This window comes from Periplaneta americana, chromosome 3 (assembly GCF_040183065.1).
Source record: "Periplaneta americana isolate PAMFEO1 chromosome 3, P.americana_PAMFEO1_priV1, whole genome shotgun sequence".
Lineage (NCBI taxonomy): Eukaryota > Metazoa > Arthropoda > Insecta > Blattodea > Blattidae > Periplaneta > Periplaneta americana.
This window is the reverse complement of record NC_091119.1, coordinates 37,094,909-37,148,890: the sequence shown is the minus strand read 5'-3', so window position 1 is coordinate 37,148,890 and position 53,982 is coordinate 37,094,909. Positions and strand designations below refer to the sequence as shown.

Here is a 53,982-nt window from a genome sequence, read left to right as displayed (position 1 = left end):
CTGATTTCAATGACCTTCAAGCCAGCTAGAGCGTGAGATTCTGCTTTCTCCCTAGAGTTGGCGCTGACATCACACCAGCTAGCAGTCGACACAGCGGAAATATAACACATATAATTAATACATCTAGGTACATTATGCACTCAAAATAAATTGTATCCATAAAATAATAAATCCGTCATTAACTGTAATGTCTAGACTTTAGAGTTCCATTATAATGAGAGTTGAGACGTTGACCCCAACAACAATTAAAATGTGTAATGATTTGATAGCACTGAAAATGGAAAAACAAAACTCTTACGAGAAGTAAAACCATATACCTATATTATATTATATGCAAATATTAAACGAATTTGATACATAATTTTATAATGTATTATATTATTTTATAATATAATTTATTATATCTGAAATATAAAAAAATTATTATTACAACTAGTTTGTCACTGAGAAATAAGGAAAAGCTGTTAACTTGAATTTATTTGAAGCAAAGCATTACTGGATTATGCAATAAGGTAGGCGATGTTTGGATCCTGTGTGTCAACTCTATACTCAATTATTATCTTACCGTATGCTCGATTACACTAACCTCTAGCGCTTGAAAGTGGAACCAAACGCCGGCGCACAGAGAAACAAAACACAGTAAAATTCGCTCAGTGTCCATTCTTTATAATCCCTATTCGCTGGTAGCTCTGTTTCACTAACGCGGTGAGCTACTCCGCGTTAGGTTGTGTCTAGTGTTTCTTTGTCTGGTTGGTTGGAGTTTCATTACCGCCCTCAAATTAAAATAAACTACAGGCATATGTACAAATCGTAGATTAATACAAGAAGAGAAGGCACTGGTAATTGTTGATTGTTTTCTGTGATAATAACGTCTTAGGCCTATAAAGTCAGAGCGAACTAATAGATCTCGTTTCGTATTTTATAGAGATTTTACGTTGTTCTAAGGTATAATGAAAGGACAAAGATTTGTATTTGGAGGAGTTGAACAAGAAGAAAAGCTTAAATTCAATTTACCTAATTCATCCCAAACTGCTACTCTTTCATCTCAAGAAGAGGAAACTCATACTTCACATTTCTCGCTGAAAAAAGACGAGAAATCATTTCCCGAAGACTTGAAAACAAAACTATCACCACTGGAGAACATTGCAGTTATATCGGTTTTAGAAGATACGGTTGACAAACTTGAGATTTTGAAATATTTATTTCCAGGTGGTCAAATAAAATGGTTTACAGGGTACAAGACATTAACAGAAAGGTAATTATCTGTTTGAATTAGCACAACTTCATCTCATTGTCTGTGTTTTTATCAACAGTAATCTCACTAGACGTTTTGATTTATCTAGAGAAAATCAAAACTCGAGTGGGATTTAATTGACTATTACACGATTAGAAGAAAGTATATAAAGATTAGAAGTAACGAAGTACTCCAATACAATAACATATTAATTGACTTACGAAAATACAAGTCTTCAAATGTATTATTGTACCATCTCAACATTACAAATATTACGCTAGATGCATGCTAGATGGCAGTAGTGTCTTTATACAGACACTGTAATGATTACTATTCAATAAATCTTAATATTAAACAATCTCTGATACGTGACTATCCATAATATCATATAGCAGAAGTTCTTTTTATCCTCTCAGAGCAGAAGCTATAACATAACCTAACTAATATACACAAGTGTTAGAAAAGTTTTAATTAACGACGATGACATAAAAAATAAACATGAATAATTTTAAAAGGAATAATTATTGAATGTACAATTTTCAAATTTGAATGTGGTTGCTGGTTCAATTGATGTTATATTGGACGTGTGCGTAATAGAAGTGGAACTCGTTGATTTAGGCCTACATGGTGTATTCAACTTATTCAGAATTTCCGAATGAATAATTTTAAAAGGAATAATTATTGAATGTAGAATTTTCAAATTTGAATGTGGTTGGTGGTTCAATTGATGTTATATTGGAGTGTGCATAATAGAAGTGGAACTCGTTGATTTAGGCCTACATGGTGTATTCAACTTATTCAGGATTTCCGAATGGTGCTCTTCATTTATTTGTAAATCGGATTTCAGAAGATGCATAGGTATGATCAGTGATTTTTATTAATTCTTGTTCTTGAATGTCAATGCGAGTCATATTTGAAACTGCTGTGCATCGACTGGAGTGGTTTGTAATTATATATATATTTTTGACGTCCAGACCAGCGCAGTTTCAAATGTTGGCAAACAAAGAAACAAATGCTAGGGACGCGATAAAATTAAACAAATGCTAGGGACGCGATAAAATTAAACAAATGCTAGGGACGCGATAAAATTAAACAAATGCTAGGGACGCGATAAAATTGTGCGATAAGCAGCCATGATTGGTTGAAATACATCCTTTCATACCGTTTTATTGGTCAAAAGTAGTATGACGTAGTAAGAGTGTAATAGTCAAGTTAATTACGAATAAAACATTCACACAATCAGTCTCTCTCTCTCTCTCGCTCTCTTAGAAATTTCTCGCAGTTTCTTCGAGTTAAATCTTGCAGTTGCCCCTTACTCGCATCCTGAAAACCTTGCAACCCTATTTCGTAATTATTTGGGAAGCGTACTAAGTAGGCTTCAAATACATGATCTCCATCATAAGTTGTTCACGCGTACGAATTTCCACAGCAAACCCAGCTTTCTTCAATCTTTCCTATTTTCTGCCTTCCTCTTTGTCTCCGCAATTGAGCCATATATCTTAATGTCGTCTATCATCTGATATCATCTTCCGCTCCGAATTTTATCACGTTTACCAATTCTTCCAGTGTTTCTTTCAGTAGACAGTTTCTTCTCAGCCAGTGGCCCAACCAATTCCTTTTCCTCTTCCTGATCAGTTTTAGCGTATCTTCCAGTAAAGTTCTAATCGGATGATATTTTAAGGTTATGTTCTGATGAACTGAACAAAATGGCGATAAGAAACCATGTAGTTTCGTTTGAAAGTGTTACGGGTACTGATGATGAATAGATCGAGGTACACGTATGAAGAACTGAAATATTCAAAACAAGAAATTATTACGAAAGTTTAGAATCCATCAAGAGATTTTAAGCGATTCAGCCTGACAAAACATTCAACATTTTTACTTAGGGTCTCATTCGTAAATAAATCCGCCATAAGACAGAAAGGTAAGTTCTGTTCATTAATAGTTTACTAAATTTAAAAAAATGATTTTTAATTGGTCTTTTAGTGCCATATATAAATCCCACAAAGGTAGCTGCCCTTCAGTAAGGGTTACCAAAAGACACAGAATATTAAACAAATAAAATAAAAATAAACATTCGTGTTATAATTATTATTTTCAAATGGAAGCTACCCTTGGGAAAGTACGTTTATTCAATAATTATTAGTAATCAGATAGAATATAAAGAAATTTAGGTGTACAGGTGATTACGTAAAATCTGAACAGAATATTTCATTACGTCTACAGCAATAATTTTCAAAAATTTTAAAGGAATTCCAAAAGACTTAAAACATTCAACTGAAAAGTTTGGAATTGTTCCCCTTGCTCCGAACAATAATCCAAATACTTCAATCTGCCCTTGCATATTATGATAATAATCCCTAAATTATTCAATTGTAGTGTCATAGATGGTCTTCTTTTCTTCATGTACTGCTATGGGTTGTTCAACTGCAGATTCAAAGCACACGGTGGGATCGATGATAGTAATTGCTGTGTCATTTCCTCTATCAATGGCAATGATATCAACTCGCCGAGAACTTCCATCTTTTGCAAGGCAGAGGACTTCTTGGTGAACCTCGTAGAAGGAAGGAAGACTTTTAGCAATAAGTTCTCGTACTGCATGGCGTCTAGTATTCCGGATGAGAGCTCCATGTTGGCAGAATCCCAGGATGTGGGTAAGGTTTCTATCTCAGTGCAATGTCTGCACTGGGGGCCATCCTGAGACCGACCTGGCATGGCACGCACGTTTGACACTTCATCCCACGCTTTATTATTTTGCTCCTACATTACAGCATCTGTTTTCTAATTTCCAATAATGTCCGTTTCTCATCAATCATTTTCAGTAATATTTCTTCTACTGTTAGAGAGAAATTCCTCTGTATTTTTGCCTTTTTGATGTCAATCGTATTAATTTATACGGATTTATATCAACAGCCATGAGAAGTAATGAAAACAAATGACAAAATATTATAAACACTTCACAAACGTAGGACCTATGTACTAACTGCTAAAAGTTTCGCATAAATGTATTAACCGGGAGTAAGTCTTGGGGCGTGAGTCTTGAATGCTTTGCCGGTGTCTGGTATCTGGTAAGACATTTTTGTTTACATTCTCCTCTTTCAAGTCTCGGGGAGTGGATGACTGGAGTCACATTCACCTCCACTGTGGAGCAATTACCTCAAGAATTCTTTACAGCGTTGTAACACGTTACATTTCGCATTCTCAAAACTATTAGACGCATCAAAGAACTTATATGACAAACGTTTTTCGTCAGATAAGGTACCTACCGTAAAAAGATGAGCCAAGGCAATGAGAACAAAATATGATAATAGTTATTTAGACTTTATAATAATTGACTATCGTTATTTCTCAGGTTTGGAGACAGAAAGACTGACAGTAGGAAGATACTTATTTTCCCCGAAGAAGACGAAAAACCTGTATTAACACCTACTATAAAAATGCAACGTGACAGGTAAGATTAAAAACATAAACTTCTAAATTTTATAAAATCATAAACAACGAAGCGGACGAATACAGAGCAGCGACTCTCTCGGGATTAAAAGGTTGTATCTCATTCCCCTAGCCATGAATGGTCAAATCAAAATGCAGCAGTCGATAATAAAGGGGGTAGAATGGGCCTGGATGGAAATCCCTGTACAGTTTAAAAATAATTTTCTTTCGTCTTGAAAGAACAATAGTTTAATGATAATAATAAAGCAGAAAAAAGTATTCTACAGCCATATAGCCATTTCTCTCTAGGTTCATATTGACAGTCCACTGACCTTCGCTGAGCCAGCACTTTCATGAGATAGATACAGTGACGTCAAAGTAAGCGCATTTTTCTGACCTTGACGTCGTGTGCGGGCATCAAGCGCTAGCTATGGAAGGAGGAAGGACTCTGTATATGAATAAACAGCCTGTTAGATTAAGAAGACAGTGGTGTACAAACTCGAAACGGAACGTGAAATTTTATGTCGTTATTTTTGTTTGGCTTCTTTCTGTATGATATTATCTATAGTTTGTAAAATAAAAGTATTTACACCAATTTCTTAATATTGCAGTTGTGTTTTAAACGTTAATAACATAATAAAGATTTAAGAAGCAATATTCACATAAATTCCATAGTAGTTTAATTATACTGTACTAAGTGGATGAAAACATCATTCATAAAGAGTGATATCCGAAGGAAAGAGACTGAGTATGACATGGTAAGTTGGAATTGATATTGAGGTACCTTTAGCCTCATAAAAGTAATCAATGAACTAATCAAAACAATATTACAGTACAAAGCAAAGTTACCTAAGTTTATGTTTTAACTGTAACTAATAATTACATAACAAAACTCTTATAGCATTATGCTTTTATGATGGTATTGGTGAGCAACGTCCTATCATCAGAATATTAAATTATTTTCTCGAAATCTGCTGAAGCTATAGAGCTGACTTCTTTTATAACACATTGGCACATATCTTTTGTTTTTGATGTAACAATAGATGCTTTCTTAATTAATTTCCTTAAGAACATTTTCCATACGAATATTTTCATAATTTGTAATGCACTATGTTCAGTTATACGTATTTTATTTGCGATATATCAGATTTACGAAAACATTGTTTTAATACCTGTAAGGCTACTAAACAAACATATCTGATAATTTCACTTTTCTGTAAAAAAAAAAAAAAAAGTAGAGAAATATTCGTTTTGAATAAAATAGCAAAGTTGTGAAAAATGAGCATTAAAATTAAAACTTACATTCTTATAATGCATTTATACTTCTCAGGCAAATCTAAAAAGTAACATGGATACAGTTTTAATAAGTTCTCTTCCCTTTATCCATTGAATCAGTGCTTTCCATCTCTGTATATACAGGGACATCATTTTATTTTACTGACATTTTTAATATTAACTTGCCTATACTTCTGGATGAACGGCGTCTGCTATCCCCTTCCACGACTGGAGTTCGATGATACTGGCGTAATATACAAACAAATCACTTTACTAGGTATAGGAGGGAAGAAAAGTAGTTCATCCATTTACATAAACTAGGAAATATTGCGCTTTTGAGTTTGATCATTTTCATTAGGTTTTTGTTTAATCAAAATACAGTACAGTATTAACAATGAGTATTTTTACTCACGAACTGAGCTGTCCACGTGGACGTATTCATTATATGCTGTATATTATACTGTCTACAGCACATTAGCGTACAATATAGAGAATGAAGTTAAATTGAAAAATAATCATAATATGGATATTTAAACACATTTTTTTTTTTAAATGGTGGCCGTTCATTTCGATTAAGGCTTTAGTTCTTTTGTGCATATTATCGCACTATAGACTATTGTACGTAATCCCAATTACCAGTTTCTTCTCGTACTAGTAACTCATGTTGAAATAATTCTGTACCTACTCTATAAAAGAGTACCTTACGTACTGTAAATTCAATCTTCACTTCTGCCCGATCCGAAAAGATAAAATTACTCAGACATACTATCTACTGTCCGTCCAAGTTGTTATGTCGTAGGGTCGTAGAAAGGGAGGAAATCACGTGACAGTTAATTACTTAACGAGGCCCTTTTATTTATTTTAAACAGTTGTATAATATTAGGCCTACGCAGACGTCCAATTCCTAACAGAAATTAATATTCTCAGAAAAGAGCTAAGACAGCCCAGCCACTAGCTGGCGAATAAAAGCTGGTTGGGGAAACCGGGATACGACGTAGGCAAATGGACGACAGTACCTGTGCGAAAATGATTCAATATTGAAAGCTCTTTCGTCACTGGAAAACGCGAACATATTTTTGGAACGTCCTGTTTACTATTACCGTAAGGCTACTATGACTGTATATGCGGTCTTGGATCTGTGTGTTGAACTTCATTAGTAGAAGGGGTGAGAGTGAAGTACATTAAAAAACTCAGGTACAATAAAAATTGAAGTAAAAATAAAATGATGTCCCTGTAGATCGATCAAGCGGCATATGCTACCTCTTTCATCTTTGGTCTCTCTCCTTTCCGCTGTAAAGCGCTCAAGCTCTCCTGAGCTCTAAAGCGCGCGCTTGCGCCTATGGGCGTCAGTTGACATGACTGACTGATAGAAGCTAGAAGTGTGTTAGGGTCCGTTCACACAGTACGGGGATTTCTCGAAACGGGCATTTATTCGAATCCAATTCATACGGACAGCAGTATACACGAGGTTAGATTTTTATTCCGTGCATAACTTAAATTTCACACACTGTTTTATTATCACTTGCTTTAAAATAAATCTCTTCTTTTTTTTTTTTTTTTTTTTGTAAGGTGATGTATCATTCAATCATCTGTGTTGTTTCTCAGACACTTCTTGCAGCACGTTTTAAAAAATACTCTGAACGAGATGAAAAGCAATCAGTCATACAACTGTCTCGCGAAATCTACGGAAAATATCGAACAACGGAAACTGGAAGAAGAGGAATTGCATTTACAACACGTTGCTAACAAGATGATGTTCCAGAACATGCGGATGAAGACGAGTTTAGACAGGAAGATGCAGGAAGTCGAGATAAGATTACGAACGAGAAAAATTGCCAGTCTCCAGGTAAGGAGTATTCAAGTTTCAAAAACTACTGGGTGTTCAGTTCAAAATGTGTCATGGCTCCCTGTATGCCGTCATATGGCTAGTCGATGAGCCTAGAGAATTCAGTCTTCCTACACTTTTTTTTAAGTAGGTTATTTTACGACGCTTTATCAACAACTTTGGTTATTTAGCGTCTGAATGAGATGAAGGTGATAATGCCGGTTCAATGAGTCCGGGGTCCAACACCGTAAGTTACCCAGCATTTGCTCATGTTGGGTTGAGGGAAAACCCCAGAAAAACCTCAACCAGGTAACTTGTCCCAACTGAGAATCGAACCCGGGCCACCTGGTTTCGCGGCTAGACGTGCTAACCGTTACTCCACAGGCGTGGACTTTCCTACACTTTCACAGAGGTGTATTACCTATGTGTCAGAGAAGTTGCATAGCAAGTACGGCGTTCATTCTGAAGAGTACTTATTCCCTATTTACACTTGCTATTTGTCGCGCAACATCAAGCGTTTTCTGTCGGTTAAATGTAGTATCACCGTTCACTCTTGGCAGATTTCTCGTCTGCTACTCGAGGCTAGTTGTTGAGCTCGAGCAACGTGTGAATGATGTGGTGAGCTATTTAAATGAACAAAATGGATTTTAACAACAAAAAAAAGTAGCTGTTTTAACTTCTGCAGGTTCAAGTGTTTTGTTAGCTTGCACTAATGAGAAGCAAAAAAAAAAAAAAAAAAAAAAAAGGGAGAGAGAGACTGGGAAAGGAGATGGAGGTCCAGAAGGCAGGAGAAAGGGTTATTCCATGTTCTCAGTAAAGATTTCAAACTGGAACAAAATTGTCCAATAGATATTTATTATATTAAAATGAATTGGAAGTTTAATTTTTTTTCTTGCATATTGACTCCTGATGTTCTTTATTTTTGTTTTGATGTCGGAGGGAATAGTATTGGGACGAACAGACTCCAAATTTTTACAAATAAACTCCAGTGCATTTTCCCTCCGAATCCTATTGTGATAGTCTTTATTTCTGATGTCATAAAAGTATGGAAATTCCTCGCAAAGCTTGATTAATTTCATTACTTGGTTTTTGTTCCACTCTGACACGATGCTACAAAGCGCGCGGAAAGAGAGAAACAGTTGATCAAAAGTTGTCTGCTACTGCTTTTCCGAACCATGTTCGGGTCCTGTCGCGTCAATTCGGCAGGCCCACCTAGGAAATGTCGCACAGAAATAGAAACAGCTTCTACTCAGCAGATGTCGAAAGGAAAGGAACGAAATCCGTACTGCGCATGCGCCCGCGCTGTAAGTCGAACGACAAATAGCAAGTGTAAATACGGACTAAAGTAACTGGCCTGTAGAATTGTTCTGCGCAAAACGTCTTTGTGTAAATCGTCTAACCCAGTAATTCAATGTTGAACGTTAAGTATATTTCCTGGAGACTCTTAAAATTCGATATCCTCCCTTATTCTACAGCAGAAGCAGCCTCACAACAAATTCTTGAATACAGGCTATGTACAGTGCCCCACTGCTGTGGGGTAACGATTAGCATGCCTAACCGTGAAACGAGTTCAAATCCTGGTTGGGACAAGTTACCTGGTTGGGGTTTTCCCGAGATTTTCCCCCCCTCAACCACTTGAAGTAGAATTGCTGAGTAACTTTCAGCGTTGGTTCTCGGACTCATCTTTTGCCTTCATTGATTTCAACTTCATCTATCATCTTCAATAATTTCAGGTCGTCCAGGAGATCCAGCAGCTTGGTGTCGTGATTTGCCTACAGATGTCATCTATCTGGGGAAGCTGCATAGGTACCAGGGTGGAGTAGGAACTTTCACAGCGGACTACGGCAGACAAGGGAGCCACCAGTCTATATAGCTTCCTCGGACAAATCGGTGAATCACGATACCTACGGTGCTGCGATCTTTAGGCACTTTATTTTTTATTTAAGAATTTTTTTTATTGGTTCATAATTTTATTCTGTAATGGATTTTCTTCTTACTTGTTGGTAATTCGTTTTTTTATTAATATAAGATATTATATATGTATATATATATATATATATATATATATATATATATATATATAAATTAATTATTCAAATAAAATAACCTAATTTACTAAAGTCAATATACGATGCAGCAGGACGTAGTATGAGATCTAAAAGAGATGCTATTGATCTGAGGAGGCTGTGGAATATCAACAGGGAGACTCCGTCAGACCTGGATGTCATAGCTGAATGGATAAAATGGCATCAAGCAGTGAATGCGGTCCTAAGAACTTCGATAATCATCCCGCAATAAGGAGATCGGTACAATAAGCCTCAGGCTGCGGTGCAAGCAATCGGGCCCTTCTCAGAAAGGGAAAAAAGTACACAACCTACACTACAAACCTCAATAGTCAGTTCTTGAGTGTTTGAAAAATCTACACATTGTCTATACCCTGAATAGGACAATTTAAAGAAGTACATTATCAATTTTATCATTTTTCTACTTCGACCACGTGTAACTTCACGTTTATGAATCTAGAAACCACCTATACCGAGTTCAAGCGACACACACACACACACAAACACACACACACAAACACACACACACATTCACACACACTCACATTCACACTCACTCACTCTCTCACACTCCCGCACTCCCCACACACACTCTCACACTCACTCACACACGCACACACTCACACACTCTCACTCTCTCAGACTCTCACTCTCTCACACACTCACTCTCTCACTCTCACACTCACATCTCACACTCTCACACTCACTCACACACGCACACACTCACACACTCTCACTCTCACTCTCTCACACTCTCACTCTCTCACACTCTCACTCTCTCACACACTCACTCTCTCACTCTCACACACTCTCACACTCACATCTCACACTCTCACACATACTCTCACACACACTCCCTCACTATCACACTCTCACTCACTCTCACACACTCTCTCTCTCTCACACACACACTCTCACACACTCTCACACACTCTTTCACACACACTCTCTCTCACACACTCTTTCACACACACACTCACACTCTCACACTCACTCACTCTCTTACACTCACACTCACACAATCTCACACTCCCACACTCTCTCCCCCTGAGGGAGAGAGAAATTAAGTACCGTATTAAATATAGGACTGAATATACAGTATAGTCACAATAATGAAAGCACAGCTTAAAAAATAAACAAACAGTATCTCAGTATCTTCAAAACTAAACTGTAAGCTATTCATGTCAGAATAGGGTTCTCATTTTAATTGAAATGTTTATGTTTTAATTGTGGATAATGAAAACAATGGCAGACGAAAAGTTGATTTGCTGGTTTCCTACGCATTGCGTGAAGATGAGACTTGTACAGCTATGGCTAGGAAATTGAGCCCTTTCTGTTATATTCCCACCTTTATATTTTAAGTAGATTTTTCGATCTTCATATGCCATTAAAGTGATGATGTTGTTGATGATGATGATGATGATGATGATGATAATAATAATAATAATAATAATAATAATAATAATAATAATAATAATAATAATGTTATAATTAAGTTTTTGGCAGAATGAGAATAGAAGTACCATTTCTTTCAGAATGAGGTCCACGACGCCACAGTAACTTCACAGATGAAGCTGCGGTTCGTGAGCCACTGGGAACGTACGCGGGAGGAGCAGAACAAGCTGCGCCTCGGGAAGTTGACGGACGTGTTGAAGGAACGTCTCCAGACACTGGAGGAGGAGCAGCAAAAGGAGTACCGCGTGAACATGGCGATCCGGCGCTACATGGACATGAGCCAAATGGTGACAGCTCTATATCCATATCCATCATACCGAGAAGTATCCGTCCTCTTTCTTTGACTTCAGATCTTTTTATTTTTTTATATCGGCTGCTTAACGACGCTGTATTAACTGCGTCGGCTGAATTGGTGATACCGAGATGGTATTTGCAGAGGTAAGGCTGAGGATTCTCTCTTTGCCAAAGCTTCCAGACCGGGCCGGCCCTGAAGGCCCACTCAATACCCTGTAAAATTGAGTACCAAGTCTTTGCAGGGGATACAAGGTGCGTTTGAGAAGTTCTTGGACTGACACAACAGATCAGTGGCGGCTCGTGAGTTATTAAATTGGGGGTTCACAGTGGTACATGTGTAATTAAAAAAATACTACTGTTTAAATTTTGTCCTTTTCTTATATAAGTAGGCTACCTTTATTTTTCAATAATTCAAGACAATATTTTTCTTTAATACTGGAAATGAAACTCATTTTGAAAAGGTCTGACACTATATTTAAGTAATAAAAATATGAAGACTACAACAGGAAAAAAAATACATATAATTATACAGGGTGTTTCAAAAATACGGGGCATAATTTCAGGTATGTATTTTCCACATGTAGACAATCAAAATTGTTCATTACAACATGTGTCCGGAAATGCTTCATTTCCGAGTTATGGCCTTCACAACATTGAAATTCACCGGAACGTTTTTCTTTCCGCAGGTCGTTGCCGTCAAAGGAGACATTAAGAGGGCACTCTGACAGTTCATTCCGAGGCGAAGGTTACATTCAGTTTTGTGTAGGCGTTAGACTGTGCGACATGTATTCAAATCAAGAGCTGGCAGAGATACACTTCATGTACGGTAAGGCGGACGGCAATGCTGCGCTGGCTCGTCGTTTGTAACAGGAGAGGTACCCACAGCGACAATGTCCAGATCGGAAGACATTTGTACTTCTCCATTACCGTCTGTGCGAGTGTGGAAAATTTAACTCTCCTGGTTTGGGAAGGGGACGACCAAGATCTACAACTCCAGAAGTACAGGAGGAGATTCTGAAGGCTGTGAACATGACTCCTTCTATCAGCAAACGAAGGGTAGCGTTGCAAGTCAATGTTCCTCATACGACTGTCTGGAGACTGTTGAAAGAGTATCAATTGTATCCTTATCATTTGCAACGTGTACAGGCCCTGTCACCAGCAGATTACCCTGCACGAGTTAGGTTCTGTCATTGGTTCTTGCAGCAGTGTGGTGTAAATCCGAACTTTCCTGCCTTAGTATTATTTACAGATGAAGCACAGTTCACACGAGATGGCATAACAAATTTCCACAATCAGCATGTATGGGAGTATGAAAACTCACGTGCAACTGTTCCATCTCATCACCAAGTGCGGTTCTCCCTCAACATGTGGGCCGGTATCATCGGTGATCGATTAGTTGGACCTCATGTACTTGTAAACAGACTTACGGGGCAGGCGTACACAAACTTCCTGGAAAACACCATACCTCATGTTTTAGAAGACACTCCACTGATCAATCGTCAACACATTCACTTCTTGCACGATGGCGCTCCTGCACACTTCAGTCGTACGGCTCGCCGGTACTTGGATTGAAGGTTTCCTGATCGATGGATAGGTAGAGGTAGCCCAATTGCTTGGCCTCCACGCTCACCTGATCTGAACCCTCTCGATTTCTACTTGTAGGGCCATTTAAAATCATTGGTTTATTCGTCTCCGGTGCCTGATTTGGAATCCCTTCGGAATCGAATTGTGGCATGTTCTGAGGACATACGCAATACCCCTGGAGTTTGGGATCGTGTTCGCAGGTCAATGAGACATCGATGTGAGGTCTGTATTCAAGCAAGAGGTGGACATTTTGTACATCTTCTGTAATGACAACGACCTGCGGAAAGAAAAACGTTCCGGTGAATTTCAATGTTGTGAAGGCCATACCTCGGAAATGAAGCATTTCCGGACACATGTTGTAATGAAGTATTTTGATTGTCTACATGTGGGAAATACATACCTGAAATTATGCCCCGTATTTTTTAAACACCCTGTATATTGTATAAAGCTTGTAAACCTCTGAAAATGTATTTTATAATTTTTTTTATCAGTAACTGTAAAAGACCGATTACGCCACTCATATTCCTACAATCTAACGGTAGCATTCGGCAAAGGCGCCTCCCTTCTGATCCGGAACTACGCTCGAGCGTGGGTTCGATTCCCGCTTGGGCTGATCAACTGATTGGGATTATTTTTCCCGAGATTTTCTCCAAACGCAACGCTAAATAACTCGGTACCTGATACAGCGTCCTTAAGTAACTAAATACAAAAGAAGATGGTCCCTTAGAAAAACATCTAATTCTGCCGAGAAGTTGAGGAGGACTTTAAAAACATCCGGATTGTTCGAATCTGCACTTTCATCGTGGCCCCGAAATGCTAGTTCGAATGCATCGCAAAAATTAATGCAATCGACAATTTAAGAAAGCATATAGGTATAACAATTTTTCGAGATTTGTTCATTATGTATCTTTATGTTCAGGCCATAAGCACTATTACGCTGTTGGTGAATGTCCGCTTTCCCTAAAATATTGAATTCTAGTAGAGACTGAAGGTGTGACTGTGCACTTTCATGTTTATTTATTTTATGACTTAAGTGCGTCAAATCACTGATACCAAGCTTTACCCAATTAGGCTTGCCACCTTCTTTCTCAAATAACAAGCATGGAAACAGTTCATACAATTGGACGCCTCAAAGCCGCAAATCTATACTTTTCTTCCATGAACATCACATTCATGTTCTCTGCTTTTGAATTTTATTACCTGCAAAATATTGATCTGAGATTTTGGTCTACCGCTTTGTTTTAATTCTAACTTCTTATCCAACGATAAGTTAGAAAACAACAGTTTTTAACTCGTTAACTTTACTATATTTCACGTTAAGAAAAAGGCATTAAGCATATGGGGCTATTCTATCAAACTAGTGGCTTGTGCAGCAAATGCTGCAAACTAAGTCCATTAGACGTTCAAATAAAATTTTTCCAGATTTATTTTCAACTAGCCGTACCCGTGCGCTCCGCTGCACCCGTTAGAAATAAATATAAAGTAATTACATAATTAAAATAGGACGTTTGATCCAGGGAACATTCGTGTTTGATAGAAGGATAAATCGTTTAATATGTTACTTAATTTAAATTGCATCCAAATAATTAAAATGCGATCATTTTGGTCCAGAGACACTCATTTGGTGCAATGACAATTCCTTTAACCTGTTTCTTAATTTTTATTACATGCAACCATAGTTTAATGAAGATTGACATCATTTAGATTTAATGTGTATATTTTGTTTTACTTGTTATAGGTTTCCATTGAATTATGGTAATAACTTAATTTTAACCCTTGTTTTCTACGTATTCAATAAATGGCGCTTGGCCCACTATGGTTGTGAACCCTTCAAATAACTTAAATTATATTATATAATATTACATATTATATTATATTATATTATATTATATTATATTATATTATATTATATTATATTATATTATATCAGAAGTTACTGTAATAACATTATAGCATTATGTCCATCTAGAGAAACTACACTTTCCAATGGTGAAATAATAATTAATTATACAAATCGGTTAATTTAGCTTCCGATATTACTTCATACAAACACAGAAACATTCTCTGTAGGCTATCTTTCATAGCTTTCGATTGTTGCTGTCCAAGGCCCCTTATAGACGAAGTCATTTGTTTTTTAATTCATTACACGGCCTTAGATGGCAGTTATTTTAATTTTAAAACTCATTTATCTCATTAAATATCAGTCCTATCAACATTTTTCAAGGAATAAAACTTATCGAAAATTATTTTTAAAGAAACTTTTGTTATGTAACATTTTCCACAAAAATCAAAATAATAAGCGAGATATTTCGATTTATTTAATTCAGGCCCCCTTATAACCCCCCCTTTTAAATAATGTATTTTGAATGCCATATAGCCTAAAATCTAAGTTACAACGAACTTAATTTATATTCCAATTTTCATCGAAATCGGTTCAGCCATTATCGCGTGAAAAGGTAACAAACATGCAGACAGACATACAAACAAAAATTTCAAGAAAGCGATTTTCGGTTTCAGGATGGTTAATTATATATGTTAGGAGCAATTATTTTTGGAAAATCGAAAATTACCAGAAAAATTTTGGCTACAGATTTATTATTAGTATAGATGAAGAATACCAGACATTTTGAAAATTATTTGCCTCCATAATAATGAAACATACTCCCTCTGAATGTTTTTTTATGCCAAATACTTTTTCTTGAACCTATCCACCTTCAGTTTTTGAGTTTCAACGCGAAAACGCAAGTAACAATGTCAGGACGAACAGTGGGTTTTTCATATGGGAGTAAAGCAATAGCTATTTCAGGTCATTGTGGATTGTAGGGGAAAGTTATAAAATGTAAGGTTTGCTATGCTTTCCAACAATAGACATAGCATCTTGGTACAGCTGCTGCATGGCGACAGTTGGGAGCACGCTGATGCGGTAGTTAGTGGCAACACTGAAACGACGCGTCATGTACGCCATGTACGGTATACTGAGGATAATGAACGGCCGCCGGTACCAGCTCCTTGAGTATCTATCCTAAGATAGATCCACGAGGAGTTGGTACCGGCCGTTCATTATCATTATCAGGTATTTAAGTACTTGTCCCGGACTGTCAAGAAAACACTACATACAATGATTTTAAACAGTCTTGAACAGTGTGCATTCCTCAATCAACGAATATATAAAGAATTACTAGTGACTTGTGCAGCAAATGCTACAAATTAAGTTCATTAAAAGTTCAGATTAAAATTTTTCAGATTTATTTCCAACTAGCCGTACCCGTGCGCTCCGCTGCACCCGTTAGAAATAAATATAAAGTAATTACATAATTAAAATAGGACATTTGATCCAGGGAACATTCGTGTTTGATAGAAGGATAAATCGTTTAATATGTTACTTAATTTAAATTGCATCCAAATAATTAAAATGCGATCATTTTGATCCAGAGACCACTCATTGGTGCAATGACAATTCCTTTAACATGTTTCTAATTTGTATTACATCCAACCATAGTTTAATGAACATTGACATCATTTAGATTTAATGTGTATACTTTATTTTACTTGTTATAGGTTTATGGTAATAACTTAATTTTAACCCTTGTTTTCTTCGTATTCAGTAAATGACGTTTAGCCCACTATGGTTCTGAACCCTTCAAATAACTTCAATTATATTATATAATATTACATTACATATATTATATATTATATTACATTATATTACATCAGAAGTTACTGTAATAATATTATAGCATTATGTCCATCTAGAGAAATTACACTTTCCAATGGTGAAATAATAATTAATTATACAAATCGGTTAATTTAGCTTCCGATATTACTTCATACAAACACAGAAACATTCTCTGCAGGCTATCTTTCATAGCTTTCGATTGTTGCTGTCCAAGGCCCCTTATAGACGAAGTCATTTGTTTTTTATTTCATTATACGGCTTTAGATGGCAGTTATTTTAATTTTAAAACTCATTTATCTCATTAAATATCAGTCCTATCAACATTTTTCATGGAATAAAACTTATCGGAAATTATTTTTAAAGAACATTTTGCTATGTAACATTTTTCACAAAAATCAATAATAAGCGAGATATTTCGATTTATTTAATTCAGGCCCCCTTATAACCCCCCTTTTAAATAATGTATTTTGAATGCCATATAGCCTAAAATCTAAGTTACAATGAACGTAATTTATATTCCAATTTTCATCGAAATCCGTTCATCCATTATCGCGTGAAAAGGTACAAACATACAGACAGACAGACAGACAGAAATTTCAAAAAAGCGATTTTCGGTTTCAAGGTGGTTAATTATATATATTAGGAGCAATTATTTTTGGAAAATCGAAAATTACCCGAAAAATTTCGGCTACAGATTTATTATTAGTATAGATGAAGAATACCAGGCATTTTGGAAGTTATTTGCTTCCATAATAATGAAACACACCCCTCTGAATAGTTTTCTTTATGCTTACTTACTTACTGGCTTTTAAGGAACCCGTAGGTTCATTGCCGCCCTCACATAAGCCCGCCATTGGTCCCTATCCTGACCAAGATTACTCCAGTCTCTACCATCATATCCCACCTCCCTCAAATCCATTTTAATATTATCTTCCCATCTACGTCTCGGCCTCCCCAAAGGTCTTTTTCCCTCCGGCCTCCCAACTAACACTCTATATGCATTTCTGGATTCGCCCATACGTGCTACATGTCCTGCCCATCTAAAAGTCTGGATTTTATGTTCCTAATTATGTCAGGTGAAGTATACAATGCGTGCAGCTCTGCATTGTGTAACTTTCTCCATTCTCCTGTAACTTCATCCCTCTTAACCCCATATATTTTCCTAAGAACCTTATTCTCAAACACCCTTAATCTCTGTTCCTCTCTCAAAGTGAGAGTCCAAGTTTCACAACCATACAGAACAACAGGTAATATAATTGTTTTATAAATTCTAACTTTCAGATTTTTTGACAGAAGACTAGATGACAAAAGCTTCTCAACCGAATAATAACACGCATTTCCCATATTTATTCTGCGTTTAATTTCCTTCCGAGTATCATTTATATTTGTTACTGTTGCTCCAAGATATTTGAATTTTTCCACCTCTTCGAAGGATAAATCTCCAATTTTTATAGTTCCATTTCGTACAATATTCTGGTCACGAGACATAATCATATACTTAGTCTTTTCGGGATTTACTTCCAACCCTATCGCTTTACTTGCTTCAACTAGAATTTCCGAGTTTTCCCTAATCGTTTGTGTATTTTCTCCTAACATATTCACGTCATCCGCATAGACAAGAAGCTGATGTAACCCGTTCAATTCCAAACCCTCTGTGTTATCCTGAACTTTCCTAATGACATATTCTAGAGCGAAGTTAAAAAGTAAAGGTGATATTGCATCTCCTTGCTTTAGCCCGCAGTGAATTGGAAAAGCATCAGACAGAAACTGGCCCATACGGACTCTGCTGTAAGTTTCACTAAGACACATTTTAATTAATCGAACTAGTTTCTTGGGAATATCAAATTCAATAAGAATATCATATAAAACTTCTCTCTTAACCGAGTCATACGCCTTTTTGAAATCTATGATTAACTGATGTACTGTACCCTTACACTCCCATTTTTTCTCCTATATCTGTTGAATACAAAAAAAAATTGAGCAATAGTCGATCTATTATGCCTAAAACCACACTGATGATGCTAAATACTTTTAATTGAACCTATATATCTTCAGTTGAGTTTCAATGCGAAAGCGCAAGTAACAATGTCAGGACGATCAGTCGGTTTTTCATGTGGGCGTGAAGCAGTAGCTATTTCAGGTCATTGTGGATTGTAGGTGAGTTAAGAAAATATCAGGTTTGCCATGCTTCCCAACAATAGACATATCGTCTTGGTATAGCTGCTGCAGGTTTCGTGAACTACCTAGGAATATAGAGGATAGAATCATTTTATCCTGCTAAGAGATCTTACTAAAGTGATCGGGACACTATAACATTTTGGAGGCCTCTTATTTTATCAGAAAGTAATATCTTTTGGTCTTTCCTTAGGCATTATAATTTTTGCGCTTCCTCCAGACATTAGTGAAGAGAATCACACATAAGGACTACTTACGAATGGCATTTAAGGAACCCAAAGGTTCATTGCCGCCCTCACATAAGCACACTATCGGTCCCTATCCCGAGCAAAATGAATCTAGTCTTTACCATCATATCCCACCTCTCTCAAATCCATTTTAATATTATCCTCCCATCTACGTCTGCTTCCCTCAAGGTCTTTTCCCTTCAGGTCTTCCAACTAACACTCTATATCCATTTATAGATTAACCCATACGTGCTACATGCGCTGCCATCTCAAACGTCTGGATTTAATGTTCCTAATTACGTTAGGTGAAGAATGCAATGCGTGTAGTTCTGCGTTGTGTAACTTTCTCCATTTTCCTATAACTTCATCCCTCTTAGCCCCAAATATTTTCCTAAGCATCTTATTTTCGAACACCCTTAATCTCTCTTCATCTCTCAGAGTGAGAGTCCAAGTCACAACCATAAAGTACAACCGGTAGCATAACTGTTTTATAAATTCTAACTTTCAGCTTTAAATATCTACACCACACCGCCATTAAATATATGGAAAAGACCCAAAGCACTTGATTAATAACTATAAAATATTTCATTTTTAATAACAATATTGTTATCTTACGTAAGTTTTGTATAGACTACATATAGCTGTCACTCAGTAAATATTATAGAAATGAAGATCTAACTTCAGATATTCTCTACGCCTACTTATATAACCTCAAAAGTTTTCACTTTTATATCATCAATAAAGCATTAATTTGTATAATTAGTGATAATATTCACATCATGGCATTCAGTATAATATTATTTCATTCTTAATGGTAATAATGTCATCAAACATTCTTAAGTTTTGTAGTTTTTAATATCCAATACACAGATAGTTGTACTCAGAAAATTACACACCAGAGAATCTGACCTGTAAATTCTTTTTAGTAAGTCTCGAAGTTTTTAATAATCAATATTACAGAAACGTTCTGACCGACATATTGGCATTACGATGTCAGAGAACATCTGTGGAGTAACGGTCAGCGCGTCTGGCCGCGAAACCAGGTGGCTCGGGTTCGATTCCCGGTCGGGGAAAGTTACCTGGTCGAGGTTTTTTCCGGGGTTTCCCCTCAACCCAATACGAGCAAATGCTGGGTAACTTTCGGTGCTGGACCCCGGACTCATTTCACCGTCATTATCACCTTCATCTCATTCAGACGCTAAATAACCTAAGATGTTGATAAAGCGTCGTAAAATAACCTACTAAAAAAAACGATGTCAGAGAATCTGAGCCATCTGAACTCTAAATATGTCAGCAAACCTACAGGTCATGGCCTTCGTGTGATATTGTTTATTGTAGTGTGTTTGTGTTTTGTTTTATTCTGAAAAGCCATTATTTCTCAAAACTGACGACAGATGGACTTTTGAAAATAGGAAAGTGATGTAGGAAAATTGACATTTCTCTGAAAAATACTATTTTTCTGAAAAACTTTGGGTTCCAAGCTTCAAAATGAGGGGTCATTTATTAAAATTCGTTCAGCCGTTTTCCCGTAATTTCCATTACCAGTTCAAATTATGTATATATATAGACTAACCGTACCCGTGCACTCCCCTGCACCCGTTAGAAATAAATATAAAGTAATTACATAATTAAAATAGGACATTTGATCCAGGGAACATCCGTGTTTGATAGAAGGATAAATCGTTTATTATGTTACTTAATTTAAATTAAATTAAAAAATTAAAATGTGATCATTTTGATCCAGAGACCACTCATTTGGTCATAAAAATTAGTTTAGGAAATACAGGAAACGAATATACAGAATAGCCTATCAAGTTTTCTGTGCATAAGAATCTATTTTAATCTTACCTGTCCTCGATTCACTCAGAAGTTACTGTGATAACATTACAGCATTATGTCTATCTAGAGAAACTACACTTTCCAATGGTGAAATAATAATTAATTATACAAATCGGTTAATTTAGCTTCCGATATTACTTCATACAAACACAGAAACATTCTCTGTAGGCTATCTTTCATAGCTTTCGATTGTTGCTGTCCAAGGCCCCTTATAAACGAAGTCATTTGTTTTTTAATTCATTACACGGCCTTAGATGGCAGTTATTTTAATTTTAAAACTCATTTATCTCATTAAATATCAGTCCTATCAAAATTTTGCATGGAATAAAACGTATCGCAAAATATTTTTAAAGAAACTTTTGTTACGTAATATTTTTCACAAAAATCAATAATAAGCGAGATATTTCGATTCATTTAATTCAGGCCCCCTTATAACCCCCCTTTTAAATAATGTATTTTGAATGCCATATGATAAACATTGGTAATTTCGTGATAATTTCATGGAAACTAATTTAAAATGCAAATGTGTAAATATATCCTTATTCCGATTTTTTCATCTAAAAGACGATAACTTGCTATACAAATCTGGAGACATAAAAGATTGGATACGTTCTTGAATATGTGCCAAAAACCACTTTTACAACTTAAGCTGAAAGGTTGGTTATTTCGTGATATTGCATTGATAATTTCGTGAGAGGTAGAAGAAGTGTGGAAAAATTCATTAAAGTCAAATGAAATTCTCATTTATTGTTACAAGACTTCAAACATAGTAATTCCGTCTAATATTCATAGCAAGAAAACATAGAAATACATATGAACACATAATAAGAATGAAATCAAAGTAAAAATTGAAATTGAAAAGGGATCTTCTTTGCCCTGAAAGGGTGAACACTTTTATTACGGACTTTACTATAGCCTATATTACTAGGGTAACTCCAAAAGTAATGCATAACGTTTGTTTAAAAATTATATATTTATCCTACAGCTTTGCTATTTTCACAGAATGTAGATGCATTCTTAAGGAACAAAATGTTACTTTTCCACATAATCCCTGTCCCTTTCAACTGCCTTACGTAACCTAGGAACGAGGGCCTGTACACCAGCACGGTAAAAGTCTGGACCAACAGGTCGGAGCCACTCTTTAACAGCGTGCACAAGGGAGTCATCTTCTAACCTCGTTCCGCGAAGGATCCCTTCTTCAGTTTACCAAAGAGATGGTAATCGCATGGTGCCAGTTCAGGACTGTAAGGCGGCTGTTTCAGTGTTGTCTATCCGAATTTTCTCATCTGGTCTGTGGTCTTGTGACTGACATATGACTGTGCGTTGTCGTGCAATAGCAGAACATCCTTCTTCTCCCGATGTCGTCGAACACGACTCAGTCGAACTTGAAGTTTCTTGACAATTGCAACATACCCGTCAAAATTAATGGGGTTCCGTGTGGCATGATGTCCACAAGCAAGAGTCCTTCTGAATCGAAAAACACAGTAGCCATAACGTTTCCTGCCGAAGGTGTACTTTTGAATTTCTATTTCTTTGGTGAATTTGCATGATGCCACTCAATTGTCTGCCTCTGTCTCCGGTCCAAAATGGTGGAGCCATGTTCCATCTTCTGTCACAATTCTTGCAAGTCATCTAGTACTTATCATTGACACTTAGCATGATAACAAATCAAACAGAAGCTACACTGAACCCATTGCGTCTCCGTTTTCTTTTTTGTTATCACATCTTGTCTTCAGATTTCTAAAATTGCTATTGTAATACATTTTATACTATTTTAAAAATTGTAACACTTAATGCTCAACAAAATTTCGCCTCAAACAGCTAAGATTTCTATCAGTAAAGCTAAGCCTATATGGCGACTACAGATGTATCTAAAATTCCAAAAACATTTTCTAAAATTTCATGAAGATACAATAAATCTTTGTACCAAATATCATATGCTTACCTTTAGTAATAAGCCTGTAATGTAATTACAAACATCCAAAAAATTTGTATGCCTGAGAAGTCGACGCAAACTTGCTCTCTCCAAACATAAAAGCTCACTGAAGCAACTACAATAGTCACACAAAGCTTAGCTGTATGTTTCTAGAAACTGGACAACATATGCAATCCCTTGGCGGAAATTTGGATCTCGTAACACCATTGGTTAGTTCACAAAAGAGCAAAGAAAAAGTATCACGAAATAACCACTGCCACGAAATTACCAATGTTTACCCTATAGCCTAAAATCTAAGTTACAACGAACTTAATTTATATTCCAATTTTCATCGAAATCCGTTCAGCCATTATAGCGTGGAAAGGTAACAAACATATAGACAGACAGACAGGACCAATTATTTTTGGAAAATCGAAAATTACCAGAAAAATTTCGGCTACAGATTTATTATTAGTATAGATGACCAGTTACCATAGAAACGCCTACCTACCACATAGTTTGTACAATGTATTAGGCAAGGCCCATAAAACCAAAGCTTTTTTCTTAGCGTGAAATCCTCTTACAACCATCCTCGCAGGGTGCCTGTGCACGAATGGCATGTGCACACACGGTAGCCGGGGTAGTCATGTCGACTCCTATGGCTATACTACTGTGTGTGTTTGTGTGTATCTGTTTTTAAGGGGATACTTCTGTGACTTTTAAAACTTCTACAATATTCATCCAAAGTTTATGAATTTTAAACTAGCCTATATAAGCATACATACAATACTATTTTCTGTACAAAATTTGATGACATTAGGGCTAATAGTTTTGAAATTACATTTTTTAAACAAATTTCATATTGACATGGAGGAAAGGAACTGGCCAACCTACCTCATTATAGGTCGCGCCAGGGATTTTGGCAGATGGATTTTCTTAATGTGAACTGGAGAGCGAGTCCTCACCGCTGCAAGATCGGCTGTTATCTCTGTCGCAGTGGAATGGGTAGGACATAAGAGTAAACATGCACGCCCGAGTATTTGTGCACTCTGGACAGTCACCTCCAAAAATTAAACAAATATTACAGTAGTCTATATGTGTCTTTGGTATTCCCAAGAAACTTGTTCGATTAATTAAAATGTGTCTCAATGAAACTTACAGCAGAGTCCGTATAGGTCAGTTTCTATCTGATGCTTTTCCAATTCACTGCGGGCTAAAGCAGGGAGATGAACTATCACCTTTACTTTTTAACTTCGCTCTAGAATACGGTATCCCATTAGGAAAGTTCAGGATAACAGAGAGGGTTTGGAATTGAACGGGTTACATCAGCTTTTTGTCTATGCGGATGACGTGAATATGTTAGGAAAAACTCCACAAACGATTAGGGAAAACACGGAAATTTTACTTGAAGCAAATAAAGCGATAGGTTTGGTAGTAAATCCCGAAAAGACAAAGTATATGATTATGTCTCGTGACCATAATATTGTACGAAATGGAAATATAATCTGTTATATATATATATATATATATATATATATATATATATATATATATATATATATGTAAATATGTTAATCCTTAGTCAATAGATAAGACTGAGTTTTACGAAATACGAACATTAAGGGATGGAAAATGGGAGGCAGTAATGATCAAAATAATTATACCGATTTATTCTTTTTTTAACCAGCAGACGTGCGGCCTTTAAATTTAAAACAAAGATTCACTCATAAAATTGGGTTAGACTATTCATCTCATCTCTCAAAATTATTTCTAAAATGTATAAGGAAAGTAAAAAAATTCAATTTCATGTAGGCTACTCCCTTGAAATAACTTCAGTTTTTTTTTTTTTTTTTTAACTTCCGAGCAGAGAGGACAGAGAAAGAAGTCGACGATTTTAAAAATTCACTCAACTATATTTAACTAGAGACGTAAAATTTAAAATGAAGGTTACTCTCTACAATATTGGTTAAACATTCTTAGATTTTTTAAATACCATATCCTAAGGTACTGATGAAAAGGCAGAAGGGAGTGAGAAATCTCATGCCATCCGATCTCGATGAAAGTCGATATCTGAGGATCTTTGCGATCACAGAATACGAATAAGGTATTATTTAGTCCGACTTTGTCCCTAAAGTGGTGGAGTGGGACAAAAATGGGTGAAAAATTAAATTAGATATCTTAGGGGTTTTCGAGACGAAAATTACGAATAATACAATTTGTGCGTATTCAATGTGGCAGTTTCAGTACTATGAATTATATTTAAAAAAATTAAACATCGGATATCGCACAGGTAACACATGTACAGTATTTAAGGGGGTATGTAACACCTTTTGATAGTAGGCGTATACATTTAGTAAAATCCAAAGTGTAATTTCTACATATTCTGAATGAATGTTGTGCTGGAATTTAATATAGTCATCAGCCAATACCTCTAGATTAATAAACAACTTTTTAGAATCCATAAAATACAGTATTCATTGTGAATGGTAATTATATTTTTCAATTGGTGCAATTTGTGCAGTGAAATTTGGTTTCTCCGATATTTTGTACGATTTCGAATATTTTAAAATGCTTTCTTCTCTGTTCTATTCACAATGTGCGTGTGAAGAAATTATTGCCCTTGTAATATCCATTACAATCCTATTTATTATACTCTTATATAAATCTAACTTCCGCAGCATGCAATTTTACCCAATTAACCAAATTATGTTTTGATTATTAAGAAGAATCGTAATTTTATTAACTTGAATTGTCGCACCACCAGTAGACGATCCCTAGATTATTACTGGACAAATCTTGTATATTGATCTGGTAATGGTAGGATTATATATATGTATATATATATGCGCAATGCAATGCTTTTTCCTTTTAATTAAGAATTAATTTAATTTAGAAAATGTAGGAGACGTATTGTAAAATCATTGCGAACGGAAGTCATTTACATTTGTTAAAGGTATTCTTTGAGTAGGACTGTACCGTGGTGTGTTTCATAATAAGGATAATTGATATGAGCTGCTGTTATGAAAATATGAACGACTCAGAATGTTATCGCATCTCATTCTCGGAGGTTACACAAACAATATTGGCTCGCCTACTGGAAATGTCATCGAGGTCATCTGCCAAAATCGGTGCCTCCGACTATACCTCCTGGCCTAGTTGCCTCATAAGTGGTATCTTCTTGGTATCACTTGTGAGGTTAAGACCTGTCTTTGGACAGTTGACTAAACAACAACAACATATTGACATCACTAAAATGCTCCTTGCGACTAAGTTCTCAAAATGTTTAGTTCACATTTGCTCAAGAGCTTGAAAATAGTCATGGGAACAAATTAATTAGCTTTTTGAGCTCATTCTAAATAGAGAGTCTTAATTTTTCACGATCATTTCACCATAGTGTCTTCTTAAACTGTAAATGTCCGGCCTCATAATGTTAATTCTATATTAATTATAGGAGCTGTTGAAACAAGTTGAGACCTGGATGGATAAATACGATCAGGACATGGAGATCAAAGATCACAATATCTTTGAACTGGAATTCAAGAGACTGAAGCAGCAGCAGAGATATACAGAGCTCCGGGAATTGGTAAGGTCATGGACTGAATACGCTAGGAATGTTATTTCTGCGTCTCGGAATGCTATCATTTGCTTCCGGTCTAGTTAGCAGCTCTGATACATGCTTTGTCAGTAATGATTTTAAATGTTAATGACACCGGGTATGTGTTATCTGTGCGAGGTAGAAGACCTATAGTAAGAGTGATTGTCACTATCACAAGCAGGGCCAAACTGTGGCCCACTCAGTGCTACCCGATCTTTTACAGATTAAAATAGTGAGTAGGAGTGGTAGTAGAATAGTAGTATTACATTTTATTTAACGACGCTCTGAACAATTCAACATGAGCGTCAAATAACCGATAAATATTTCCTGGACCCCACTGCAAGGATTAGAGTTCTTTTACATGCCGTAAATATAGGACACGAAGCTCTGACTGAAATGGGATTATATATGTTAAGTATTCGGACCCAATATGAGGTTACGAAATGTACAGGGTGATTCAGACCACCCGTAACAGTAATTTATTTCGGAAACTATTGCATGAAAATTTTCGAGACAAAAATATTTATAACTAACCACATGTAAACTTTCACTTGAGCTTAATTTCACCAATCAGCTCTAACAGGAAGTAGAGTCAGTGACGTATCACTTTAAAATTTCAAATGGGAGTCGGGGTCAAGTAGGGTACCATTTGATAGAGATCCTCAAAACAAACAACTTTCATAGGAAACGTTTTTATTAATTCCTACTCTTTCAATGAGAAAACGTACGAAAAGGCAATGGATGATTCGGACCATCCGTAAGTAATTTATTTCGGAAACTAGAGCATGAAAATTTTCGAGACAAAAATATTTATAACTAAACCACATGTGAACTTTCACTTGAGCTTGATTTCATCAATCACCTCTAACAGGAAGTAGGATCAGTGGCGTATCACTTTAAAATTTCAAATGGGAGTCGGGTCAAATAAGGTACCATTTGATAGAGGTCTTCAAAGCAAACAACTTTCATAGGAAACGTTTTTACCAATTTCCTACTCTTTAATGAGAAAACGTACAAAAAACAATGTCATCAATATTGAGAAATGTTACAAGACGAAAATGTAAGCAAGACAATTAATGTTGACATGTTACTGAAAGTCTGGACAATTCCATTAATGTTTTATAAATTTTCAAACTATCTGCCGTTCTGAGCAGCACACACCTGTACTCATCTTCTAACACTGTGAGTGACTCCTAATACTTCGGCGTGGTCAAGTGACTGGCAGAGAAGGAATTAATAAAATCGTTTCGTATGAAAGTTGTTTGTTTTGAAAAGCTCTATCAAATGGTACTCTATTTGACCCGACCCTCATTTAAAATTTTAAAGTGATACGTCAATGAATCTACTTCCTGTTAGATTGGATTGATGAAATCAAGCTCAAGTGAAAGTTCACATGTGGTTTAGTTATAAATATTTTTGTCTCGAAAATTTTCATGCACTAATTTCCGAAATAAATGACTTACGGGTGATCCGAATCACCCATTGCCTTTTCTCATTGAAAGAGTAGGAATTAATAAAAGCGTTTCCTATGAAAGTTGTTTTTTTAAGAGCTCTATCAAATGGTACCCTATTTGACCCCGACTCCCATTTGAAATTTTAAAGTGATACGCCACTGACCCTATTTCCTGTAGAGATGATTGATGAAATCAAGCTTAAGTGAAAGTTCACATGTGGTTTAGTTATAAATATTTTTGTCTCGAAAATTTTCATGTACTAATTTCCGAAATAAATGACTTCGGGTGATCCGAACCACCCATTGCCTTTTCGTACGTTTTTTCATTGAAAGAGTAGGAATTAATAAAAACGTTTCCTATGAAAGTTGTTTGTTTTGAAGAGCTCTATCAAATGGTACCCTATTTGACCCCGACTCCCATTTGAAATTTTAAAGTGATACGCCACTGACCCTATTTCCTGTTAGAGCTGATTGATGAAATCAAGCTCAAGTAAAAGTTCACATGTGGTTTAGTTATAAATATTTTTGTCTCGAAAATTTTCATGCACTAGTTTCCGAAATAAATTACTGTTACGGATGGTCTGAATCACCCTGTACTGTATATAATTAATATAACAATATTTAAGCAGATTTAATATAGAAAAGATAAAGTTAAAGTTAATGGTTTCAAATATAGGGGTTCACTATATTTTATTATTGTTGTTGTTATTATTATTATTATTATTATTATTATTATTATTATTATTATTATTATTATTATTATTAGGCCTATTATACGTGCATACTAATTACTATACTTACTGGCTTTTAAAACTTGCACTAAAACCAGAAGTAAGTGTAAGTTAAACCAACGTAAGTTGAATAGCTTTATGATAGAAAATTTGTTATTAAATTGTATAAATATTGTGTATTATCACTACCTGTGAATGTATCAGTTTTAAGATTAAGTTTATGTACTTTTGAACTATTAATAAATAATACCAAATAAATAAATACTGGCTTTTAAGGAACCCGGAGGTTCATTGCCGCCCTCACATAAGCCCGCCATTGGTGCCTATCCTGAGCAAGATTAATCCATTCTCTATCATCATATCCCACCTCCCTCAAATCCATTTTAATATTATCTTCCCACCTACGACTCGGCCTCCCTAAAGATCTTTTTCCCTCCGGCCTCCCAACTAACACTCTATATGCATTTCTGGATTCGCCCATATGTGCTACATTCCCTGCCCATCTCAAACGTCTGGATTTAATGTTCCTAATTATGTCAGGTGAAGAATACAATGCGTGCAGTTCTGTGTTGTGTAACTTTCTCCATTCTCCTGTAACTTCATCCCTCTTAACCCCAAATATTTTCCTAAGGACCTTATTCTCAAACACCCTTAACCTATGTTTCTCTCTCAAAGTGAGAGTCCAAGTTTCACAACCATACAGAACAACCGATAATATAAATTCTAACTTTCAAATTTTTCGACAGCAGACTGGATGATAAAAGTTTCTCAACCGAATAATAACAGGCATTTCCCATATTTATTCTGTATTTAATTTCCTCCCGAATATCATTTATATTTGTTACTGTTGCTCCCAGATATTTGAACTTCTCCACCTCTTCAAAAGATAAATCTCCAATTTTTATATTTACATTTCGTACAATATACGTGCATATAACTAAAAAGTTAAAATGGTTAATTATGCAATGCATTGTCAAAAACTTACTTTTCAGTTTTACTGAAATTAAAGAATCTGTAGATCTATAATAATCAGTAATGTAAAATGTTATAAGAACTTAAAAATCATCTTTATTATAGAACATGACATTACATTTTTATTAGAATTTAATAGTTAACAGGCATAATTGTGTTCAATAGGATAAATGTGCTTCTTTATGAAGTCTGCAGATGCTTTTTATTTCTGGATTTTGGCGGAAAGTTGTAGCCTCATTTCTGCTTCTGAATTTAGCCTGTTTCGATATTTTCTTTTGGTGGACACACAGGGAGGTACCTACATGAAAAATATTATTTTCGGTTTTAGAAATAATAATAATAATAATAATAATAATAATAATAATAATAATAATAATAATAATAATAATAATAATAATAATAACGGAATGTGTATGATAAGAACTTTCTTCTGTTAAATTTTAACGTACCTTGTTAATATGTTTCGACCTATTTTCGGTCGAAACATTATTAACAAGGTACGTTAAAATTTAACACAAGAAAGTTATCATACATATTCCGAAGTGATCAGTGTTAAAAGTTGTATAATCAAGATTAATAATAATAATAACTGTTATTATTATTATTATTATTATTATTATTATTATTATTATTATTATTATGTTTATGTACTGTTTTCCTGATTTTTAAATACAGTCTGATCCGTTTGGGTATGGATAATATTAATTTATTATTATAAAGCTATTATGATAGTAGGAAAAATTTCTTGCTGGTTATAATTATGATTAAAAGATGGGAGTTTCCATATACGACAATCAACAATGCATAATCTGAAAAGACAAATGAAAATCGTAGACGATTAAAATGGCTATTACAAATCAACAGCGGGCACAATGTGTTCTTTGGTATGCTAAATTTGAGAGTGTTAAAATAGTTCAAAGGGAATTTCGACGTAGTGTACCTAAATTCGATTTCATAATGTTGTGGTATAGAACGTTTGTAGAAACAAGTTCTGTGTTAAAAAAAAAAAGCATGCAGGAGGTCGCAGGCGAAACCCGATACGAGAAACAGCTATTTTTTGGCTTGGCCCCCAAACTCCCCAGATCTAACCTCTCCTGACTTCTTCATGTTAAAGACATTGTCTATTCACGGAAACCCAGGAACATTGATGATCTGAGAGTAAAAATTACTCAAGTTTTTCAACAAATCACCCCTCTTATGTTACAACGGACATCGGCTGAATTGCATCACTGTTATGAGTTGTGCAAGGTGCGCAATGGGGGTCATGTTGAGCTCTGAGGAATCTCCCATCTTTCAGTGTCGTATGCACAAAGTTTCAACAAATAAACTTCAGTAGTAAATGTTTTATGGTGTTTCTATTTTATCCATACCCAAACGGATCACCCTGTACATTTTGCAGTAACCTCTTCAGTATGAAAATCAAATTTAAAAATAATTTAGCACTCACTGAGATCCTAGGATTTGCTTGTGGAAGCCCTGTGATTCCGCGGAACACACTTTGAAAAAGAGCTAAAGAGATGAAGTGACGTCAGACATACTTTCTCCTCAGTTAATTTTGTATGTTACTCAGCTACTGACAGCCCTAAGAATTTTTTCAAGAACATGTCTTTGTGTACATTTCAGATTATTCTCTCGTCCTTTGATTCTCATTAATTTCTAATTTTGTTACTTCAGCTGGAGCAACAACGCGACGATATGCATGGCTGGCTGATCTATAAAGAGGAGAAACGAAGCAAGGAGGAGCGGGAGGCCATGGCTACCAGAATTCAGACCTGGTGGCGCGATGTCATGGTGCGTAGGGGCTTGGGGCTCTACGCCAAGGGCAAGAGCAAGAGCAAGAAGGGCAAGAAAGATAAGAAGAAGGGGGGAAAGAAAGAAAAAGCCAAAAAGAAGAAATAGTTGAACATGTTAAAGCTGAAGTAAGCACACTGCGTAGAAGGCAGGCGAATAATGCGGCCGCATCCCAACTGTCGCATCGATGTTGTACGCCATATTTAATTTTTCGGCTAAGTGAAGCTTTTTTTAAGAAAAATAATATAACTTTTGATGTTTAGGAATTAACCTACACAGTCGGTAAATTACGAAATATTTAACACAGCATAGGAAGAGTCAAAGAAATGATTTTTTTTTCATAAGAAGACATTAAATCAAGGGATAAATTTAAAATGTTTAAATTAATAGGCCTATGTAAATAATTTTACGAAGAAAAAAAACGTTCTTTCTTGTTTATAACTGAACTAATCGGTAAATTACAGTTTTGGAAGCAGTATGAGAAGTTTTTAAAAGTAATTATAGTTTACCAAAAGAAAAATACAAGTAAATCAATAGTTAATGCAATTTTTAATACACCGCATAAAAAATTGATGAAACTTACGAAATACAATTCACTCCAAATATTATAAGAATTTTATATTGTATCTCACATTAAAATACGATTAAGTAGACTTTGCTTTACTGCTTTACTAACCAAAGCATCGAATTATATAGGTCAACTGCTTGTAAATAAAAATGTACAGACATGAACTGATGTTTATTTTTCTTCCTGCAAACATGAAAATATACTGGATGTCTCATTGAAATGATTTTTGTCATACATTTAGAAAATTTTGACGGCAAGTAATGTTATAGTCATTGCATTCGTCGCTTCGCTCGTTTCCTAAATATTGACTAATGCAATAAAGTATAACATTGCAAACGTGTTTCATAATTATACTATTAAGGTAAGCGTTCACTACATCGTATCGCACTCATCGGACGAATCGCACGGATCGGAAAAAGATAATCTTTGCTGTAATTGTTATGTAACCGCGTTCACTACATCGTATCGCACTCATCGGACGAATCGCACGGATCGGAAAAAGATAATCTTTGCTGTAATTGTTATGTAACCGCGTTCACTACATCGTATCGCACTCATCGGACGAATCGCACGGATCGGAAAAAGATAATCTTTGCTGTAATTGTTATGTAACCGCGTTCACTACATCGTATCGCACTCATCGGACGAATCGCACGGATCGGAAAAAGATAATCTTTGCTGTAATTGTTATGTAACCGCGTTCACTACATCGTATCGCACTCATCGGACGAATCGCACGGATCGGAAAAAGATAATCTTTGCTGTAATTGTTATGTAACCGCGTTCACTACATCGTATCGCACTCATCGGACGAATCGCACGGATCGGAAAAAAGATAATCTTTGCTTTAATTGTTATGTAACCGCGTTCACTACATCGTATCGCACTCATCGGACGAATCGCACGGATCGGAAAAAGATAATCTTTGCTGTAATTGTTATGTAACCGCGTTCACTACATCGTATCGCACTAATCGGACGAATCGCACGGATCGGAAAAAGATAATCTTTGCTGTAATTGTTATGTAACCGCGTTCACTACATCGTATCGCACGAATCGGACGAATCGCACGGATCGGAAAAAAAGATAATCTTTGCTGTAATTGTTATGTAACCGCGTTCACTACATCGTATCGCACTCATCGGACGAATCGCACGGATCGGAAAAAGATAATCTTTGCTGTAATTGTTATGTAACCGCGTTCACTACATCGTATCGCACTCATCGGACGAATCGCACGGATCGGAAAAAGATAATCTTTGCTGTAATTGTTATGTAACCGCGTTCACTACATCGTATCGCACGAATCGGCTCTTGGTAAATCCGTCCACGTTTCTCGAATGAGGAACTTTTCCGATGCGTGCGGTCATTGCCTTCCATAATAAATCAATTTTAATTGGTCAACTGTTACTATTATGTTGTGCCATGTTCAGTGTCGCGCCAAAATGGTAGACGGAAAACTTATTTCGCGTGTAGAAAACTGCGAATAATTATTATAATTTGAGGCATTCCCATTAAAGTAATCAAGCCGTTTCTTACATATATTATTTAACCAATATCTCTTTCGTTTCTTCATCATCAATTAAGACGTATGAAGCAATTACAAATTCTTATTCGCCAACACTCATAATTAATAGACCTAACCTCAAACTCCTCTGTTTTCAGCAATGTCAATACCGTACGACGTCATGTTTTAAACAGCTGATAGGGAATCCGATGAGGTGGTGCCGTTACAGTGAACGCACTGCACTTAAAATATCCGTTGCGTGCGATTCGTACGAGGAGTTCGATACGATGTAGTGAACGCTTACCTTTACATAAGAATCCTCTTCATAATGGTGGCTTTTTTCATCGCTCACTTCTTATTAAGAGTACACAGTATAAAATGTAAAATAAAACTGAAGAAAGTATCAAATACCATGAAGAAACAACACGTGCGATTATAGGAACAGTTAAAAACCTCGATTTTGATGGCGAAGTGTAGCCTACTTTACATTACACTTGAATATAGTAAGTTGTGAGGTATACGTCACATGGTTTTTTGCTAAGCCACGGTTTTTTGCTTGTGGCTAACGAGAAAGACAGGCTTCGGCACGAATCGGAATCAGTAGTTATCATGGTCTAGTCATGGCCATCTTGACAATCGCCTAATATATATACATGTTCAAAGTTCTAAAAAAACAAAGGAATTGCTATATTAATCTAATAATGTTAAACGTTCATTTATGTACAGGGACATCATTTTATTTTTACTAACATTTTTAATATTAACCTGTCTATACCTTTAGAGAACCGGAAACACCGCTTGCTCCCCCCTCCAAGACTGGAGTTCGATGATACTGGCGTAAAACACAAATCACTCTACTAGGTATAGGAAGGAAGAAAAGTAGTTCATCCATTTACGTAAACTAGGAAATATCGCGATTTTGAGTTTGATAATTTTCATTAGGTTTTTCTTTAATCAAAGTACAGTACTGTATTAAGAATAAGTGTTTTTACTCACGAACTGAGTTATCCATGCGAACGTATTCATTATGCAGTGTATATTATACTGTCTACAGCACATTAGCGTACAATATAGAGAAAGAAGTTAAATTGAAAAATAATCATAATATGAATATTTAAACACAATTTTGAAAATGGTGGCCTTTCATTTCGATACAGGCTTCAGTTCTTTTGTGCATATTATCGCACTATAGACTATTGCATCTAATTCCAATTGCCAGTTTCGTCCTTCGTACTAGTAACTCATGTTGAAATAATTCTGTACCTACTCTACGTACTGTAAATTCAATCTTCACTTCTGCCCGACCCGAAAATATAAAATTACTCACACATGCTATCTACTGTCCGTCCAAGTGGTTATGCCGCAGGATTGTAGAAAAGGAGAAAATCACGTGACAGTTAATTACTTAACGAGGCCTTTTATTTAGGTTAAATTAAACAGCTGTATAATATTACGTAAACTTCCAATTCCTAAGAGAAATTAATGTTTTCAGAAAAGAGCTAAGACAGCCCAGCTTTTACAGAGGGGCGAGCAGAAGCAGGTGGGGGAAATCGGGATGCGACGTAGGCAAACGGACAGTACCTGTGCGAAAATATGATTCAATATTGAAAGCTCTTTCGTCACTGGAAAACGCGAACATATTTCTGGAACGTACTATAGTCAGTAACTCAGTACTGCTTACTTGGTTCTGTGTGGAGTTGGAACTTCCTTAGTAGAAGGGGTGGGAGTGAAGTACATTCAAAAACTCAGGTACAATAAAAATTGAAGTAAAAATAAAATGATGTCCCTGTATAAACCAAGGCTTCTATACTCTCAATAGGTTATCTCGTTTTTCATTAGTCAATCAAATAGCTAGTTGGCTGATGACGCGCGAAGAGTCCATGCTGATTGGTCCTTTATTTTCAAATTGATAAGCGTCCATTATAAACATAATCACCTCAAATAAAAACATTACAAGGAATATAAACTACGTGTGTACTTATCGTGGAATAAAATAAATACGTTGAAAGTGTTTATAGCGTGTGTATAAAAGCTGTACTTACACTTGTCACTGCATTATTTTTTTTTGTATTTCTTAACAATTCGTCTGCTCTGAGTGTCTGACGTCCGTTTTCGTCTGCTAATTTCCAGTCTTATGTTCACATACTTGAGTCGTATAAAGAACCTAGTGTTGACTGTACAATCAACAATAAAATTTCACGTGGAACGTTATGTACGAACATTGCCACATATTCTTTGGTTCTTTTTATAATATTCCGCCCCTTTTTAATCGTGTTCTTGCCATGAAATTCATTATAGAATTTTTCAGTATTATTGAAACAACTTAGCCATGCTGGTGATGGCATGGTTAAACCTTCAAAAGAAAGAATAATGTACTAAAATTTAAAGAGGGCCAAGATGGTGGTGTTTTTGTTTTAAATGTATGTATATAAAAAATCTAACATTGATTGATTTTAATATCTCATTCTAAAGTTTGGAAAAAGGAGCATGTACCGGTAATGAAATGTCAACAACACGTTAATTTACAATAATCATTATAACTCAACAATGAATTGTCACTGGAGGCTATTATGATTAACCCACTGATTATGCCATAATGACAAAATGTCATAAATCGTTTATATAAAATCAATATAATGAGAATTAAAGTGAATAAACATCACTGGTATCAGTCGTTAACCCTCCACTCCTTTGGTATGCAACTGTTAGTATAAGTAGCATGATTACAAAAGAAAGAAAATAATTTGTAGGTTAACATAGATGAATCTAATTATATAAAGCTGGTATTAACATAGGCTACTTATATAGGCCTATGTGATTTATTTAAACTTACCTGTAGGCTTTAACATTCTCGGTCGTTTCGGTTTTATTTTCATTCATGCTGCTCGAAAATCAGGAACAAAATCTTCATCTTTAAAATGATCAGAGCATACTCTGCTTGTATCAAGATTGAATTTGTCCTGTCTTTTGCACGTAATTACCAATTTTTGTTTAATTCCTAAATCTTTAGGATTGGTAAAGAAAGACAACTGTGTATTTTTATCGTTAGCATTGTTGCATACCGCAACGGCACATCTTTGACCTGGCATAATGCATTCAAAACAACATAAACAAGAAAAAACACGAGATACTGCTTTGAAGCATTTGAGCTTTGGCGCGCTCAGCTATCTTGTGACGTCAGAATCGCTCTCCTTTCCCCGTCTATCCCTCGCCTACAAGCTCGATACTAATGCAACCTATGAAAAGTTTAGAAGCCTTGTGTATAAACTGGTTCAATCTTGGCCATGTTATGACTAAGAATATGACGTCGCGACGACGGTTTTTGCTTAGATACATTAGGTTCGGTTCTGAACGTGAATTCAACACAGTAGGCCGTGGTTCAGACTATCCTGCTTTCTAATATTTCCCATTATAAAATATCTTAAGTACCCTAATGTGAAGACATTGGTTCATTTCAAAGACGACAATGATAACAGCTAAACTGATGTGATATTTTGAAATGAAAAATTATAATAAACTGTTAATTTCTTTTGTATTTGTTTCTAATAAAGTTATATATAAATTCTCCTGTAAATACAAAAATACTGACATTTAAACCAAAGCAAAGAAAAATAAATGCCGCTTGAAGATGAGTCACGGACATAGGCAAATAAGTTAGATTATTATGTAGAGTCACAAGGTTGGTTTCTCGGGGTCTTTCACTGCCTATATCTTTAATCCAATGCTCCAAAAGGCCTGTTTCTGTCACACGAGTCACAACCTTGTTAATGATTTCCAGCAGAGGATGTCCCTTCGACGTAAGCATCACAATGTGTAACACCAGGACGTCTTCTTTTAACATACATAACTTCCCCAATTCTCCCGTCAGGTTATCAGCTTGGTACGCCATTATAATCCTACCACCTATTGCAGCCAAATTTGTTTTGTTTGCTCCCAACATCCGGCACCCGACTTCTTCTTTACAATCGTATCTTGGACTTAACTTCCTCATCATATCCTCATTGAGGTATTTCTCAAGGTAAGTGTTGACCGCGTAGTTCAGATCAGAATTGACTAGTTCCTCTTCTGTCTCTATTTGGTTCTGAAGTCCTGGATCCACTATGTAACTAATCATTAGTGTCTGGAAGATCGTGTTGATAGCAAACGAGAAAATCAACCAGCACATGAACAGGAGTCGAACTACGGAACGCTGAGGGTGTGATGGAGCTCCACCACCTAAAGCCATAGAATATAAAAGCAATAAACAATACATGAGATATTTGTAGGCTAAGTTTTCCGGCCCCTTTCTTGTGGAAGCAAGAAATTTGAGCACTACAGCTGATACAATCAACGTCAAGACTGCAGACACCCAAGTGCTTGCGGTGAAAACTCTCGTTATGCTGCTCCATCTAGGAAAAGTTTTGGCGCAAGGCACAGCCCAAGTAAATGCCGTAGTCATATGAGACTTGGTGTCGTCGAAATTAATGTGATCTTCGACACTGCTTGTAATATCGCAAAACACAAGATCAGCTCCTCGATGAAAGAGTTCACCTCTAAGACCAGTCCACGTACCATTTTTCAACTGAACTCCCCATTCGCTTCCATATGGTGATCTCATCAACTCGACACTCGCATTAATGTATTCAACAAGTAGACGCATTAACTGTATCTCAGGTCCGTCTAAAACAGATAAATCCCATTTTCCACTGATATATTCTTTTGATGGCCTTACATAAGGTACAAACATAAATGTTGAAGCTTTAATAATACAGTTATGAAGATTATTTAACACTTTCTGAGGAAACAAAGATGAATTGTAAATAAATGTTGGTCCAGTTTCATTAAAAACACATGTGTCTAAATGAACTGTATTGTGAACTTCATAACATCTGGAGGACATCGAGTTGTTCGGAAACCATGTGTATAAATCCAACGACCACTTTACTTGCGAGTTCAACAAAGGAATGATTTTATTTCTCGCCGGAACCAATACTACCACATTCAGAATTTTCCATCGCAATATTTCTTTAATGATGACGTCAACTTCACTCCGGTCTTTGCCAACATCCTTCCTCAGTACTACTACAAATCTTCCTCTAGAATTCCATGCCGGACTGGACCTTACTGTTTGGAGTTGTTCTTGTAGATCTTGTCTCAAACTTTCGTGACTTTCAACAGGGTATCCGAGCATTATGACGTAACTATCATATCTATCTTCACTGATTATGCCTAATTTTCTGACGTTTGTTCCGGAATGTATGACGACAATCGGCCACGTACTGCTTTGGTGCATTGTCTTCATCAAATCAATATCATCGTCAAACCAATCACGTAGACTACGTACACTCAAGGGACGTCCTGCACGTTTGCATGTGTGGACGTAAGACTTCGTGACAGAGACTAACACCGACCTCCCAGGAGGAAAGTATCGTCTGCTGATTTCCTTCACACAAGCTATAACATGTCTAGTTTCTTTCCAGCTTTCAACTGTTTTCATCTTAGCAATTCCACAGCTACACAACACAACAAATATGAATGTAATCTGGAAAACAGATGAGTGTACATAATACATAATTGACGACTGGAATCTTATGAAGTCTTCAGACAATTCTTGAACACAAGTGTGACCAAGTTCCTCTCTAATTAGAGTGGATGTAAAACAACCGAAGGCTGATAAATATTTTCACTAGAGCACAAAATACGGTAATTTTGGCGCTTTTATTTTATAGTCTTCTGTTCATTTGATATAAATGGTATATTTCTCATGATAGGAATCAATTTCTTCTGATCTCTATTTTAGGTTTTAAACGTTAAACACCAATGATGTGAAGTTAGCGTTGATTTTTTGTATATTAATTGTAAGTTTTCAATTACATGGTGAAGTATTATTAACACTCGCGGAAATAGTTCAAGGCACTATTTTTCACTTTTAAATATACACGCACATTATCACACTTCGTTTCCAGCCCTTCGTGAGACATAACACTTCAACAAGTGCAATATTTCAATTTTACACTCGAGTTACACTGGCTGATCCATTAACCTGGTCTATAACCTTCTTGAGTACAGTAATTAATTCATAGATGAGTGAGAAAGTTACTGGAAATGTTTGCATGAGTAGAGGATCCACGTTCTTAACTCGATCGTATCTTGTCGCATTTACGACTGACCTCGCGTGTTGCTACTCGTCATCCCTAATAAACCGTCATTACAGTATTAGCCTACCTATAACTCATAGCGGACATTTTCAGCGATAATGAATTCGTCGGGAAAAGTATTCCAGACAACAGCAATTTCACAACTGATAAATTATATCAATAACAATAATTAATACGCACATACTTTCTTAGAAGTGGCTCTTAAAATGAGGCAATTTCTCTTCTGTAAATTGGAACGTGTGGGGTTGACAATGATTTACATTTGTTTTATTGTCCCTCTTAGGCTATTACAAATGGTTATATAGTTTGTACATGAATACCTTTTATGATTTCCATTAGATTAGAAGCAGCGTACAGTGAACAAATTTATAATATGTAGTTTAAGAGTGAGATACTTCATGTTATAATTTTCACGAGCTATTTTACATAGGGTGACCAGCGAATAGGGATTACAAAGAATAGACACTGAGCGAATTTTCCTGTCTTTTGTTTCTCTGTGCACCGGCGTTTAGTTCCACTTTCAAGCGCTAGAAGTTAGTGTAATCGAACACACGCTAAGATAATAATTGAGTATAGAGGTGAGACACAGGATCCGAACATCGCCTACCTTATTGCATAATCCAGTAACGCTTTGCCTCAAATAAATTCAAGTTAACAGCTTCTCCTTATTTCTCAGTCACAAACTAGTTGTAATAATAATTTTTTATACTTTATGTATAATAAATTATATTATAAAATAATATAATACATTATAAAATTATGTATCAAATTCGTTTAATATTTGTGCACAATATAATATAGGTAGGGTGGATCGGGGAAAGATGCCTGACTTTTTCTTTGATTGAAAATTTAAGATGCTGTTCATTTAGTTTTGAATTTCATATTGAAATATCAAAGTCTGGAAGGTATTTTCAAACTATACTTTGGTACAAACAGAAAACATTAATTACCTTGCTTATAGATCAAGGTTTTCTTCTCGCCTGCAGTGTAGGCATCTTTCCTCGATAGTCGGGTAAGATGGCAAATGCAATTAACACATTTACTGATATATGTATTTTACCTGAACTTGTTTTGATACATGTATATAATAAAATTGACTTAATCTAAAGCTCATGGACACTTTTTCACTCGTTTATCACTACTTAGCAACACAGTCATTGCACATATTTTATTGCCATGTGCAAGACTCGCGAAATCACTTCCTGCATACAATGAATTAAATCCAGTGCATTTTTTTTGTCATCGTTCTTTTTAGGCGGCGTTTAAAGGCCTCCCCAAACAGACGCGATACGGAATGCGTTACGATAGCGTTACGATTTTGCGATAAATGTTTTCATTGCGTTCAATGTTTGTGTTCACACACACGCGATTATCGCAATATGCGTTATAATCGCAGCAAGTAGAACGCGACGATTTTGCGTTCTATTCTCCCGGAGATGTAGATCGCGAGAACGCCACGAGTTTATTTTGATGCTGGGTTGAAGTGTGTCATTTATGGATTCATCTTCAAAGGAAGAGGAACTTCTCTGTCTTGGATGAGAATCGTCGCAGGCAAAGCAGGTGCAGGTAAGTCCATGGTAGTCATGTATGGTTAAGATAAACAATATAAAAAGGTATAAAGTGATGATTTAGCTTTTCTTTGCCAAGAACGTGAAATAAATAACAAGTACCCGATTATAAACTTTATTTTTTTTTAATTTGCTCTTTTTGTTGCAGGAGGTTGTGAATTCACGAGTTAAATGCCACAAGGGAAGAAAAAGATTAATTTTATACCTTAGTTCAACAACTAACCTTAGCACTCTGCTATCCTTGAAGAGCCTACTAGTAAAGAATTTCAATGTTTAGAGTACCCATAAAATAACGAATTTTAATGTGAAGTAAATTCAGTAGTAATTTATTCTAAACATACCTACGTCTAATGATTTACTTACATAAGTATATCTAGAGTGTGGTAAGATATTGAAAGTAATAAAATCCGACAAACAAATTACATAACTTTTTGTTTCCACATACTTTATTAATTTTATATTTCTGCACAATTATTTATAATATTGTACAAGCATTTTGCAATTTGCACAAATATTTTTTTTTTCCATTTGTGCGACAGTTATTTATTTTCTAGCTTAAACCCCGCGTCAGTCTACAAGTCAGTATGACATCAAATTATAAATAAATAATTGCACTTATTGTTTACATCTAACTTTGTAGCTATCTCCTTCCATTTCTTCTCCTTTTCCATGCCACGGATTTTCCTTTACGAACTCAATAAAAAATTCCACGTTCGTTTACAAGTAATCCGAAATCGCAATCTGTGAGCACAAGTGATATACACCTGCTGAAGGTAACTGGTCTTTGCGCTGTGGCTGGAAAACTAAAGTCCGCATATGTGGTCATCCATTACGATAATCTGATTGGCTGGGGAGTTAGAATATCGTATATCGCGGACGCGCCAGTTTGGGCACCTCTTCGCGAAAGTGCGATATTGTGTTATCGCGAAATCGTAACGCTATCGTAACGCATTCCGTATCGCGTCTGTTTGGGGAGGCCTTAAGGGTACGGTAAGGAATCCCATAAGCTTGCGATCCTCTAAAACAGTTCATACCCTCCGTTATAACATGTTCCATCGCAAGTTGAAGACTGTCCTCAATACACTGACTTCTATCAGGGGATCTTACGTAATGTTTACACACTCCCTGCAATAAAACAAAAAATAAAACTCTTGCAACAAGTTGTCATCTTACCCCGAAAAAAAGTGATCATCTTCCCCAAGTATCGGGGTAAGATGCCTAATGCTGTGACGTAACCTAAGATGGCGGAACAAGGTCGTTGGTTGTTAACAATACAAACTTTAGAACCTTTACTGCAATATCCACTGCAAAGTTTGAGAGTTATTACGAATTCAAGGATGTATTAACATTTTAAGGACCTTTGCAATTATTTTATAGCAGAAAAATTAGCTGTTTTTTGCTTTTCTTCTTCTCACAACAATAACACGTGGCAAAATGAGTTAGCTTCCACTCTACAGACATTCAACTGTTTCTGTGATCATGAAGACATGCGCGTGACGTTCTCTCTTGGAAGAATGTGAAAATACAAAGAAATAAGCATCTTCCCCCGATAGTCATCTCCCCCTGATTCACTCTATATGGTTTTACCTCTCACAGGAGTTTTATTTTTCCATTTTCAGAGCTATCAAAACATTACATATTTTAATTGTTGTTGGGTTCGACGTCTGAACTCCCATTATAAAGGAACTCTAAAGTCTAGACATTACAGTTAATGACGGGTTTATTATTTCATCGGTCCAATTTATTTTATTTGCGTACATAATGTACCTTACTTACTTACTGGCTTTTAAGGAACCCGGAGGTTCATTGCCGCCCTCACATAAGCCCGCCATTGGTCCCTATCCTGAGCAAGATTAACCCAGTCTCTACCATCATATCCCACCTCCCTCAAATCCATTTTAATATTATCTTCCCACCTACGTCTCGGCCTCCCCAAAGGTCTTTTTCCCTCCGGCCTCCCAACTAACACTCTATATGCATTTCTTTATTCGCCCATACGTGCTACATGTCCTGCCCATCTCAAACGTCTGGATTTTATGTTCCTAATTATGTCAGGTGAAGAATACAATGCGTGAAGCTCTCCGTTGTGTAACTTTCTCCATTCTCCTGTAACTTCATCCCTCTTAGCCCCAAATATTTTCCTAAGAACCTTATTCTCAAACACCCTTAATCTCTGCAAATCAAGATTTCAGGTATAACTCCCTGTAAAGTTGATTTGAATAATTTCGAGGGAAAAATCAACTTTACAGGGAGTTATACCTGAAATCTTGATTTGCATAATACGTCACTGTTCGTGAACAGAAAACCACAATTTAAGTCACACGGAGTTAGTGTGCACTCGAAGTTGGTTGCTTGACGGTTGTCAGCCCACTTTGAGGTCTGTGGATATAGAGGGAAAAATTGTGTCGGTGTCGGTTAGAGTTCCCGAGTAGCTCAATGGTAGAGCGTTGGTACGTTAAACCAAAGGTCCCGGGTTCGATACCCGGCTCCGGAACAATTTTTCCCTCGAAATTATTCACCCTTAATCTCTGTTCCTCTCTCTAAGTGAGAGTCCAAGTTTCACAACCATACAGAACAGCCGGTAATATAATGTACCTAGATGTATTAATTGTATATGTTATATTTCCGCTGTGTCGACTGCTAGCTGGTGTGATGTCAGCACCAACTCCTGGGAGAAAGCAGAATCTCACGCTCGGGCTGGTTTGAAGGTAATTGAAATCAGTCCTGTTACATCAAAGGTACCGATGCGAAGTGTCTATACTGTATATTATCTATACGCTGGGGTGACCAGACGTCCGCATTTCGCCAGACATGTCCTGCTTTCTTAGTATTTTGTGAGCGTCCGGCCGGCTTTTTACGATAAAGTCAAAATGTCCGGGTTTCTGCCTTTCAACAACATAATGTACCAAATGTTGAAATATAGGACGTGTATAAGATATAATCTGAGGTCAAAAGTATGTGTTTCTGTCGTAATATGAAAAATATGCATTTCATGAATTCTGTGCTCTAAAAGAATTTGTTTTGAAGCAAAATTAATAATTTTTCTTGGAAACAACAGATTTTCAGTGGAGGATAATTTTTGAACAGGTTGTGAATGTTAAATGTTTCCAAACTTTGCTGTGTATGTCAATTCTTTTCTTTTAATATTGCACAAAATGTCAATGTTGAAAGGATATTTTCACTAATCAACACCCAATGGTCAGATGAACGGAACAGATTATCAGTAGAAGCAGTAAAGGGTATTGTAACAGTACAATATAATTTTAAGCATTTTACATGTAAAGAATTTCACTCTATTTACTGAAATGTCAAAAGCTACTGAAGGACATTTCCTCTTCACAGTAGTTTGAACAATGAAATTGTAAGATTAATAACAGTGAATAGCTTTGGTAATGTGCTTGTCTATTTTTTTTTTAATTTATTTATTTTATGTCGCTTTAACTTAGAAAGTCATATCGCGACAATACGTACATAAACAATTCTTACAGTTTACATTAGTTTACTGTATTACAATAATCATTTAGATACATTTGTAAATGTCGATAGCTTTCAGAAATTTAATTAAGTTTGAACTGAATGATGGGTTGTTTAGAACTGTTGATAAGTCTTTTGGTATATGGAATTGATCTCGATGAAGGTGATACAGTGGACATTCAGAAATGAAATGTCGTACAAAGATCCTAATGTGGCAATTGGTGCATGTTGGAGGAGGAGTTCTGTCTAGAAGATAAGAATGTGTAATTCTGGTGTGGCCAACTCGCAATCTGGTGATTATTACTTGGTCTTGACGTTTAAAATTCTGTAGTGGATATTTCATTCTGCAATGCTGTACTATTTCGTGAAGTTTGCTGGATGATGACTCTGTCCATGATGTTTGCCAATGGTTGTGCAGTTTTCTGGTTATGTATTTAATGGCGTCTGTATGAGGAATAGATGTGAAAAAAATGCAATGGAAGTCTTGTAGCTTCTTTTGCTGCGGCATCTACAGTTTCATTTCCAGGAATGCCCTGATGAGAAGGGATCCATATTAGAGTTATTTTTCGTCCTTGTTTCATCAAGTCAGTGAGGAGCTGATGGATTTCTTGAATTAGTGCGTTTGTAGAGAATATATCTTGAAGAGCTTGTAAACTTGATTGAGAATCAGTGTGAAGAAGATAAGATTTATCAGTCTCTGTTTCCAGAATATATTCTAAAGCTTTTTTGATGGCGTATAACTCGCATGTGAAAACTGAATAAAGAGATGGCAATGTGTACAACATCGTGTGGTCAGGGTAAACTACAGCACATCCACATCCTTGGTTAGTCTGCGATCCATCTGTGTATATGTGACGGTAATTACGGTACTGATCCCATTGTTCTCTGCAAAATTGTTGATACGTAATATTGTTCGTTTCGGTTTTAATATGATATGTTAGATCCAGATTTATTTCAGGTAACATGATTCTCCAAGGTGGATGGGCAGTGTTTTTATTTCTTTGAGAAATGGAAGGGATTGACATATTCATTTCGTTAAAGTATTGTTTCAGTCTAGAAGAAAAGGGTGCTGAATGTATTTGTTGTTTATCATGATGTTCAGAGAATATATATGAGTTCATGTTAGATCTAGATGAAGCTGCGATTTTTAGAGCATAGGAGATGCTCAGTTGTTTTCTTCGAATATCAAGAGGCAGTTCATCTGCTTCTATTTGTAAACTGGCTATTGGACTTGTTCGGAATGCACCCAATGCGATCCGAAGTGCTGAGTTTTGTATTACATTAAGTTTTTGTAAAGAGGATGATTTTGCTGAGTTGTACACGATACAGCCATAATCGAGTTTAGAACGAATGGGGATTCTGTAAGTGCACATTAAGACTTTATAGTCTGCGCCCCAGTTTCTCGCAGCAAGTGTTTTCAAAAAACTAATTCGTCGCAGGCAATCTTCTTTAAGAGCAGCTAAGTGAGGGGCCCATGTCAGCTTTCTGTCAAATATAATTCCTAAGAATTTTATCGTGTTTACTATTGGTAATTTATTATTGTTCAGATATAATTGAGGCTGGGCATGTGGTGTATTTCGTTTTGAAAATAATATGCATTCACTTTTATTAGCTGAGAATTTAAAACCGGTTTCTTTGGCCCAATTTTCTATTCCTTTCACTGATGATTGGATAATGTCTTGCGTTGTTGTCAAGTTTTTTCCTGTGCAAAAGATAGTGAGATCATCTGCAAATAGACAGGTTTTTGCTGGTAAACTTACATGAGATGTAATATTATTAATGGCTACTAGAAAAAGTGTGACACTAATAACTGAACCTTGAGGCACACCGTTGTTTATTATTACTTTCTTTGATAATGTACCGTTAACTTTGACTTGTATTGTACGATTTTGTAGAAATTTATGGATAAACCTAATCATGTTTCCAGTGATTTGGTTTTTATTAGCACTTTCACAACATATTGGCGCCAAACCATATCATATGCTTTATGAATATCTAAATTAACTGCTTGTCTATTGTTTTTATTGTTCTCAGTAAATTAAAAGGAATTTAGGGTCGAATTCATAGTCGTCACTTATAAAATGAGGAAACACTTAAGTAATGAGCATTTCCTTAGCATTTATTTCAGATCGTATTGAAGAGACGCTACTCATTCATATGCCCTGAGCATTCCCTTGACATCGAAAGAAATATGGCAACATGGCTAGACGTGAGCGCTTTCCTACATTCAATTGTTTTCCAGCGCCTTCAAATTGTTAAGTCGGCATTATTGTCATACACAAATACAGAAGTAAATATTATAGAGCTAAAAATTATACAAGATGTCCAGAAAGCATTTTACAGAAAAGAAAGAAGTGAGCTAAGATAACTAGTTATGAAATATGGAGATATCGTCGAAAAAAAAAATAATTGTTCTCTCCAAAAGAAGAAATTGACATGGACTAAATTTGCAGTTGAGTTAAATGAAAACTCCGGAAATATTCATGTAAGTAAATCGCTTTAATTTATTTTTCAGTTACTTTTATGCTAATAAATTACGCAAATTTTAACAGCTTATTCCTTGGGTAGAATACAAACAAAAATGCAAATGACACTTTGTTGGGACGTGACTATTTTTCGAAATAAAATGCCGCTTAAATTTAGCCTACCTGAAATGCTGCTGTATGATAAAATCTCAAAGCAACCAGTACTTTCAGCAGTGGCGAAATCGGTAAGCCTCATGGTTGTATTGTGAATTGAAATGAGAGACACCAGAATATTCACAACAGTGTTCTTGTCGAAACGGTATCTCCTCTTAAATTGTTGATCATTATACATCTCTAAAGGGTTTTCCATATCTCTAACATATCTTTTGCTGCCGAAACTCATTTTCATTATAATTACAGAACTCAATAAATTAAATTAAATCATAATCATCATCCATTGTATACTGAATCAGCTGATTACAATGCATATGAGGAAACACTTGAGTAAGCTGACAAGCTACCTTATTTGAATAAGTGTTCACTTCAGTGGGATTTATGAATTGGAAATGATTATAAGCAACTGCTTAAGTGTTTCCTTACGATAAGTGTTGACTATGAATTCGGCCCTTAATGTGTTGTCAGGCTTTTGTTTTTAAAATGTCCTGCTTTTTTCCCTTCAAATGTCCTGCTTTTAAACATTTTGCTTCGGTCAACCTAATTTTTCAGAACTGAAGCAATTGAAGCAAACGCTTGATATCGATAAACAAGAGGTGATCAATTAACAATTCGCTACCTGTTATCGTCAGGGACTTCGAAATAAAATTGAATTCAAACACAAACTTACTATAGGCATCCAACAAGGAAAACTCAGTGCGCAGAAACCAGCGGGCGTCACTGTCTCGCGCAGATGACGTATGTTACCGTTTCCAGCATGCTCTCACGTCTACTGCAGGGGAGTAAAGGGGCATAGCATTCGCGCCGCGAGGAGTCCGAGCTGAGTTTTGCTTGTAGGATACCTATAGGCACTTGGTCAATAATTGAGATTCTTTCAGACATGACGTCTTGTAAATAGTTCTCTTATTCTAGCACAAAATATTTCAATATCCGGTAACTTCCTCACTATATAATTTTATTCTAGGTTTAATTTTTACTTAAGTAAAATATATATATATATATATATATATATATATATATATATATATATATATATATATCTTTGTTCTTAACTTCTACAATAAATTGTTTAGCTTTCATTAATCACTTAATGTTTTAGTAGACCTACTTTGATTTTTATTGTATTTGTAAATTTAATATTAATTGTAATTATAATGGAACGGAGTTGTGCAAAAATAGACCAACCGACAATTTGAAAAAAAAATGAGGTATTTGCGCAGATCTGTTGATGTCAGGCTAATTTAACTCGGAAAAAATCAATAATGCGATATCTGAATTTTGATGCTATTTGTAAGCAAAAATTCGTTTATTGCATAAAATTCATTTATTTATTTTGCTTTGAAATATTAATTCAACTGCTGGTCTCTTATTAAAAATCGGTTAGCCTTTTTTGGTAGCCTATTATTTTTTCTATTTTTTGTAATAGTATGAATGTTATAATTCTTCTTGCATAAAATGTTTTGTAAAAAAAACAGATTTATTTCAATGGTCAATATCTCGAAACAGGTTTTTGGCGCTTGGATCACTACTGCTAATCACGGTCCAATTGTAATTGTATTCTTAATATTGTAGTTGTAATCCCCTGGTAGAGGGCAAGAGAAGGTCTGAATAATTTCGAGGGAAAAATTGTTCCGGAGCCGGGTATCGAACCCGGGACCTTTGGTTTGACGTACCAACGCTCTACCACTGAGCTACCCGGGAACTCTAACCGACACCGATCCAATTTTTCCCTCTATATCCACAGACCTCAAAGTGGACTGACAACCGTCAAGCAACCAACTTCGAGTGCACACTAACTCCGTGTGACTTAAATTGTGGTTTTCTGTTAACGAACAGTGACGTGTATTATGCAAATCAATATTTCAGGTATAACTCCCTGTAAAGTTGATTTGAATAATTTCGAGGGAAATTGGATCGGTGTCGGTTAGAGTTCCCGGGTAGCTCAGTGGTAGAGCGTTGGTACGTCAAACCAAAGGTCCCGGATTCGATACCCGGCTCCGGAACAATTTTTCCCTCGAAATTATTCAAATCAACTTTACAAGGAGTTATACCTGAAATATTGATTTGCAAGAGAAGGTCTGATGGCCTTATCTATACCAGGTTAAATAAATGTATATGTATGTCAATATAACAACACGTTATAAACGAAGGCTGAACAATGAAGGAATGGTAGAATGAAAATTTTGTTTTACTTTAAAATAAAGAACTATTTTTTTTCTAAAAATTATTGTATTGCATGCACATCATATTTTCGGGTATATTGAATGTTGGATACAGACTATGAACAAATTTCTGTCCAATGACTGAAAGATATAACTGTGTATAGGACAAACACACAGAATTCCCCATGCCACTTGTTCAGCATTATGGATGCTGGAAGCGTTTACTACCACAAAAATCTAGAAATCGGTTCTTTTTGCAGCGTCGTAATACTTTCTCTAATGAGAAAGGTTCAGCTAAAAAGAAGAGAAATAACAGAAAGGAAGAGGAAATGAATTTAAAATGAAAGGCGAAGGAGAAAGAGGAGGACAAGACAACTTTTAATTATATTAACCGAAATATTCGGCGATTGATGCCCGATACATTAAGACTGACATTCTTTTAAAATGAAAAACATGACACTAAATCCAGAAACATTTATAATCATTTTACCTACAGAGCTGCCGCAGCTGTATTCATACACGTACTTGTAATTCTGAACAATCCACATAGATGGCACCTTTATACTTCATCGCATAGTGCGTAGTCCCTGGCTATTTGCAACACATTTGAAAGACTTGGTGAAAGAAAGGCCTAACCCACTCTTCCATAAAAATTATAAGATGGCAGGCACCATCTAGTGTGTACATTCATAAGTTTTTTGCTGTTGTGGGATGTACCTACCCTTGTAATTTTTGTTATTGAAGAAGAGGAGCACAACGCACTGCCTCCCTTCTTGGTGAAAAAACAATAGTATTTTCAAGAAGTTTAAAAAAGTGGAATAGGCCCTTCTTTCGCTAAGCCCTAAATTCATTAATGATACATTCACATTCCTATATAATATATTGAATGCATGTTTTCCTTACTTAGAAGTGTGTCATTCCAGGATTTCCTTCGGGGCGGTGCAAGATTTCTTTTTAGGGAAGACCTTATAGGGTATATCGCGTGACGTACTCTATTTTCCGTCCTGTAAGCTGGGGTAAACTAGAACGCTGGGGTAATGTTGACCATAAAGGAAAATTTAAACCATGATATCAGATGGACTGAACAAAGTTCATTATTTTTTCTCTATTAAAAAATATTATTTTAAATCAATTAGGGTTGATATAGTTCATTTATTTTTTATTTTATGGTTAAGTTTACTCCAATTTACAGTACATTTCTAGTTTTCACATATACGCCTAGTTTTAACCAGTTCACCAGCTTTCTGACCGGTTTCTCGAAGATGTGGATAAGTTAATTAAAAGTTCGGCGAAGGAAATTTTATGTTTGGCAGGAGACACGCCCGACGCGAAGTTGTACACCGAACGTAAATATAAGGGTCTCAGCCTCTTCAAAGATCAATGGGAAGCATATTTACAGCATCTCAATATTTGCAACACATTATTGAGAACCTCGAATCCTCTTGTCGTTTCTACAAGGAACATAGCAGCATAAAAGAAAGTCTGTTCAAGGAAGTTAAAAATTCCACCTGAAGATATGGATATAAGTAACATCAATGTCCATAAACTACGACAAAATCTTAGGAAACAAGAGTACGACAAATGGTGTGCGCTTCCACATATAAAGGAAAAGGTGTTATTTTATTTCAAGAATATACTCCCGGAAATAAATGGATTTTTTCTAAGGAGGGTCTGTCTTCCTCTGAATGGCGGGACGCAATTAAGATGAATGCTGACGTAGCACCAGTGAGCATTCTTCATGGGAGGTCTTTGGACGGTTTCCGTTGCAGATACTGCAACGAGATTGAAACCTTAGCACACGTCCTAGGATCCTGTCAGCATGGAGAACTCCTGAGAAATTCACGCCATCATAACATCCGAAAACTAATAGCACAAGCCCTTAGAAAAAGATCCTTCGAGGTCCATGAAGAGGTGCACTGCGTTGCGTCTGAAGGCGGCGGAATTAGAAGAGCGGACATCGTGGCTCTAGACAAGACTAATAGTAGAGGCTTTATACTGGACCCAACTGTTAGATTTGAGATGAGCCAACCATCTGAGGTCAACAAATTTATGAGCCTACTATTCCTTATTTTCGAGAAAAATATCAGATGGAAGACACCTGGGAAGTACATGGTTTAATGATCGGAGCAAGAGGCACCATCCCACGATCAACTGTAAACACTATCAAAACATTTAGAACCCATGACATCATTCCAAAAATAATTACTTCTAGCATTAAAGGGTCTGTGGCGATTCTGAAAAATCATTTATACGGAATATCATAATCCCCCCCCTCTTTCTATCCGTTAGTGTGTGATTGTTACAATATATGTACAAATTTATTATTTCTTAAATTTAAGCTTCTAGCTCACATTTCAATTTGACTCATTTATTTTACTGTAATCGTTACTATTCTTATATGTGTGTTATTCTGTGTTTTTGGCAACCCAGGATGCCTGGGCAGACTATTTCTTGGAAATAAATTATATACTTATACGATACATAGGCCTATATACATGCACTTGCTGTTAAGGGGTCAGGTACAGATTACAGATTTTGGAAATATTCAACATTTATTTTCCTCCATTACTATATCTTGTATAATAATGAAAATTGGTATGTGTAAAACATTGTCCTTCTGATATATGAAAAAAATATTTTTACGATTAAAAAATTATTAATATTTCTTTTTCAAAGTTCAAATTGGTGGGAGTTCACTGTACAGTGATGAAGCGTTTCCCTCATAACTAAAAAATTATCCAACATTCTGTGATGAAATTTTTTTGTGTGTATTTATGCACATCATATCTAGGTGGAATTTAGACCCACAATATAACTCCCGTGCAATGTTTACGAGCTCTGGCGAAGCAGTTTATTCTTTTCTTCATTTAAATTTTAAACGTTTTATTGCATATTATTAATCTTAAGTCCTACTTTTAATTTGACGTATAATTTGTATATTTTGTAAATTTATAAATGCGAGAAAGTCATTTCAAAATAACGTCACACAATAGTGGTGGGCGTGGTTATTTGAATTTGTCACTTTTACATGGCATGAAGACCTAGACTCAAATGGGCGGACATGTTTAAGAAAACAGCTGACAATCGATGGTCAAGAAAAACACAAGAACGGAAACAGTGGAAAGACCAAGAAAGTAAATGACTACAAACATGTAAAATCTACCATGTGACACAATGACACCTTGTTTTGAAATGAAAATATAAAACAATGATAAAAACAAAGATAACAAGGCTCACGATAACGACCATGACAAAGAGAACAAAGACTACAAGATAGGCAACAAGAACCAAGATAAAGACCATGTCACAACAAGGACCAGAAAGAAGATAACACGAACCACGATAATGACCGTGACAAATGTAAGAAGGATCACTATAACGACCGTGAAAAAGAAGACAAGGACCACGATAAGAACCATGATAAGGCCAACAAGGATTATGTAAGAATCACAGGATGAACTACAGTACAGTGCTTGTCGTAATCTATGTCGTGATTCTCATTGTGATCGTCATCGTGATTCATGTTGTGGTCCTTCTCGTGATCCTTGTCGTGCTTCTCGTCATTGTTGTCCCTGTCATTATCTTTATCGTGGTACTTATCTTTGTCGTGATACTTGTATCTTTGTCATGGTCCTTATCGTGGTCGTTGTTGTGGTCGTGATCCATATCGTGGCCCATGTTGTGGTCCTTCTCGTGATCCTTGTAGTCCTTCTCGTCATTGTTGTCCCTGTCATTATCTTTATCGTAGTCCTTGTTATCTTTGTCGTGATCCTTGCTGTCTTTGTCATGGTCCTTATCGTGGTCATTGTTGTGGTCGTGATCCATACCGTGGTCCATGTTGTGTTCCTTCACGTGATCCTTGTCGTTCTTCTCGTCATTGTTGTCTCTGTCATGGTCTTTATCGTGGTCCTTGTTATCTTTGTCGTGATCCTTGCTGTCTTTGTCATGGTCCTTATCGTGGTCATTGTTGTGGTCGTGATCCATACCGTGGTCCATGTTGTGTTCCTTCACGTGATCCTTGTCGTTCTTCTCGTCATTGTTGTCTCTGTCATGGTCTTTATCGTGGTCCTTGTTATCTTTGTCGTGATCCTTGTTTTTGTCATGGTCCTTATCGTGGTCATTGTTGTGGTCGTGATCCATACCGTGGTCCATGTTGTGTTCCTTCACGTGATCCTTGTCGTTCTTCTCGTCATTGTTGTCTCTGTCATGGTCTTTATCGTGGTCCTTGTTATCTTTGTCGTGATCCTTGTTTTTGTCATGGTCCTTATCGTGGTCATTGTTGTGGTCGTGATCCATATCGTGGCCCATGTTGTGGTCCTTATCGTGATCCTTGTCGTAGTCAATGTCGTGATCCTTGCTGTCTTTGTCATGGTCCTTATCGTGGTCATTGTTGT

General features: G+C 36.0%; 2 protein-coding genes and 2 non-coding genes across 4 annotated transcripts; 2 read left to right on the top strand and 2 right to left on the bottom strand.

Annotated features, from left to right (window-relative positions):
• The first annotated feature begins 7,546 nt into the window (after window positions 1-7,546).
• Window positions 7,547-32,296, top strand: LOC138697099 (dynein regulatory complex protein 9-like). The gene is made up of 4 exons (XM_069822693.1): window positions 7,547-7,784; window positions 11,362-11,568; window positions 26,443-26,574; window positions 31,417-32,296. Exons 1-4 carry the CDS (start codon window positions 7,584-7,586, stop codon window positions 31,639-31,641), a joined length of 765 nt encoding a protein of 254 aa, XP_069678794.1. The 5' UTR covers window positions 7,547-7,583; the 3' UTR covers window positions 31,642-32,296.
• A 4,832-nt stretch (window positions 32,297-37,128) lies between these two features.
• LOC138697013 (glutamate receptor ionotropic, delta-2-like) lies at window positions 37,129-38,514 on the bottom strand. Its single transcript, XM_069822606.1, has one exon. The coding sequence runs from the start codon at window positions 38,485-38,487 to the stop codon at window positions 37,129-37,131; it is 1,359 nt and encodes a 452-aa protein (XP_069678707.1). The 5' UTR covers window positions 38,488-38,514.
• Window positions 38,515-49,055: 10,541 nt separating this feature from the next.
• Window positions 49,056-49,127, bottom strand: TRNAD-GUC (transfer RNA aspartic acid (anticodon GUC)). Its single transcript has one exon. It is a non-coding gene; the product is annotated as a tRNA-Asp (tRNA).
• Window positions 49,128-49,357: 230 nt separating this feature from the next.
• TRNAD-GUC (transfer RNA aspartic acid (anticodon GUC)) lies at window positions 49,358-49,429 on the top strand. Its single transcript has one exon. It is a non-coding gene; the product is annotated as a tRNA-Asp (tRNA).
• Window positions 49,430-53,982: the final 4,553 nt, after the last annotated feature.

Coding starts and splice junctions, on each gene's coding strand:
- LOC138697099 (XM_069822693.1), top strand. CDS start 7,584: ATGAAAAGCAATCAGTCATACAACTGTCTCGCGAAATCTACGGAAAAT. Junction 11,569..26,442: donor ACATGGACATGAGCCAAATG/GTGACAGCTCTA, acceptor TATTAATTATAG/GAGCTGTTGAAACAAGTTGA. Junction 26,575..31,416: donor ATACAGAGCTCCGGGAATTG/GTAAGGTCATGG, acceptor TTGTTACTTCAG/CTGGAGCAACAACGCGACGA.
- LOC138697013 (XM_069822606.1), bottom strand. CDS start 38,487: ATGTCCTCCAGATGTTATGAAGTTCACAATACAGTTCATTTAGACACA.